Source organism: Bufo bufo, chromosome 8 (genome assembly GCF_905171765.1).
Source record: "Bufo bufo chromosome 8, aBufBuf1.1, whole genome shotgun sequence".
In the NCBI taxonomy this organism is placed as follows: domain Eukaryota; kingdom Metazoa; phylum Chordata; class Amphibia; order Anura; family Bufonidae; genus Bufo; species Bufo bufo.
Window position 1 is genome coordinate 65,467,200 of NC_053396.1, and position 72,089 is coordinate 65,539,288.

Sequence of the window (72,089 nt, forward strand, 5' to 3'; positions counted from 1 at the left end):
CCAGGGGAATTAGTAGATATTTTATGAAGCCATCTAGGAGTCACATACAAAAATTGTGTAATCCTATATAAGGGATTATAAAAATAGTTACAATTTGCCCAAAGTGTATGCCAATACTACTCTGTTATGGGGCCTATATCTTTTTCCCAACTAACCTTAGTACACAATAATTCTCTACTATTTATTTCCCTAAACTTAAAACAGTGTAATAAGCTTTTTTTTTTTACCCTTCCATCCTAAAATATACCTCATGTGAGATTAACATCAAATACTTTCTATTTTTAATTGCCTTAACAATTGAGCTCAGTTGATTATACCTAAAAAAAACATATCACTTACTTGACCTAAATCCCTAAATAACTCAGCCCTAGGTTTTAATTCCCAATCATGCATACATTGTGATACATACCACTTTCCTTTAGCAATTCAATATTTAGCTTCTCCTGTGAATGTTGCTTTCTCCAATACCCCATTAAACCATAACAGGGTGACCCCTATTGCTCCCTCTAGATGCAAATGCTACTTGGTTCTTCTCCACATCCTTGTCAACATATTACCCACCTATTTAATTGATCATGATTGATGGTCTCCAACAAAGCAAACACGTTGGGGACACGACCCATGCTGTCATTTACCAAATACAGTGCAACAGTAGATACTAAAGAATAGATCTTCATGTTAGGGACATCTAGGCCATCAGCTCTCCCCCAGTGCCATCAAACCCCCCCCCCCCATACTATCAGCTACCCTCAGTGCCATTGGCTCCCCCACAGGGCCATCAGCTCCCCCAAGTCGTCAGTCCCCCCAGTGCTATCAGCTCTCCCCAGTGCCATCACTTCCCCCCAGTGGCATCAGCTCCCCCCAGTGCCATCAGCTCCCCCATTCCATCAGTCCCCGTGCCCTCAGCTCCCCCAGTGTCATTAATTACTCCCCCAGTACCATCAGTTACTCCCCCACCTAGCCATTAATTCCCAGTGCCAGTGAAATCAAATACTTAGCTTTCCTGTAGGGGTGCCGCAGACTCACCACCGCTCTTCTGGACTCTTCTTTATGCACTGCACTGTCCCCCTGACATCACACAGCGTCAGGTCCTAGTGCATGCTTACATGCACTACTACATCCTGATGATATGTGTATGTCAATATACAGTGCAGAGTGGTGCCTGCCGGTGGGAGACAACGGAGCTGTGAGTAATAGCAAGCGCTTCACTCACGTTCCGTGTTCACATGGCACAAACGAATCCTCAATGCAAAAAAATTTGCATCAAGAATTTTTTCGTGTCGAGTTCCTCGATTTCATTGAGTAATCGTTTCAGCCCTAGGGTGGGGTCTAAGATCTTTCTCAGATTGTATAACATTGTATATTGGCAAAGACCCTAAAGAGATTTAACATCTTGTCACGAGAATGGGATGGGGGAGGTGCTAACTGACTCCACCTACACCTCTGTCCCTGCCTACTTGCACTTACACGTCCTAGGCAATGGAGCGCAACTGGGCGGCAGTCCCTAACCTGAGTAAGTGCGGAGAGACAAACAAACAGACAAACAAAGAAAGGTCGAACTAGCAAAGTCAAAACCAGGAGGTCAAGGCGGTACCAGGGAACAAGCAGAAGCAGCGTCAATGTACAAATCGAGAGTAAATACCAGGAGAAGCAAGTAGGACACAGGGAGCAGACGAGGACAAGTCTAAGTCAAGCTGAAGTCAAATACCAGGAGAAGCAACAGTACAAAAGGAGCATGCAAGAGACAAGGTGAAATAACAAGCCGAAAAACAAATACATGTGTCAAATGTCAAAGGGAAAATACAGACCTTTCGCTAAAACTACGAGAGTGAAGGACGCCAACCACGCTAAGGAGGCGTGCGCGGCCGGGTCCTCTCTGCCCCCCGTTGCCCTGGAGACGAGGACGCAGCGCACGTCCTTGCTCCGAAGTTATCTCGGGGCGCCGGCGGTACCGAAGGGAAGGAGCGCAAAGCCAGCGCTCTGTGACACATCTATTAGGAATAAATCAATTCTCATCTCTGAGTATTAAGTGACAGATCACATTATTCAATCTCTTTGCAACGATTCTCTCCAAGATCTTACAATTATTATCAATGAAATTGGGCGATATGACCCTGTGTCAGTCCTATCCTTACCTTCCTTGTATATTAACATTATTGTTATCTCTCTCATAGAAGGTGGCAGTTGACCCCCATCTAATGAGTGTTTATAAACCTCCAGAAATCTGTTAGGCCAGATTTCCCTATCTCTTTTAAAAACATCCACGGGTAATCAGTCTGGGCCAGCTGCATTGGCTACAGGGGACTAATCTATAGCCTTTAGTACCTCTTGTAATGATGAATGTTTTTCTAGATCTTCCTTTTGCTGATTCTTGAGTTTTGGGATATTGATCTCTGCTAGCTAGTTATCAAAAAAAATAAAAAAAATAACTGAAAATGGGAGGAAATGCTCAAAAACCCCATACACTGTAGCGTGCTTAAACCTGGGGGAGCAATTCCACCGCATGTGATCCGTTGCTAACGGCAATCTCCATCAGAAATGCATACAATGGAGGATATCGGCAGCGGACCACATACACCAAAATAGCATCCTACACAAGATGAAATAATGTGTGGATGAAAATATAAAAATACATAAATCACTGTGAAAGGTGCACCACAATGATATGCAACTGACAACACTGGCTAATCCCTCAAGCTGATGTTAAAAACTGAGACTTTAGCCAATGTATTCCAGTCAGGAACACATTGGAGCCCTTTTCCACCACCGTCAAGGTAACTCAGTGTGGCATGGGTTCCTACCAAAAGACTACCTATGGTGTGTGAACAAGGTCTAAAAGGTGCTAAGATCCAACTTACAGCCAAACTCCCAGATACCTCCATAGTGAAATCACTCATGTAGTGGGAGAGATTATAAGGCTGCAAGCCTCAAATATAACAGACCATGTGACACAGGCTACCAGATGCAACAAAATGTTACCAGCAGTATGCAATGGCACATTCCAAACATAAATAAAAGTCACTGAAATAAAGTGGCCTAAATGGGAGGAAATGCTCAAAAACCCCAAAACACTGTAGCGTGCTTATAATCGGGGGAGCAATTCCTCCGCATTTGATCCGTTGCTAACGGCAATCCCCAGCAGAAACACATATAATGGAGGATGTTGGCAGCGGACCACATGCATCACAAGAGCATCCTACACAAGATGAAATAATGTGTGGTTGAAAATATAAAAATACATAAATCACTGCGAAAGGTGCACCACAATGATATGCAACTGACAACACTGGCTAATCCCTCAAGCTGATGTTAAAAACTGAGACTAGCCAATGTATTCCAGTCTGGATTATATCGGAGCCCTTTTCCACCACCCTCAAGGTAACTCAGTGTGGCATGGGTTCCTACCAAAAGACTACCTATGGTGTGTGAACAAGGTCTAAAAGGTGCTAAAATCCAACTTACAGCCAAACTCCCAGATACCTCCATAGTGAAATCACTCATATAGTGGGAGAGATTATAAGACTGCAAGCCTCAAATATAACAGACCATGTGACACAGGCTACCAGGTGCAACAAAATGTTACCAGCAGTACTCAATGGCACATTCCAAACATATTTAAAAAAAAATCACTGAAATAAAGTGGCCTAAATGGGAGGAAATGCTTAAGAACCCTATACACTGTAACGTTCTTATAAACGGGTGAGCAATCCCTCCGCATGTGATCCGCTGATAACGGCAATCCCCAGAAGAAATGCATACAATGGAGGATGTTGGCAGCAGACCACATGCACCACAAGAGCATCATACACACGATGAAATAATGTGTGGATGAAAATATAAAAATACATAAATCACTGCGAAAGTTGATTTTTTTGTTGGTGGAGTACTCGAAACAGCGCAACAAGCAACACAGGTCTCGCATTGAGGCCCAGTCATTGGTGGTAAAGTGGTGCTGTTCCGCCGAGCGACTCACCCGTGTGTGCTGCAGGTGATTTTTTTTTACAAACAGATTATTTGTGCTGTTTTTAAAGCTTGGATTTCAATGTCCCAGTGTGCAATTTAATCTAGAAATACAGCCATAATTTTCTGGGTTTTTAAAAACACGCTTTTGCCCAAAAACACTATTTTACAGATCTGCAATTGTTAAATTCAAGTTTAATATATACAGATATCATATTCTGTTACCAAAATAAACACTTTTTTGGCAATATACAACATCTGGATTAGTGAGTGTGCAATTTAAGCTAGAAATACAGCCATAATTTTCTGGGTTTTTAAAAACACTTTTTTGCCAAAATTTACTATTTTTCTGGCCTTGCAGCATCAGCACGTGTGAAATTCAAGGGTTATATACTGCTGTCATATTTAGTTATTAAACAAACACGAGTTTGGGGGAAAAAAAGTTATTTTGCAGCCATTGTTGAATACAGTACAGACCAAAAGTTTGGACACACCTTCTCATTCAATAAGTTTTCTTTATTTTCATGACTATGAAGGCATCAAAACTATGAATTAACACATGTGGAATTATATACATAACAAACAAGTGTGAAACAACTGAAAATATGTCATATTCTAGGTTCTTCAAAGTAGCCACCTTTTGCTTTGATTACTGCTTTGCCCACTCTTGGCATTCTCTTGATGAGCTTCAAGAGGTAGTCCCCTGAAATGGTCTTCCAACAGTCTTGAAGGAGTTCCCAGAGATGCTTAGCACTTGTTGGCCCTTTTGCCTTCTCTCTGCGGTCCAGCTCACCCCAAACCATCTCGATTGGGTTCAGGTCCGGTGACTGTGGAGGCCAGGTCATCTGGCGCAGCACCCCATCACTCTCCTTCATAGTCAAATAGCCCTTACTTTCAAAGTTTTCCCAATTTTTCGGCTGACTGACTGACCTTCATTTCTTAAAGTAATGATGGCCACTCGTTTTTCTTTACTTAGCTGCTTTTTTCTTGCCATAATACAAATTATTCAGTCTATTCAGTAGGACTATCAACTGTGTATCCACCTGACTTCTCCTCAACGCCACTGATGGTCCCAACACCATTTATAAGGCAAGAAATCCCACTTATTAATCTTGACAGGGCATACCTGGGAAGTGAAAACCATTTCAGGGGACTACCTCTTGAAGCTCATCAAGAGAATGCCAAGAGTGTGCAAAGCAGTAATCAAAGCAAAAGGTGGCTACTTTGAAGAACCTAGAATATGACATATTTTTAGTTGTTTCACACTTGTTTGTTATGTATATAATTCCACATGTGTTAATTCATAGTTTTGATGCCTTCATAGTCATGAAAATAAAGAAAACTTATTGAATGAGAAGGTGTGTCCAAACTTTTGGTCTGTATTGTATGTCATTGTGAGATAAAGCCTTTCCATAGTGTGGTTCTATTCACTTATTTGAAATAAAGCCATTTTGGGCACAATTCTTTAATAGCGGCCTAGTGTGGGTCAGGGCATGTGAGATACACCCTTTATATACAGGTTTTCTATTCAGTTATTTGAAATACAGCCATTTTGTGCACAAATCTTTCATTGAGGCCTAGTCTGGTTCAGGTTCAGTATCTATCTTATGGCTCCTTAGCGGACAATTCAGCTTGAGTGATCTATATACGCTGTGACATTTGCACTATGCACTTTATATTGCTTTTTTGTACATTGTATGACATCATTACCCTGTCCTGATAGTTCTGCCTGCTGATTATATGTATCTGACATCCTGTTTGGCTTATATGCATAATATATGCTATTTCTTTGAATTCATTTGCCATAACAGGATGAGCCTTTAGTGGTGCTCCATGTCATCTTGTGTGCTCCCTATTCACCATCATATTGTTTTCTATGTATATTTTATCGCTTTTTGTCTCGTATGGAGACACTAATAAAGTTTATATATAATATTATTGTGTGCTAGCCCTATCTTCCTTTTTTGGTGTATAACTGTACGTGTTGGCTTTGCACGGGTACTCACTACTGTGAGTCATTTACTATTGGTGTTTAATATTAAAAGAAGGCCTAGTCTGGTTCAGGGCGTGTGAGATACACCCTTTAAATACAGGGATTTGATTCTTTTATTAATAAAACACCTTTTTTTGTGCTAAATACACAATTTTTCAGGCCTTGCAGCATCAAGATGTTTGAAATTCCAGGGTTATATACTGCTGTCATATTCAGTTATTAAACAAACACCCGTTTGCGCAAAAAAAATTTAGTTGGCAGCCTTTGCTGCAGATGTCATTGTGAGATACACCCTTTATATATTTGGGTTCTATTAAGAAATTTGAAATACCGCCATTTTGTGCACAAATCTTTAATTACGGCCTAGTGTGGGTCAGGCCGTGTGAGATACACCCTGTATATACAGGGCTTATATTATTCTATTAATAAAACACCCTTTTTGGGGGAAAATACACAATTACATCATCAAGATGTTTGAAATTCCAGTTATATACTGCTGTCATATTCAGTTATTTAACTAACATCCGTTTGGGCAAATGGGCAAAAAATAATTATTTGCTGCAGATGTCATTGTGCAAATGTACAAATCTTTAATTGCGGCCTAGTGTGGGTCAGAGCGTGTGAGATACATCCTTTAAATTCAGGGGTTCTATTCAGGTATTTTAAATACCGCCATTTTGTGCACAAATCTTTGATTGCGGCCTAGTGTGTGTCAGGGCGTGTGAGATACACCCTTTAAATACAGGGCTTCTATTCAGGTATTTGAAATACAGCCATTTTGGCAAACAAATTTAATTGAGACCTAGTCTGCAACCCTGCAAACAGAGGATCTTCCAGCAACACCACCACATGGGTCACCAAGCATCTCCACGGAAGCGTTCAGCTCTCCATCTCCCAAATGCTGGAGAGGAAGAGGAAGTACCCCCCTACCCACCCGCGATCCCTAGCCCTGAATGCCAGCATTTCTAAATTACTGGCCTTTGAAATGCTGTCATTCCGTCCGGTGGAGACGGATAGTTTTAAAGGTCTTATGGCGGTGGTTATCCCACAGTACGCCATGCCCAGCCGCCACTACTTTTCCAGGCGAGCCATCCCTTCCCTGCACAACCAAGTAGGGGACAAAATCAGGTGCACCTCACTACGGATATGTGGACCAGTAAGCATGGTCAGGGACTTTATATCTTCATAACAGCACACTGAGTAAATGCAGTGGCAGCTAGGCCTGAGGCGGATAGCAGTTTGGCGCATGTCCTTCTACCACGGAGGATTGCAGGGCGCTTCAGTTTGCCTCCTGTTGCTTCCTCCTCCTACTCTGCTTCCTCATCCTCTACCAGCTCCTCATCCGGTCAGCGTAACACCTTCACCACCAACTTCAGCACAGCCAGGGGTAAACGACAGCAGGCTGTTTTCAAACTTATCTGTTTGGGGGACAAACCCCACACCACACAGGAGCTGTGGACGGGCCTTGAACAACAGACCGATGAGTGGTTGGTGCCATTGAGCCTCAAGCCAGGCCTGGTGGTGTGCGATAATGCCCGAAATCTCGTAGCAGCTCTGGGACTAGCCGGTTTGACGCACATCCCTTGTCTGGCGCATGTGCTGAATTTGGTGGTGCAGAGGTTCCTTAAAGATTACCCCGATATGTCAGAACTGCTGCTTAAAGTGCAGGCCGTCTGTGCTCGTTTTCTGCGTTCTCACCCTGCTGCTGCTCGCCTGTCAGCGCTGCAGCGTAACTTCGGCCTTCCCGCTCACCGCCTCATATGCAACGTGCCCACCTTGCACATGCTGGCCAGACTGTGCGATCAGCAGCAGGCAATAGTGGAGTTTCAGCTGCAGCACGCACGGGTGAGTCGCTCGGCAGAACAGCACCACTTCACCACCAATGACTGGGCCTCCATGCGAGACCTGTGTTCCTTGTTGCGCTGTTTCGAGTACTCCACCAACATGGCCAGTGCCGATCATGCTGTTCTTAGCGTAATTATCCCATTCTATGCCTCCTTGAAAAATCGCTGCTGGCGATGATGGAAGAGGATGTGGCACAGGAGGAGGAGGAGGAGGAAGAGGGATCATTTCGTAGGGTTTCCGGACAGTCATTCCCAAGTGGCTCCGAGGGTGGGTTCCTGCACCCCCAAACGCCAGGTACACAATTGTCCAGCCAGGGCATAGTTCTGGAGGATGACGAGGTGGAGGATGAGGAGGAGGAGATGGAGGAGGAGGAACTATGTTCACAGCAGGGTGGCACCCAGACCAGCTCATGGCCATCACTGGTTCGTGGCTGGGGGGATACAGAGGACACAGACGATACACCTCCCACAGAGGACAGCTTTTCGTTGCCTCTGGGCAGCCTGGCACACATGAGCGATTACATGCTGCAGTGTCTCCGCAACAACCGCCGAGTTGCCCACATTCTAACTTGTGCTGATTACTGGGTGGCCACGCTACTGGATCCCCGTTACAAGGACAACGTACCTGTAACGGCACCCCGGGCATCAAAGGGGGTAAAAGCTGTTTAAGAGATATTCCCTTTCCAGATGCAAAGGCAGCTACTAAAGACACCAATCTCCCAAACTGGAAACCATATGAATGCTGCATACAGCCGAATAGGAAAAAAACATATGAAAGGTTTACACTCCTAGCAGTCAAACTGGAACAGCATACAATCCCCCCAAGAACGAGACCAAGCTCTGTGTTGAGGGTAAAGCAGTGGACAGCCAGAGCTGTGTGTTTATTGTTCTTATATACACATTCTTACACATTAGTACCACCCACAGGGTTTTGTAAAACAACCAGTAACCCCGTACAATACACTCAGACACTCCCACACAAAATCCTCCCCTCTGCCTGTGATACAATTACCTTACACAATGGGTTAATGTAATTATCACAGGCAGGAGAATACAGTTTTACACAGAGTACACAGTAATCCAATTCATCTCCAAGGGCAGAGGCAAAACTCCATTAGCCACATGGTAGCAAAAGACAATAAAAGACATACAAATATTTAACTGTGCAGCTATTGCATAAAACAGACATTTAACATATCCTCAGATAGCTCAGGTCTGAGTGCATATTATTAGGTAAATGGCACTCAGACTAAATGAATACAGTAGAATCGCCATGGAGCCAAAGTCTTTCACATAGTCTTTGCAGGGGAAAATCAAGCGTTTCAACATGGGGCCATAGTCTAAAGGAAGCAGGCGGGCAACCAGGCTTCTCCAATGCAATGTGGTGATTATTAGTCTCGTCACATCTCTCCCCTTTTCCAAAAAGACTAACAGGGTATCTGACTTCCTGCCAGTCAGTGCCCTTGTTAGTCCAGCAGCCCACCCACAAAACAGAAACAGCAGTACAGCCCACCCACAATAAATGGCTACTACACCTGAGCAAGGGAGAACCTTGTTTATGTCCAGGTGCCTCACCACGGCTGTGTGGGGACTGGTAGACTGCCTTGGTGGGTTGCTGAGTGGGCAGAGACAAGCGGTACTTTTCCCTGGTGCCAGTACTACCACGGAAGAAGCCTGGTTGGAGCCTGATTGTTGGAGGGGGAGACCGACTGTCTCCCTTTGGATACCCAGCTCTGCTGCTGGAGGGGGAGACCGACTGCCTCTTCTTTGGCTAAACAGTCCTGTTGCTGGGGGACAGGACCGACTGTCCCTACCCTTTGTGCTGTAAGTGCAGAGACCACGGTCCCATCTGCACTGTTGTGGGGCTTACTGTCTCCCCCTGGTACATTAAGCTGCCGCTGGGTAGAGGGGGTAACAAGCTCCTCTCCAATACATACTTCCAGCCGCTGGGAAGGGCGACCGACCGTCTCTGCTCCCAATACAGTGTCCTGCTGCTGGGAAAGGAGACTGGGCTCTCTGTTCCCTGCTGGACACTCTGCCGCTGGGGTGGGAGGACCTCTCCCAATAAAACACTCTGCTTCTGGGGGACAGGACCGACTGTCTCTGCCCCCTGTAACTCAGCCTGCCGCTGGGGAATGGAGACTGGGCTCCAAATTCCCAATAAATCACATTGCCGCTGGGGAGAGGGGGTAACAAGCTCCTCTCCCATACATACTTCCAGAATCTGGGGAGGGAGACCGACTGTCTCCGCTCCCAATACAGTGTCCTGTTGCTGGGAAAGGAGATTGGGCTCTCTATTTCCTGTAGGACACTCTGCCGCTGGGGGACAGGACCGACTGTCTCTGCCCCCTGTAACTCAGCCTGCCGCTGGGGAATGGAGACTGGGCTCCAAATTCCCAATAAATCACATTGCCGCTGGGGAGAGGGGGTAACAAGCTCCTCTCCCATACATACTTCCAGAATCTGGGGAGGGAGACCGACTGTCTCCGCTCCCAATACAGTGTCCTGTTGCTGGGGAAAGGAGATTGGGCTCTCTATTTCCTGTAGGACACTCTGCCGCTGGGGGACAGGACCGACTGTCTCTGCCCCCTGTAACTCAGCCTGCCGCTGGGGAATGGAGACTGGGCTCCCAATTCCCTGCAAAACCGGTGGAGAGACCTCAGTCCCATCTCCACCGGCACCCTGGGGTTCTTCCCAGTAAACCTCCACATTATCTTCCCAGCTGAAGGGGTCTGGCTCGGGGTATGTCACTCTGCTCTCCTGCTGAGCCTTCTCACTGGAGTGGAACAGCTGTTGGTAGCCCTGTTCCAGCTCCATCTCCCGGGTCACCAGGTGGACCAGGTCCTACTCAATCTCATGAGTGTCGTCCCAGTCATACCTGCTCTCCCTCCATTCAAAGAGATCACGGAACCGGGCTTGTGTAGGGCTCCCAAACTCCAGCTCTGAAAAAGTCTCCCATAACAAGCCAGGACCAACTCCTCTCCCTCTGGCTTGTCATGCTCAGCTGTCCTGGGTAGGTACTGTGCCCCATACCACCAGAGCACCTGGTAGGCATCTTCCAGCCACAGCTCCTGCCATACTAGGTGTTCCAATTTCCTTACCCATTCCTCCCGGGGCTGCTCTCCCAGGAAGGGCATCAGCAGGGCTATTCGCTTCTGCAACCGCTAGTCTTCCGTGGGGAGCCTCTCGTCCCGCAGATACTCCACAATTCCAAGTGCCTGGTACCAGATGCCTTTGCGGACTGCATCTCGGTCATTCATGACACCCTCATCGTACTCCACTGCTGTTTCCATTCTGTTGCTCTTAGGGTCGCTGTACTGGGACATGCGTTGCCCCCAACTTGTTAATCCACGGAATGGTGTCTCCTGCAGCTGTCCCTCTGGCTGTGGGAACGATCCCGCCGCTTGCCACCAATTGTAATGGCACCCCAGGCATCAAAGGGGGTAAAAGCTGTTTAAGAGATATTCCCTTTCCAGATGCAAAGGCAGCTACTAAAGACACCAATCTCCCGAACTGGAAACCATATGAATGCTGCATACAGCCGAATAGGAAAAAACATATGAAAGGTTTTGTCACGGCTGTATGTGAGCAACAAGAGTATACACAGTAAAAAGAGCTACTGACCGGACCCAAACTAGGGAGGATAAAGGGGGACCCCTGTCAGACCCTCAAAGCTCTCCCTATGCTGCTAAAGCACATGCCCGGATCCAAATGGCGGAACGAGGCATGCCCGCGTACCTAAGACTGGTGACCACTGTAACCCCTACAATAGTGGAAGGGGCACGGCCACCGGTGCCCTGCTCAGTATATGGAGGGAACAGTGGCCACCTCAGATCCAGTCAGAAAATAACCAGGTACACAACAATGTCTGCACACTTAGCTGAAGGAGCTGCAGCCGCAGAGAAGACGGATCCAAGGACAGCTGGCAATATCCGGAGTGCTTGCTGCAGCAGAACACAGGTCCAGTGAACTGATAGCTACAAGTGAAGATACTGAAGCAAGAGCTACAACTGAAATGAGAAATATAATCCACGCCCTACAATAGGAGGAGGGGTGATTTAAAGGCAGGGAAATCAACCGCAGGAGGAACAGCTGGGAGGAAGGAAACAGAAAGTAAAGACTTCATCACAGGGGCGGAGAAACAGAGCAGTGAGAACTCCTCCAAGCTCTAGTAGTGACATCATCACAGGGGTGGAAAAACAGAGCTGTGAGAACGTCTCAAAGCTCTGGTAGTGACAGGTTTACACTCCTAGCAGTCGAACTGGAACAGCATACAATCCCCCCCCCCCCCCCCAAGAACGAGACCAAGCTCTGTGTTAAGGGTAAAGCAGTGGACAGCCAGAGCTGTGTGTTTATTGTTCTTATATACACATTCTTACACATTAGTACCACCCACAGGGTTTTGTAAAACAACCAGTAACCCCGTACAATACATTCAGACACTCCCACACAAAATCCTCCCCTCTGCCTGTGATACAATTACCTTACACAATGGGTTAATGTAATTATCACAGTCAGGAGAATACACAGTTTTACACAAAGTCTTCTGTCCTGGAGACAATTGGGAAGTAATCCAATTTATCTCCAAGGGCAGAGGCAAAACTCCATTAGCCACATGGTAGCAAAAGACAATAAAAGACATACAAATATTTAACTGTGCATCTATTGCAAAAAAAAAAGACATTTAACATATCCCCAGATAGCTCAGGTCTGAGCGCATATTATTAGGTGAATGGCACTCAGACTAAACGAATACAGTAGAATCGCCATAGAGCCAAAGTCTTTCACATAGTCTTTGCAGGGGAAAATCAAGCGTTTCAACATGGGGCCATAGTCTAAAGGAAGCAGGCGGGCAATGAGGCTTCTCCAATGCAATGTGGCGAGATTGGTCTTGTCACAACACAGTCCTTAATTCCGTCACTAAAGTGTGATCGTAAGATGTGCGAGTACAAGAGCACGCTGGTAGACGCGCTGCTGGTGGCATTCCACCTGACAGCAGGGGGCACAGTGGAAGCACAAGGCAAAGGCAAAGGACGAGGAAGAGGTCACCAACGCAGCTGGGGCACCGTCAGCACCTCAGAAGGCAAGGTTAGCATGGCCGAAATGAGGAAAAGCTTTGTCAGCACGCCACAACAACCAGCACCACCAGCTGATATGGAACGTCTTAGCAGGAGGCAGCATTGGTGGAGCAGTATGTGTGCACACGCCTACACGTACTGAATGATGGGTCTGCCCCCTTCAACTTCTGGGTCTCCAAATTGGGCACATGGCGTGACCTTGCCCTTTACACCTTGGAGGTGCTGGCCTGCCCTGCAGTCAGTGTATTATCTGAACGTGTGTTTAGCACGGCAGGGGGCGTCATCACAGACAAGCGCATCCGCTTGTCCACAGCCAATGTGGATAAGCTCACGTTCATTAAAATGAACCAGGCATAGATCCCACAGGACTTGTCCGTACCTTGTGCAGAATAGACATGTATACCGGCACTAACCAGCCATTGTTATACCGCAGCGCAATTGCTCATTCTTGTATTTTGGATATTTCACACTCTTTTGGAGTGTACCCTAATTTAAAAAAATAAAATTAAAACCAAAAACCTGTGTTGGCTACCTCGTCCTCCTCCACCACCGCTTCAACCTACACCGCTACGTCCACCGCCTCCTCAAACTCCTACTCCATATGGAACTCCACCTCATAAATCAATTTTTTTTTTGTTTTGTTGTATGTATTTTATTTTATGTCATTTCACTACTTTGTCAGTTACATTTTCAGTTGAAATTCCACATTTTTGGGTGTGATGTATCTATGCCTAGTAGACAGGTTAAAAAAAATTTGTCAATTACATTTTCAGGTGAAATTCCACAATTTTGGGGTGTGATGTACCACTGCTATACCTGGTAGACCTTTAAAAAAAAAAATAATTTGTCAGGTACATTCTCTGGTGAAATTCACAAATTTTTAGGTGTAAAGTACCACTGCTATACCTAGTAGCCCGTTAAAAAAAAAAAAAAAAAAATTACATTTACTGGTGAAATTCACCAATTTTTGGGTGTGATGTACCACTGCTATACCTAGTAGACAGGTTAAAAAAATTGTTAGTTACATTTTCAGTTGAAATTCAAAAATTTTTGGGTGTGATGTACGACTGCTATACCGAGTAGACAGGTAAAAAAAAAAAAAATTGTCTGAAATTTGGGTGAAATTCACAAATTTTTGGTTGTAATATACCCCTCCTCTACCTAGTTGACAGCTTAATAAATTTTAATAATTTTTCTTTAACATTTTTAAGTGACAAACAATTTTTTTCTGTCATAGACCCCTGCTCTACCAAGTAGACAGGTTAATAAATTTCACAAATTTTTCTGTTACATTTTTGGGTTGACATTATACAATTTTAGACATGAATAATCCCCTGCTCTGCATAGGTGACAGGGAATAAAATTTCAGAAATTCTTCTTTAATTGATGCATGCCACCTCCTTTGATTCAATGCTTAAACTTTAACAAGTTGTACCACATTTGCGCTTTACTCTTTTGGCCAACATTTTCGCTTCAATGCTTTGTCCCACATTTCCGCTTTACTCTTTTGGCCCACATTTGGGCTTCTGAAATTTGTACAACATTTGCGCTTTAACAGCTTTTCCCACATTTGCGCTTTACTCTTTTGGCGCACATTTGGGCTTCTGTAATTTGTCCCACATTTGCGCCTCAATAACTTTTCCCATAATTCAGCTTTACTCTTCTGGCCCACATTTGGGCTTCTGTAATTTGTCCCACATTTGCGATTTAACAGCTTTTCCCACATTTCCGCTCGATCCCCAAAAATGATTATGAATTTATCTCCCTTAAACTTGGTCTCTTTTTCTCACGCTCCCTCTCCGGCGTGGAACCATGATTCGCCGATAACCGTTATCAACATGGTAGGCTCAGAAAAGAACATCGAAAGTTGATAGAGAAGATATCCAAATGGATGGTGGATGTCACTGGGGCACCTCTACATAGGTGACAGGAACATAAATTTAAAAGAATCGTCAATTACATTGTCAGGTGACATTTTTCAAATTTTGCCGGATAGAAACCCCTGCTCTGCATAGTTGACGGAATAAAATTTAATAAATTCTTCATTAATTAATGCGCAGCACATCCTTTGATTCAATGCTTAAACTTTAAAAAGTTGTCCCACTTTTACGCTTTAATAATTTGTCCCATAATTCCACTCTATAATTTTAAATTTGAAAGAATTAATCCTCCCTTGGATGTGGTTTCTCTTTCTCATGCTCCCTCTCCGGCGTGGAACCCTGATTCCCCACCACCCGTGATCACCATGGTAGGCGCAGAAAAGAACATCGAAAGTTGATAGAGCAGATATTAAATTGGATCGTGAACATCACAGGGACGTGCAACATGGTTGGGCAATAAATACCCCTTGGAGGTGCTGGCCTCCTCTGCAGCCAGTGTATTGTCTGAACGTGTGTTTAGCATGACTGCAGGGGGTTATCATAGGTTATATTTCCCAATGTTTTGGGGTGTACCCTAATTTAAAAAAATTATAAATAAATTTAAAACCAAAAAGCAGTGTAGGCTACCTCCTTCTCCTCCACCGCTGCTTCCACCTACACCGCCACATCCACCGCCTCCTCAACCTCCTACTCCATATGGACCTCGTCCTCCTAGATCAAGATTATTTTTCTTATTTTTACATATTTTATGTTATTTAAAGTAATTTCCCTACCCACATTTGTTTTCAGAGCGCTTGCCATGCTCTTAACTACATTTTGATGCCATTTGCAGCCCTCTAGCCCTTTCCATGACATTTTTACAGCCATTTTAGTGTTCCAAAGTTCGGGTCCCCATTGACTTCAATGGGGTTCGGGGTCAAGTTCGGGTCCCGAACTCGAACTTTTTTGTGAAGTTCGGCCGAACCCGTCAAACCCGAACATCCAGGTGTCCGCTCAACTCTACTTGAGAAGCAACTGGAACAGGAGAACCACCACACAAGCAGAGCACTCCACAGAAGAGCTGTTAGCCGCAGGGAAACCAGTGAGAGGCGGAACATATAAAGAGCCACCTGACTAATAATGAGCAACACCTGTGAAGGGGTGGAAACCTGTCAGCAACAATGAAAACAATAGAGATCTGTCAGATCGACTCCTGAGTCTTCCGTCTATCTGAACTTGGGCCGGCGGTGACACAAATGCTGTACTACCTAAATGCACTATATAGAAAGTATATTATTGGCATATAACACCCCTGCTTCAATCACTTTTTTTTTTGGGGGGGGGAAACTGGTATATTACACCAGTAGAAATAATTTGTTCCAATAGCGTTTGTCACTCTGTGTAGCTGCGGTAACGCAGCAAAACCGCAAACAAATGCTACACTACCCAAATGCACTATATAGAAAGTACATTATTGGTACATAACACCCCTGCTTCAATCACTTTTTTGGGGGGGGGCAACTGTTATATCACACACCAGTAGAAATTATTTATTCCAATAGCATTTGTCACTCTATGTAGCTGCAGTATCGTAGCAGAACCACACACAACTGCTGCACAATACAAATGCACTATAACATACTTTATATGTTAGAAAGTATATTATAAGTATATTACACCCCTCAGTAAGTCACACCTATCGATAGCACACCTATACCAGTCCTTAAAAGAACTTTTGTGGTCCTATTAGCTAGCATTTGGTGTCCCTAACAGTCTGTCCCTGCTCCACACAGCCACCTCTCCCTACACTGGCAAAAGACTGGATATAAAATGGCGCCCAGATCGGGTTTATTTATAAGGTAGGGGGTATGTCCATGTGCTGAAACATCTCAATTGGCTGTCCTGTCCCACCTGAAGGATGTGTCATGGGTCAAAGTTCTTCACAATGTAAAAGAATATGGCGCCGGTGGACATTGCCATATGAATAACAGTAGAGGGGCACTCTCTGAAGCAATGGGAACAGTGGATATTGGTATATAAGAATTTTATTAGTATCTCCAAAATATGTGGTTCAGCGTTAGTATTCAATTAATTCACAGTGTAAAATGCATATATATATATATAGCAGCATAGATGATAAAATGTGCATGCTAAAACAACATTGTGAATAAATATACGAATAATACGCAAATTGGCATTCAACAGTAAAAAGTGGCTTTCACCAATAAAAAATGGCAATCCAACAATAAAAGTCAACAATAAAATCGATAGAAACTTTGCATCCGAAAATATGAAGAAGTTTCTTTAAAAGCTCTGGATATCCACAGATAATAGTGATACTTCAATCTCGATTATTTAAAACTTCACTCTCAGGTCTCGATTGATAGCACTCCGATATTAAATCTTGATTAGTTAGTAGCTATACACAGAGTGGTGTCCGACCCCTTAGCCTGAAACAGCGGCGTCCCGCTGTAATTTTCAAAAGCGATCGCTTAATTTTCAAAGACAATTCGATCTTACCCGGAGGATTTCGACAAAGATCTCCTACCCTCGTCTCGATGCACCTGTTGAATGTATCGGTGCTACGGTCTTGAGGGCTGTTTGTTTCTCGAAGGAAACCCACGCCACTGCCGGAAGTCCACGTGATCTCGCTGAAGGTAAGCTTCCCTTGTCCAGCAAAGACCTCCTGCAGCAGGCGTTCTCGGGGTCGCTGCAATATTAAAGTGTTCACCTCCAAAATCGATCGAAAGTCTCAATTCCAAGTACGGGGGTCCGTTTACCAAATGCGTTTCGGGGTTAGAGCAGTTGACCCCTTCATCAGTGGCTAGTGTCCCCCTGTTATGGCCGCTCCTTTATAGGGCTACTGATTATTGGGAAAACCTGGTCCTGGATTCTCTGAATTTTAGATCCGAATTTTAAATATTCTGAGACTCTGTGGAAAATCTGGTAGATTGTAAATACTGTAACCCTGTTCTGAGGTCTTCACTGTGCTGTCCTCCTCCTTCTTTAGGTCTTGATTCAGAGGTCCTCTTTAAATATCTGTGATCCAAGGCAATAGCAGAGATGGGCAGGTGCTGGCAGAGAGCTTGTTACACAGGGTAATATCCAGCCAGTGACATTCCAGGAGATGTTGGAGAAGAAGGGACAATCCTAGGAGTAGGAAGCACTATAAAGCCTGGTGCTGATTCTGAAGGAGTCCACCTTTGAAGGAGCTGAGGTGGGTGGGTGGGTGTGAAGGTGACCTGATCCCCTCTCCAGTTACTAGGACAATGATCATGTAATGTGGATGGAGGTGAGGACTGGAGTAGCAGGAGAACCTCTGTGAGGCTCACACAGCACATCTACACACTTACCAACCGTATTATTCGTATATGTATTCACAATGTTGTTTTAGCATGCACATTTTATCATCTATGCTGCTATATATATATGCATTTTACACTGTGAATTAATTGAATACTAACGCTGAACCACATATTTTGGAGATACTAATAAAATTCTTATATACCAATATCCAAGAGTGCCCCTCTACTTTTATTCATATTCAACTCCCCTTTTCAGACTTGGTGATCTGTAAGTGGGTGCACCTCACCTTGTTCCCTGATCACTCTAGTGCGACATAATCCCTTTTATCTAATTTTTGGACATTGCCATATGTTCTCCCATTCGGCGAACCGCAAATGAGCAAAGTTCGTCGCGAAATGACCGCCGGGCGAACCGCAAGGCCATCTCTACTCATGATGCTGCCGCAACCTCCAGACTCTGTCATTGTGCCACTCAGTACCCTTTTCCTGATGCTGCTGCTGCATCTGCCACCTCCAGACTCTGTCATTGTGCCACTCTGTGGCTTTCTCCTGATTCTGCCACCACCAGACTTGGTCATTGTGTTATGGACTATTGATACAAAATGGACACTTGCTTGTTGAGAACTATACTGTAGTTAAAATGGCGGCCAGGTACCCAGCCAATGCCTATAACAAGAATCTTGCTCTTTGCTTTATCATGTGTCACAAGACGGTTTCCGTTCAGCTCAAGCAAGCAGCTTCAAAGAAAGAAGAAGTAACGGTTTCACCCACCAGCAAGGGGGGAGGGGGGTGGACTTCCTCTTGTCATTGATGTGACAGAAAATACTGAGTTTATAGCCAATAGAAAAGATACACGCCACCTTACACCCCCCCACACTCCTTTCCGTCCTATATACTGTCTGCTGTTCCGCAAATAAACCTGAGATCCTGATATAACCCAGCTGTGTGTTGTCTCAGTATTGATCTCTCAGTATACGTATACTTTAACATTAATTAATTTGGAGCAGTACATCAACCGAACTGGCAGCTTGGCCAGAACCAGAACAAATTTGGAGCCCAGCGTGGGGCTCGAGGATTGGACCCTTTGTTCCCGTACCCCCGGAGACTAGACGAGGAGAGGCACACTAACAGACACCGGGATCGCAACCTGTAATACGAGGTAGGAAAATTGAGTCATCTTGCCTATAAAGTGTCCCCTAGTGTAGCCTCTTGGTGTTCGTCTGAGGGAGGGGTGCGGCAGCAGTCTGGGACGTCCTCGAGGGCATGAAAGTAAGAACCCCATTTGTTTTTTAAAGTCTTGATGTACTGTGTTGTGCCTATAAGTTGTGAAGACCCTGTTGACAAGTATCACTGACTGAGACACAGAGTTCTCCTATGTGCCTGTATCGGAGTTCAGCCCAGCGTCTGACTCAAATCTCCATAAAGGGGACGATCACAGAAGGGGGGAGAGCGGTCTGTGGTAGCCCAGAGTGTGCTGACCGGGACTCAAAGGTCTTCACGTCCAGTGATTACTCTATACAGAGGCCTTTAGACGGCTCCAGTAGGTGAGAGAGATGATGGGACAGTACGCAAGGGTTCTTCCTTGATGTATTCTGGTTTATTGTTTTTAATGTGCGACCCTTTGTAACGGAAACACAGACTGATCGAAACCCAAAGGTCTTCTAAAGTGCCTGTGTCAATCAGTCACCCCGGTGTTGTGACCGAGAGACGACAGAAGGGAGGAGACCGGCCAGTGTCTACCCAGAGTGTGTGGGACATTAGGCTCAACGTGTTATATCGGGTTTCTGTGTTGTCCAGAACAAGGTGAAGGATCCAGAAAATGGGAAATGAGGAAAGTGTCCCGAAGGGCTACTATTCACCCGAACAGTACGTGGCGGACCAGAGAAGCAAACACCTTAAATTGCTTTTCAATGGCTTTTGTTTCAAGATAACATGATGATTTAAGAAATTTGAGTTAAGAGTTTGAGTGCTAACCCTGCTACATCTGTATAACATACCAAAAGGTGGCACACTGCCCTGTTATGTGGCAGACGTTGTTGAATGAGAAAAGAGGAAAGTTAGAGGACTGTAGTAAAGAATTTGAACAGACAGGGGGGGGGAGAACAAAATTTTGATGAGAAAAGACAGATATTTCTGTAAACCTGGTGTTGCATTGATACATGACTTGCCACCACCCTATAATGGCGCCAATGCCCATGAACGGACCTTTAATATCATTCGGTCCGGACCCCCCCCTTCCGTCACTCATATGTGTAACAGGGTTCCGAAGGTGCACTCGGTCCCCCATTAGCCACATACCTGCTGCTTAGCTTCGGGAGCGAGGATCTGTGTTTGACCTCATTCCCAGGGCGGCTTTACTAGCTGGGTGGCTCCCTGCTCCTAAGTCTGCCTTGAGCGCCGAGCTGATCACTCGGTGCTCGACTGGTTGGTCTGTCGGTCATGTGACGCTGGCCACGTCACATGACCCTCACTCCCCACTATAAATACAGGCAGCCTGCTGGCCACTGGTTGCCTGTTAATTTAGGTTCCAGCTGTGATTTTGTCTCTCCTGGCGTACTTACCTCCTGCTGAATTCCTGACGATCCTCTGCCTGCTCCTTGTGTACTTTGCTTCTCTCTTGGTATTCTGACCCCAGCCTCCTCCTGACGATCATCTGCTGACTTCACGTCTCTCCTGGTATTTATGACCCCGGCTTCTCCTGACAATTCTCTGCTTGCTCCATTTGTACTTTGTAGCTTTCCTGGTATTGACTCGGTCCGTTCACGTTCTGTTGTTTGTCTGTCTGTCATCCCAGCACTTATTCCAAGCTAGGGATTGCCGTCCAGTTGTCCCCTGTTATTAGGACTTGCGAAGCAAGTAGGCAGGGCCAGGGGTGAGGGTGGAGCGCAGTGGTCACTTCCCTCCCCCCTGTGTGTGTGTGTGTACACGACCGTTACAGATTAACAGGCCCAATAACCACTGTATAATGAATCCTCTGGTGACCCTGACTGACCATGTCTCTAATCTGACGCAGAGGGTGCAGGAGTTAGGGGAAAAACTCAGTTCTTTTGAGTTAGGGCAAGGTTCTTCCACTCCTCAGGCCTCCAGTCCGCATTTTGAGCCCCAGATTAAGCTCCCAGAACCCTTTTCTGGAGACCGGAAGAGGTTTCTCTCTTTTAAGGAGAATTGCAAACTTTACTTCCGTTTGCACCCCGTGTCCTCTGGCCCCGAGAGTCAACGCGTGGGCATTATCATCTCCCGATTACAGGGTGATCCCCAGGACTGGGCGTTCTCTTTACCTGCTGGCGCCAGTTGTTTATCTTCTGTGGAGGGGTTCTTTCAGGCCCTGGGTACCCTCTATGATGAACCAGACAGGGCTCTAGTAGCCGAGACGGCTCTAAAGGCACTGGTTCAGGGCAATCTACCTGCGGAGGATTATTGCACCCAATTCAGAAGGTGGTGTGTCCCCTCAGGATGGAACAAACCAGCCCTGAAGAGTCAGTTCAGGTCAGGTCTGTCTGATAATTTAAAGGATCTTCTGGTCAGTTATCAACTTCCAGAGACCTTAGAGGAGATGATGACCCTTGTTGTCCGACTTGACCGACGGGTTAGAGAGAGATGACAGGAACAACAGTTCTCTTCCCAGATGGTGGTCCAGCCAGAGACAATACTGAGGTCTCCACCGAGAAACCCATGCAGGTTGGCATGACCCGAGGGAATCTTCGCCGCAGACGCGGAGAATGCTCTTACTGTGAAGATCCTGACCATTGGATCAACCAGTGTCCTAAGAAGGTCCTCTCTGTCAAGTTTCCTAAGGCAAGGCAACCTAAAGACCAGGTACACCCTGAATTTTCTAAATGTAAGCTTTTGGTACCCATTACGATTTCTCTGGGAGTAGATAAATGGCCGGGTAAGGCCTTTATTGATTCTGGCTCAGCGGCAAGCTTTATTGACTCTGAGTATGCGGTAAGATTAGGTATTCCTATGTTTGCCTTACCAACTCCTATCCATGTCATGGCTATTGATGCTACTCCTCTTATTGGTGGTACGGTGAGCTCATGTACTTCTGAGATTTCTCTAACCGTGGGTGTGTGCCACTCAGAGAGATGGTACTAGGGTTGCCTTGGCTCCGACTAAATAACCCCACTATAGATTGGTCCAATGGGGAGTTGGTGAGATGGGGGCCTAAGTGTGACTCGTGCTTGTCCGTGGTACAGGCAGGGGTCTCAGTAAAGTCTGATACTTTACCCACTGTTGTTAAAGAATATTCTGATGTATTCTCATCACCAACCCCGGAGGTTCTACCCCCCCATAAACCTTATGATTGTACCATAGTGCTAGTAGAGGGGGGCCAAGTCTCCAAAGGGCGAATTTATAATCTTTCTAAGCCCGAACGCAAGGCCATGGAAGATTATATTAAGGAGAGCCTTGGTAAAGGGCATATTAGACCTTCTGTCTCTCCTATGGGGGCGGGGTTTTTCTTTGTTAAGAAAAAAGATGGTGGTCTTAGGCCATGTATCGATTACCGGAGATTAAATAAAATCACTGTCCAGAATAGATACTCCCTCCCATTGATTCCGGATTTATTTAACCAGGTTCTGGGGGCAACCTGGTTTTCCAAAATTGACCTGAAAGGGGCATACAATCTAATCCGAATCAAGGAGGGAGACGAATGGAAGACGGCGTTCAATACTCCTTTTGGACTCAGCAATGCCCCAGCTGTGTTCCAAAACTTCATGAATGACATTCTTAGGGAGTTCTTAGGTAAATTTGTTATTGTCTATCTTGACGACATTTTGATATTCTCTCCTGACTTCGAATCCCATGTGTCGAATCCCATGTGCCTTTTCCCCCAGCGGCAGTGTGTACCCCAGGGGGCCGAAGGTGTCGTCCTTCTTCCCCAGCGGCAGTGTGTACCCCAGGGAACTGAAGGTGTCGTCCTTCCCCCCCAGCGGCAGTGTGTACCCCAGGGGGCCGAAGGTGTCGTCCTACCCCCCCAGCGGCAGTGTGTACCCCAGGGAGCTGAGTGTGTCGTCCTTCCTCCCCAGCGGCAGCCTGTGTTTCAGGGAGAGGAGCGCAGCACCCTCTCTCCCCAGCGGCAGCTTACCATAACAAGGGGAGACACCAATCGCCCAGACGGCGCAGATGGGACCGTGGTCTCTGCGCCTGACCTACCAGGATGCTGGACAGCCTGTCCAGATCCCCCACTACCCTCACCAGGACAACAGGAGGAGGGGGTAAGTACAAATTCCCCTCCCAAGTTAACTCCTAACGTGGCCTCAGGGTTAACAGAGGCGATGTTAACCCCTGCTGACTCCCATGTTCCTCTGGCTACTGAGCCGGACTATGGTCTCAGCACCCCAGCAGAAGAGCTGGCAGCTGGGCAGAGTGCAGTCGGCCTCTGCCCTCCCTCAAGTCCCCACAGCATGTTGCCCCATCACCACAGCAAAATACCCAGGTGCAGTAACTGTTTCTTGTGGGTGGGTCACCCTTGTACCTGTTTGTTGTGGGTGGGCTACTCGGGCATCTGGTTACTGTGGGTTGGTGGATCGACTAACGGAGGCACTGACCGACAGAAGGTCAGGTGCCTGGTTAGTCTTCCCCCCAAAGGGGAGATGTGTGACAAACTGCCATTTGCCACTGGGCATTGTAGAGGACTTATGGCTAGCCTCCTGCCCTACGACTATGGCCCCGGGACATGTTGCCCTTCAGGAACAGTGTGACAGAACTGTGCCGCATGTCTGGACTGTTGGTGGGACCAAACGCGGTCAGCGGTGTATGCTGGGGATTCTGTGGAGCTGGAATCGGATGCGCAGATACACGAACGCCGCTGACCCTTACCTTCTTCCATACTGAACTTTCAGCTCCAGAGACTAAGTCCCGTTCGAAGATGGGACTTAGTCGTTTTTCTGCATGAAATTGACCGACCGCACAGCCCAAATCTATGGAACTGTTTTGGGCAGGAAATTGTGCTTGCGGTCGGTCATAAAGGACTTCCACTAAACTTTTGATCCGCTGGAGGGATTTGTGTGATTTTTGGAAGTGTTTATGTTTGATGTATGCCGAGTTTAAATATGTAATTTTTACGGAGATGGAATGTATGGTTTTAAAGTTACAGTGTATGTTTAAAAACTGTATTTTTACTGTCTGTGATAGTTATGTTAATCCATAATTATATCCCAGACAGAAGGGAGGATTTTGTGTATTTGGGTGGTAATTCTTGCCCTATTGTTCCCACATGTGTATTGGTGATTTCCCTTTGTCCTGAGAGATAATTGAATTGCTCTTCGGGTGTCTCCAGGGCAGAGAGGAGGAAACCATGATGCATTGTGGGGACCTGCATAAATACGGGCGGGTAGCCCTCAATAAACAGTTCAGTTCAGTTCATGTTTTTCTAACCCTTCAAGACGCAGCCTTGTCTCGTTATTGGAGGGAATTGCTGTATCACGCTGGGGATTGCTATGCTCTGCATATTCCCTGGAGGAGAGATCTTTCCCACACGGTCCTGAATGCTGGAGGTTCATTCAGGGTGGAAGGAAGACGGCGCGGCTCCAGTTAAGCTACGGCGGTTGTGGAGTCTGCGGTGGTTGTGGTGTCCAGTGCGGTGCTTGTGGTCCTCGGCGCAAGCTAGGAAGCGTCCATTAACGGAAGCGGATCCGTTACATTGGTGGCAAGCGGTGGGATGGCTTCCCTAGTGCGAGGAGCAGCATCCTGGGAACACCAAGCAGAGCTGGAATACTGGTATAGTCACGTACGGTTTGACGCAATGCTGAAAAGGCGGTTGGCTATCTACGGGCCCCACCTAACAGAGGAACTTGTACCGGAAGTGAGGAGAGAACTGGCGGAGTATCTGCAGCAGGAAGCAGAATATCGGGCAGAGATAGCGAAGTATTCCGTCCCTGCGCCCCAGCAAAAACGTGAGTTACAGGGGGCCGAAGGTGTCGTCCTTCCCCCCAGCGGCAGTGTGTACCCCAGGGGGCCGAAGGTGTCGTCCTTCCCCCCAGCGGCAGTGTGTACCCCAGGGGGCCGAAGGTGTCGTCCTTTCCCCCCTGCGGCAGTGTGTACCCCAGGGGGCCGAAGGTGTCGTCCTTCCCACCCAGCGGCAGTGTGAACCCCAGGGAGCTGAAGGTGCCCACCTTCCCCCCCAGCGGCAGTGTGTACCCCAGGGGGCCGAAGGTGTCGTCCTTCCCCCCCAGCGGCAGTGTGAACCCCAGGGGGCCGAAGGTGTCGTCCTTCCCCCCCAGCGGCAGTGTGAACCCCAGAGAGCTGAAGGTGTCGTCCTTCCCCCCCAGCGGCAGTGTGTACCCCAGGGGGCCGAAGGTGTCGTCCTTCCCCCCCAGCGGCAGTGTGAACCCCAGGGAGCTGAAGGTGTCGTCCTTTTTCCCCAGCGGCAGTGTGTACCCCAGGGGGCCGAAGGTGTCGTCCTTCTTCTCCAGCGGCAGTGTGAACCCTAGGGAGCTGAAGGTGTCGTCCTTCCCCCCAGCGGCAGTGTGTACCCCAGGGGGCCGAAGGTGTCGTCCTTCCCCCCCAGCGGCAGTGTGGACCCCAGGGAGCTGAAGGTGTCGTCCTTCCCCCCCAGCGGCAGTGTGTGTTACAGGGAGCTGAAGATGCCCTCCTTCCTCCCCAGCGGCAGTGTGTACCCCAGGGGGCCGAAGATGTCGTCCTTCCCCCCCAGCGGCAGTGTGTACCCCAGGGAACTGAAGGTGTCGTCCTTCCTCCCCAGCGGCAGTGTGTACCCCAGGGGGCCGAAGGTGTCGTCCTTCCCCCCCAGCGGCAGTGTGTACCCCAGGGAGCTGAGTGTGTCGTCCTTCCTCCCCAGCGGCAGCCTGTGTTTCAGGGAGAGGAGCGCAGCACCCTCTCTCCCCAGCGGCAGCTTACCATAACAAGGGGAGACACCAATCGCCCAGACGGCGCAGATGGGACCGTGGTCTCTGCGCCTGACCTACCAGGATGCTGGACAGCCTGTCCAGATCCCCCACTACCCTCACCAGGACAACAGGAGGAGGGGGTAAGTACAAATTCCCCTCCCAAGTTAACTCCTAACGTGGCCTCAGGGTTAACAGAGGCGATGTTAACCCCTGCTGACTCCCATGTTCCTCTGGCTACTGAGCCGGACTATGGTCTCAGCACCCCAGCAGAAGAGCTGGCAGCTGGGCAGAGTGCAGTCGGCCTCTGCCCTCCCTCAAGTCCCCACAGCATGTTGCCCCATCACCACAGCAAAATACCCAGGTGCAGTAACTGTTTCTTGTGGGTGGGTCACCCTTGTACCTGTTTGTTGTGGGTGGGCTACTCGGGCATCTGGTTACTGTGGGTTGGTGGATCGACTAACGGAGGCACTGACCGACAGAAGGTCAGGTGCCTGGTTAGTCTTCCCCCCAAAGGGGAGATGTGTGACAAACTGCCATTTGCCACTGGGCATTGTAGAGGACTTATGGCTAGCCTCCTGCCCTACGACTATGGCCCCGGGACATGTTGCCCTTCAGGAACAGTGTGACAGAACTGTGCCGCATGTCTGGACTGTTGGTGGGACCGAACGCGGTCAGCGGTGTATGCTGATGATTCTGTGGAGCTGGAATCGGATGCGCAGATACACGAACACCGCTGACCCTTACCTTCTTCCATACTGAACTTTCAGCTCCAGAGACTAAGTCCCGTTCGAAGATGGGACTTAGTCGTTTTTCTGCATGAAATTGACTTACCGCACAGCCCAAATCTATGGAACTGTTTTGGGCAGGAAATTGTGCTTGCGGTCGGTCATAAAGGACTTCCACTAAACTTTTGATCCGCTGGAGGGATTTGTGTGATTTTTGGAAGTGTTTATGTTTGATGTATGCCGAGTTTAAATATGTAATTTTTATGGAGATGGAATGTATGGTTTTAAAGTTACAGTGTATGTTTAAAAACTGTATTTTTACTGTCTGTGATAGTTATGTTAATCCATAATTATATCCCAGACAGAAGGGAGGATTTTGTGTATTTGGGTGGTAATTCCTGCCCTATTGTTCCACATGTGTATTGGTGATTTCCCTTTGTCCTGAGAGATAATTGAATTGCTCTTCGGGTGTCTCCAGGGCAGAGAGGAGGAAACCATGATGCATTGTGGGGACCTGCATAAATACGGGCGGGTAGCCCTCAATAAACAGTTCAGTTCAGTTCATGTTTTTCTAACCCTTCAAGACGCAGCCTTGTCTCGTTATTGGAGGGAATTGCTGTATCACGCTGGGGATTGCTATGCTCTGCATATTCCCTGGAGGAGAGATCTTTCCCACACGGTCCTGAATGCTGGAGGTTCATTCAGGGTGGAAGGAAGACGGCGCGGCTCCAGTTAAGCTACGGCGGTTGTGGAGTCTGCGGTGGTTGTGGTGTCCAGTGCGGTGCTTGTGGTCCTCGGCGCAAGCTAGGAAGCGTCCACTAATGGAAGGGGATCCGTTACATTGGTGGCAAGCGGTGGGATGGCTTCCCTAGTGCGAGGAGCAGCATCCTGGGAACACCAAGCAGAGCTGGAATACTGGTATAGTCACGTACGGTTTGACGCTATGCTGAAGAGGCGGTTGGCTATCTACGGGCCCCACCTAACAGAGGAACTTGTACTGGAAGTGAGGAGAGAACTGGCGGAGTATCTGCAGCAGGAAGCAGTATATCGGGCAGAGATAGCGAAGTATTCCGTCCCTGCGCCCCAGCAAAAACGTGAGTTACAGGGGGCCGAAGGTGTCGTCCTTCCCCCCCAGCGGCAGTGTGTACCCCAGGGGGCCGAAGGTGTCGTCCTTCCCCCCAGCGGCAGTGTGTACCCCAGGGGGCCGAAGGTGTCGTCCTTCCCCCCCTGCGGCAGTGTGTACCCCAGGGGGCCGAAGGTGTCGTCCTTCCCACCCAGCGGCAGTGTGAACCCCAGGGAGCTGAAGGTGCCCACCTTCCCCCCCAGCGGCAGTGTGTACCCCAGGGGGCCGAAGGTGTCGTCCTTCCCCCCCAGCGGCAGTGTGAACCCCAGGGGGCCGAAGGTGTCGTCCTTCCCCCCCAGCGGCAGTGTGAACCCCAGAGAGCTGAAGGTGTCGTCCTTCCCCCCCAGCGGCAGTGTGTACCCCAGGGGGCCGAAGGTGTCGTCCTTCCCCCCCAGCGGCAGTGTGAACCCCAGGGAGCTGAAGGTGTCGTCCTTTTTCCCCAGCGGCAGTGTGTACCCCAGGGGGCCGAAGGTGTCGTCCTTCTTCTCCAGCGGCAGTGTGAACCCTAGGGAGCTGAAGGTGTCGTCCTTCCCCCCCAGCGGCAGTGTGTACCCCAGGGGGCCGAAGGTGTCGTCCTTCCCCCCCAGCGGCAGTGTGAACCCCAGGGAGCTGAAGGTGTCGTCCTTCCCCCCCAGCGGCAGTGTGTGTTACAGGGAGCTGAAGATGCCCTCCTTCCTCCCCAGCGGCAGTGTGTACCCCAGGGGGCCGAAGATGTCGTCCTTCCCCCCCAGCGGCAGTGTGTACCCCAGGGAACTGAAGGTGTCGTCCTTCCTCCCCAGCGGCAGTGTGTACCCCAGGGGGCCGAAGGTGTCGTCCTTCCCCCCCAGCGGCAGTGTGTACCCCAGGGAGCTGAGTGTGTCGTCCTTCCTCCCCAGCGGCAGCCTGTGTTTCAGGGAGAGGAGCGCAGCACCCTCTCTCCCCAGCGGCAGCTTACCATAACAAGGGGAGACACCAATCGCCCAGACGGCGCAGATGGGACCGTGGTCTCTGCGCCTGACCTACCAGGATGCTGGACAGCCTGTCCAGATCCCCCACTACCCTCACCAGGACAACAGGAGGAGGGGGTAAGTACAAATTCCCCTCCCAAGTTAACTCCTAACGTGGCCTCAGGGTTAACAGAGGCGATGTTAACCCCTGCTGACTCCCATGTTCCTCTGGCTACTGAGCCGGACTATGGTCTCAGCACCCCAGCAGAAGAGCTGGCAGCTGGGCAGAGTGCAGTCGGCCTCTGCCCTCCCTCAAGTCCCCACAGCATGTTGCCCCATCACCACAGCAAAATACCCAGGTGCAGTAACTGTTTCTTGTGGGTGGGTCACCCTTGTACCTGTTTGTTGTGGGTGGGCTACTCGGGCATCTGGTTACTGTGGGTTGGTGGATCGACTAACGGAGGCACTGACCGACAGAAGGTCAGGTGCCTGGTTAGTCTTCCCCCCAAAGGGGAGATGTGTGACAAACTGCCATTTGCCACTGGGCATTGTAGAGGACTTATGGCTAGCCTCCTGCCCTACGACTATGGCCCCGGGACATGTTGCCCTTCAGGAACAGTGTGACAGAACTGTGCCGCATGTCTGGACTGTTGGTGGGACCGAACGCGGTCAGCGGTGTATGCTGATGATTCTGTGGAGCTGGAATCGGATGCGCAGATACACGAACGCCGCTGACCCTTACCTTCTTCCATACTGAACTTTCAGCTCCAGAGACTAAGTCCCGTTCGAAGATGGGACTTAGTCGTTTTTCTGCATGAAATTGACTTACCGCACAGCCCAAATCTATGGAACTGTTTTGGGCAGGAAATTGTGCTTGCGGTCGGTCATAAAGGACTTCCACTAAACTTTTGATCCGCTGGAGGGATTTGTGTGATTTTTGGAAGTGTTTATGTTTGATGTATGCCGAGTTTAAATATGTAATTTTTATGGAGATGGAATGTATGGTTTTAAAGTTACAGTGTATGTTTAAAAACTGTATTTTTACTGTCTGTGATAGTTATGTTAATCCATAATTATATCCCAGACAGAAGGGAGGATTTTGTGTATTTGGGTGGTAATTCCTGCCCTATTGTTCCCACATGTGTATTGGTGATTTCCCTTTGTCCTGAGAGATAATTGAATTGCTCTTCGGGTGTCTCCAGGGCAGAGAGGAGGAAACCATGATGCATTGTGGGGACCTGCATAAATACGGGCGGGTAGCCCTCAATAAACAGTTCAGTTCAGTTTATGTTTTTCTAACCCTTCAAGACGCAGCCTTGTCTCGTTATTGGAGGGAATTGCTGTATCACGCTGGGGATTGCTATGCTCTGCATATTCCCTGGAGGAGAGATCTTTCCCACACGGTCCTGAATGCTGGAGGTTCATTCAGGGTGGAAGGAAGACGGCGCGGCTCCAGTTAAGCTACGGCGGTTGTGGAGTCTGCGGTGGTTGTGGTGTCCAGTGCGGTGCTTGTGGTCCTCAGCGCAAGCTAGGAAGCGTCCACTAACGGAAGGGGATCCGTTACAGTATGGTTGTCCTCCAAGAATCTCTCTTTTAAGGTAGATTCTAAAAAGTTTGCTCCTCATTTTATTGGACCATATAAGATCACGGAGGTGATTAACCCGGTATCATTTAGGTTGGAGCTGCCCGAGTCATTCCACATTCATAAAGTGTTCCATAAATCTCTACTTAAAAAATATTTTGAACCGATAGTACCATCGAAAGCCTCGCCTCCGCCCGTTCTTGTTAATGATGCTGTCGAGTATGTGGTGTCTAAAATAGTGGCTGTCAGGAAGGTGCGTAATTCCTTGCAGTACCTGATTCACTGGAAGGGGTATGGACCTGAAGAGAGATCTTGGGTACCTGCCAGGGAGGTTCATGCTCCTAGATTTGTTAGAAAATTTCATTTAGAACACCCTGAAAGGCCATCGCCTGAAGTCTTGGGTCCGGTGGCCCCTCGTAAAAGGGGGGGGTACTGTAACGGGGTTTCGAAGGTGCACTCGGTCCCCCATTAGCCGCAGACCTGCTGCTTAGCTTCGGGAGCGAGGATCTGTGTTTGACCTCGTTCCCAGGGCGGCTTTACTAGCTGGGTGGCTCCCTGCTCCTAAGTCTGCCTTGAGCGCCGAGCTGATCACTCGGTGCTCGAATGGTTGGTCTGTCGGTCATGTGACGCTGGCCATGTCACATGACCCTCACTCCCCACTATAAATACAGGCAGCCTGCTGGCCACAGATTGCCTGTTAATTTAGGTTCCAGCTGTGATTTTGTCTCTCCTGGCGTACTTACCTCCTGCTGAATTCCTGACGATCCTCTGCCTGCTCCTTGTGTACTTTGCTGCTCTCCTGGTATTCTGACCTCGGCCTCCTCCTGACGATCCTCTGCTGACTCCTTTGGTACTTCACGTCTCTCCTGGTATTTATGACCCCGGCTTCTCCTGACAATTCTCTGCTTGCTCCATTTGTACTTTGTAGCTTTCCTGGTATTGACTCGGTCCGTTCACGTTCTGTTGTTTGTCTGTCTGTCATCCCACCACTTATTCCAAGCTAGGGATTGCCGTCCAGTTGTCCACTGTCACTAGGACTTGCGAGGCAAGTAGGCAGGGCCAGGGGTGAGGGTGGAGCGCAGTGGTCACTTCCCTCCCCCCTGTGTGTGTGTGTACGCGACCGTTACACTATGTCACCCCTAGTGTCCCGGTGATCTCTATGCTGTACCCGATGATAAACCCGGATGGCACTTTTATGACTCCCCGTTAGATCATGACCCCCACACCCATAATGGTCAAACAGAAGAGCCCGATCAAACGCAGTCTGACGAGGCGGTAGAATCTGTGTCGGGCACAAGGACTCCCACACTTCCCCAATTGGCACCATGATGCACAGGACCCACACACCGCCAGTGTCAGATTACTGCATTGCAAAGAAACATGCAAGATCTAAAGAGGGGCAATTACAAAACCCTTTGGGAAGCCCTGGCACTAACACATCCCCACATGTGTCTTTCACTCCACAACAGTTATTCACCATAGTGAATTTACTGCCTGACCCTGAGACCAATGCCATTTTACAGTAAATTGTCTCAAGTGCACCAACCTATGGATGTACATGGTCTGATTTGCAAAGTATAGTGGAGAATAGGACCGATAACTTATTTATTTTATGCACTTATATAGCGCTACTATATTTCGCAGCGCTTTACAGACATTAGCATCCAACTGTCCCCAAAGGGGTTCACAATCTAAGGTCCCTATCAGTATGTCTTTGGAGTGTGGGAGGAAACCGAAGTACCCGGAAGAAACCCACGCAAACACAGGGAGAACATACAAACTCCATGCAGATGTTGCCCTTGGTCGGATTCAAACCTAGGACCACAGCGCTGCAAGGCACCAGTGCTAACCACTGAGCCACCATGTTGCCTACTATAATGGACCACATTCCCATCCCTGAGCTGAGGGGTCAGAACTTTGACCCCTGGGATCATGAGTCTGTGAAATACTTTATAGAGAAATGGGCAAAAGCAAAATTAGCGGATCTTTCCACCACATTGCAGGACAGCTACGGTGGATCAGTTGACCCCCACTTTTTTCTTTTCACAGAAATGTTAGTTTCTGCTGTGTTAGTTTAAGATCCTCTTTCTGATAAGAAACTGTCTTGCTTCTTGGTCTTTGTGGTTTTCGCTCAAATTATGTGACACCCACGGCTGCCGGATGTCTGACAATAAAATTCTGCACTGATTAATATGAGCAAGGGGGTTCGCTGCAAACCATTTTGCACCTCATCCCCGATACTCTCTGGGCCAGAGGACCCCAGGATATCGGATGCCTCAATGTCCCACCAGTCACTATGACCCTGAAGGACCCCAAAGTCCTACCATACAAAGAGACTGGACCCAGTAGCCAGGGCAGCCCCTTCCTGTGTCAGAGCTGTACATGCAGCCAGTGCCCTGCTGGACACCACTTCTGATATGGTACTTGGCCACCCCCTCACTATCCTAGCACCACATGACATTTCTGCCATTCTCCAACAAACACAACCTAGGCATCTGACTAATCAACCTCACCTATGGTTGCAAGGTAGCCTGCTCCTACCTGATAATGTCACTATTCAAAGATGTCACATGCTCAATCCTGCTGCTCTTCTCCCTCTTCCAAGGGGTAGTATACTGGAGAATCTGAAGATTTTATTGATCTACAGGAACACTCGAGCTGACACCTCTGAAGCCAGAGGAAAAGCCCTAGCTGATCAAGCAGCAAAGCAAGTAGCAGTGAAAGAGGAAGAAGAACAGCCCTCACAAGTCTTGATGGCAACAGAGTCCACAACAGACCTAACACAGAAATCAAAAGAGGTCTCCTGGGACCTGCTAGTCCAGTTACAGAAGCGGGCCACGCCACAAGAAAAATTGGATTGGCTAATAGAGTCAGCCCAAGAAGAGAAAGAATCTGGACTGTGGACCCAAGGAAAGAGTGTATGTCTGCCCAAAGCTTTCTATCCTCTGATAGCTTCAATAGCTCATGGGCCCACCCACCAATCTAAGACCATCATGAAAGAACTAATAGACAAAATATGGGTGGCCCCAGGGATAACTCCTGTCCTGGTGAGGCATACTCAGTCTTGCCTCATCTGTGCGCAGTGCAACCCAGGAAGAACTGAGCCTACACCAACTAAATGTCTCCCCAAAGCCCAATACCTGTTCCAACGGATTCAAATTGATCACATCCAGATGCCAATGTGCCAAGGGTTTCAATATGTGCTAGTAGTGGTAGACTTGTTCTCTGGGTGGCCAGAAGCCTACCCCGTCCGAAATCAAACAGCCACAACAACTGCTAAGAATTTAATGCAGGAAACTGTTTGTAGGTTCGGAGTACCTGAGGTCATTGAAAGTGATCAGGGCCCAGCATTCACTGCTAGATTAACCCAAGAAGTCTGGAAGATGGTAGGGTCACACTTATCTTATCACACACCCTACAGCAGCGACAAAGTCAAACAACTGAACGGGGTACTGAAGTCCAAGATGCTGAAAATGACTAGGGAGACAGGGCTCAGTTGGGTACAATGCCTGCCAATAGCACTATTTTCAGTTAGACACACCCCTAGGCCTCCACACAAACTGACTCCATATGAAATTTTGTTTGGGACAGGGCCTAGGATGGGGCAGTACTTCCCACAGCAATTGCAAATGCATTATGAATCTGTTGCAAAATATGTGATTGCCCTGAGTAAACAATTGTCTAACATACGTGCACAAGTTTTCTCTTCCATTCCAGATCTTGACTCTCTAGAGGGAAGCCACACTCTGAAACCTGCAGAGTGGGTGGTGGTCAAGAAACACATCAGAAACACCCTCGAACCACGATATAAGGGGCCTTACCAGGTGTTGCTGACTTCCCCAACCTCTGTGAAACTTGAAGGGAGGCCTACCTTGATCGATGCCTCACATTATAAAAGAGTAAAGGCTGTCCCGACAACCCTGGAACAATAATCCATCAGGGTCCACCTACTTATCATGACTTTGACTGTAGGCATATCAGCAGTGTTCACGCCACTGGGTGATGAATGGGACAATTCACTGACACGTCACCATCAAATTCTAGTCCAGGGGTTGAATGAGACTCTGAGAGATTGTTGGATCTGTACCCACAGTCCCGTGAGTTCAACCAGTATGCCATATTTTGCAATACCCCTGGAACTTTCTGAACTGATTGACCTGTCTAATTCTACCATCTTTCTCACTAGCATACACTAAGTTAAATCCAGTACACACAAGGACAGGGAAGTGGCCTTACTTGTCGCAGGGTGGGCAGATGCCCCATGGCTCATGATGATAAACAGATCAGGACCCTCGGTAGATTATAGCTCAACTCCCTGGCAAGAGGGACACTGGGCTAATGTCACATGTTTTCCTAGCTGGACACACTGTTATTGTCTCCAAGTACAAACCAAAGGTATGACATTTAGTCCACACATACACTCAGGTTGCAATGACTCAAAATCAGACAGCCACGTGCAGTGTATTGGTGTAGATGCTGTGAACGGAAAAGACCTACCCTGTAACAACCATACTGTACAGGACCTTATCACAGGTATATTAGCTAACAACACCGAAGGTCAGTTAAAAGGATATGAGCTGGCGAAAGGGATACAATTAGCCAAATTATTTACCCAATTATTCAATAGCACAGCAGTGGCAGTTTCAGAAGACATATACTTAGTTTGTGGACACAAAGCATACAAATGGTTATCCGAGAATGTCACCGGACTGTGCACCATCGCCAGGCTTACTCCTGCCACCTTTATAGTACCACACTCTGAAATTGACATAAATGCTATTCCTAAACACACCTTGTACCGCAGGGCCAAAGATAACACACCCAGACCAAACGGTAAGCCACATGTTGTAGAAATGAGCATTCCCAATAAAATTCTTAGTATCCTTTTCATACACTCACCTAAAGAATTATTAGGAACACCATACTAATACGGTGATGGACCCCCTTTTGCCTTCAGAACTGCCTTAATTCTATGTGGCATTGATTCAACAAGGTGCTAATAGCATTCTTTAGAAATGTTGGCCCATATTGATAGGATAGCATCTTGCAGTTGATGGAGATTTGAGAGATGCACATCCAGGGCACGAAGCTCCCGTTCCACCACATCCCAAAGATGCTCTATTGGGTTGAGATCTGGTGATTGTGGGGGCCATTTTAGTACAGTGAACTCATTGTCATGTTCAAGAAACCAATTTGAAATGATTCGAGCTTTGTGACATGGTGCATTATCCTGCTGGAAGTAGCCATCAGAGGATGGATACATGTTCTCATTCTGTTTACGCCAAATTCGGACTCTACCATTTGAATGTCTCAACAGAAATCGAGACTCATCAGACCAGGCAACATTTTTCCAGTCTTCAACAGTCCAATTTTGGTGAGCTCGTGCAAATTGTAGCCTCTTTTTCCTATTTGTAGTGGAGATGAGTGGTACCCGGTGGGGTCTTCTGCTGTTGTAGCCCATCCGCCTCAAGGTTGTGAGTGTTGTGGCTTCACAAATGCTTTGCTCAAAATTGCTTAAATCACCTTTCTTTCCTATTCTGACATTCAGTTTGGAGTTCAGGAGATTGTCTTGACCAGGACCACACCCCTAAATGCATTGAAGCAACTGCCATGTGATTGGTTGACTAGATAATTGCATTAATGAGAAATAGAACAGGTGTTCCTAATAATTCTTTAGGTGAGTGTATATCCCATGATAGTGCAGATGTGGGATCATTTGGTGGTGGCAACTGATTATCTAGATGATCAAATATGGGAAGTGATGAGACTTATGAATACCTCGAACATTGTGCAAAACCAGTTAATCATTGCCACCAACCAACACACATTAGTTCTAGACTATGTTACAGCTAAAGATGGAGGTATGTGCCAGGTTGTGGGACCCGCTTGTTGCCATTACATAGACCCACAGGGTAATTTGCAAGTTAAGGTGGGTATAGAGAAAATGGCGGATCTAAGGGACAGATGGCTGGACGCACATAAAGCTGATAAAGATACATGGTGGTCTGATACCTTCTCTTTCATCAACCACGACAACTTGTTTAAAGGTATTGGGGGTTGGCTCATGGGAATTGTCCAAGGAATATTACAGGTAGCCCTAATACTATTGGTGATATATATAGTAATTAAGCTTGTTCTTACTTGTGTGACCCGCCTTTTAAAAAAGAATGAAGAAAACTGATGAACACCCTATCATGCTTCTCTACGATGAGGAAGAACAGAAGGAAACATCGCTCAACACAGCTCCCCCTCCTCACTAAGATGCCTGGCTGAGATAGGGTGAGATGAATCCCAGGGTATTACCACAAGTCCGATTAACCGGGAACTTATCCACTAGGGATAGGTTGTCGCCACTGTGGGTGAAGAGGATACGAATGGTATGCCAGGGGATTCATTAGGTAAGGGAAAGTCTACAATCAAGTTTCCAAGGGGGGACTGTTATGGACTATTGATACAAAATGGACACTTGCTTGTTGAGAACTATACTGTAGTTAAAATGGCGGCCAGGTACCCAGCCAATGCCTATAACAAGAATCTTGCTCTTTGCTTTATCATGTGTCACAAGACGGTTTCCGTTCAGCTCAAGCAAGCAGCTTCAAAGAAAGAAGAAGTAACGGTTTCACCCACCAGCAAGGGGGGAGGGGGGGACTTCCTCTTGTCATTGATGTGACAGAAAATACTGAGTTTATAGCCAATAGAAAAGATACACGCCACCTTACACCCCCCACTCCTTTCCGTCGTATATACTGTCTGCTGTTCCGCAAATAAACCAGAGATCCTGTTATAACCCAGCTGTGTGTTGTCTCAGTATTGATCTCTCAGTATACGTATACTTTAACATTAATTAATTTGGAGCAGTACATCAACCGAACTGGCAGCTAGGCCAGAACCAGAACAATTGTGCCACTCGGTGGCCTCCTCATACTGCCGCCACCTCCAGACTCTGTCATTGTGCCACTCGGTGGCCTCCTCTTACTGCTGCCAACTCCAGACTCTGTCATTGTGCCACTCGGTGGCCTCCTCATACTGCTGCCAACTCCAGACTCTGTCATTGTGCCACTAGGTGGTGTAATGGTCACGTACACACACACACAGGGGGGAGGATAGTGACCACTGCGCTCCACCCTCACCCCTGGCCCTGCCTACTTGCCTCACGAGTCCTGATGACAGGGGACAACTGGACGGCAGTCCCTATCTTAGGATACGTGCGGGAAGGACAGACAAGACAAATAACGGATAGTGAACGGACCGGGTCAAAACCAAGACGACAACGCAGTACAGAGGGATAAGCAAAGAATGGTCAGGAGAAGCCGGGGTAATAAATACCAGGAGAGTCGAGAAGTACCAAAGGAGTCCGCAAAGAATAGTCAGGTGAAGGCGAGGTCAAAATACTACGAGGGATGCGCAGTACAGGAGGAGCAGGCAAAGTATCGTCAGGGAGCAGGATCAGGTAAGTATACAGGTATCCAACAAATGCCAGGAACCTAAATTAACAGGCAACCTGTGGCCAGCAGGCTGCCTGTATTTATAGTGGGGAGTGAGGGTCATGTGACGTGGCCAGCGTCACATGACCGACAGACCGACCAGTCGAGCACCGAGTGATCAGCTCTGCGCTCAAGGCAGACCTAGGAGCAGGGAGCCTCCCAGCTAGCAAAGCCGCCGTGGGAACGAGGTCAAACACAGATCCCCCTCAGAGCTGGAATCGTACAGACCGATTTCACTGCTTAATGCAGATGTAAAGCTCCCCACAAGGATTTTGGCCACAAGACTCTCTAGGGTTATTTCCTCCATTGTCCACCCAGATCAGAATGGCTTTATTCAAAATAAGGGCACGCACCATAATCTGCATCGGCTTTTTGCCAATATACAAGCCCCCGGGGGGACTACCCGCTCCATCCTGTCACTGAATGGCTCTAAGGCCTTTGACAGGGTGGAGTGGTGCTTCCTCTGGAGGGTTCTGACAAGTATGGGCTTTGGGGAAAGATTTCTAAACATCCTTAAATTACTGTATAGATCTCCCACGGCGAAACGGAGTCTTAATAGGATCTTGACCACTAGCTTTGATTTAAATAGAGGTACGCGGCAGGGTTGCCCACTATCCCCATTGCTATTTGATATTTACATTGAGCCCCTAGCTCTGGCCATTAGACAGGATGATCAGGTTAAAGGATTTGGAACATTAGGAGCGCAAGACCGTATCTCCTTATATGCGGGTGATGTTCTTTTTTTTTATAGACCATACAACTCTCCCCAGAATTATTCAAATGGTTAAATTATTTGGTGAGGTGTCCGGTCTTCTTATAAACTGGTCCAAGACCAGTTTGATGTTAATAGACCCGTTACCTCAGAAGGAGGCTCTTGTGACTCAGTTGGACATCGTTGACACCTTTCAATACCTGGGCTTCATTATATCGCCCAGGGTTGAAAATTTTGCCCAACTTAATCTGATCCCCCTAATAACAAAAACTAGAGCAAAAATAGGGATATGGATATCCCCTATCCAGAGCAGACCGAGTTTCATTGGTTAAAATGGTGATACTACCACAATTTCTGTATGTGCTTAGGAATATACCTACCTGGATAGAAGATAAATATTTTAAACTCATGGAAAGAATAATTAATTATTTAGTGTGGGGAAGAAAACGAGTTCGGTTAAAACTGGAACATTTATATAAACCACTGGAACATGGGGGTCTCTCCTATCTCAAAGGGTATTTTATTGCTGCCCAGCTACTGATGTGTGATGAATCAAAAAATAGTGCACTTCTAGGGAGCTTAGCAGGGAGTTATGCCCATAATAATATATTTACCCTTTTGGAATCTGGGCTACTGAGTAGCCAAGAGCGGGGTTATAGAGAGACTAAAAAACTACTTTTAAAAGTGTGGGCCACTACTAGAACATGGTTGAAGATAAAGGGTTCACTTACATTCATGCCTCTTTGGCATAATGTACACTTGCAGATGTTAGATGGTATTGCAGTGGACACATTTTGGCAAAAGAATAGGATTTTTTTATATTTCACAAGTAGTTAAGGATAAAGAGATTAAGTCATTCACAGAGTTATCACATAATGTAGAAACCTCTCATGGTTTAGGTACTTTCAGCTGCATTCAGCATTATTTAGTCTGGACGATAAATCAGTGCTGGATATAGATAGTTCATCTTTTTTAAATGATTGGATAGGGAGGACACCTTTAAGAATGAAGATTTCAAATATATATAAACTATTACTTAAGGCACGGTTTTGTGATACACAGTCACCAGGACAAAGAGCCTGGGAGTTGGATTGTCCGAATATACAGTGGGATGAGAAAGTTTGGGCAACCTTGTTAATCGTCATGATTTTCCTGTATAAATCGTTGGTTGTTACGATAAAAAATGTCAGTTAAATATATCATAATGGAGACACACACAGTGATATTTGAGCAGTGAAATGAAGTTTATTGGATTTACTGAAAGTGTGCTATAATTGTTTAAACAAAATTAGGCAGGTGCATAAATTTGGGCACCACAAAAAAGAAATGAAATCAATATTTAGTAGATCCTCCTTTTGCAGAGATTACAGCCTCTAAACACTTCCTGTAGGTTCCAATGAGAGTCTGGATTCTGGTTGAAGGTATTTTGGACCATTCCTCTTTGCAAAACATCTTTAGTTCATTCAGGTTTGATGGCTTCCGAGCATGGACAGCTCTCTTTAAGTCACACCACAGATTTTCAATTATATTCAGGTCTGGGGACTGAGATGGCCATTCCAGAACGTTGTACTTGTTCCTCTGCATAAATGCCTTAGTGGATTTTGAGCAGTGTTTAGGGTCGTTGTCTTATTGAAAGATCCAGCCCGGCGCAGCTTCAGCTTTGTCACTGATTCCTGGACATTGGTCTCCAGTACGGCATACATATTAAGACATCGTCAGACATCATCCACAACTCCATCCTCCGTCAGGCAAAACTCCCTCCTACTTCAGACTTTAGACAAAACTCCGTCCTCCCTCATCCAAAACTCCATCAGACCTCAGACAAAACTCCGTCCTCCCTCATCCAAAACTCCGTCCTCCCTCAGACATCAGCCAAAATTCCATCAGGCCTCAGACATCAGCCAAAACTCCGTTGTCCCTCATCCAAAACTCCATCCAAAACTTTGTCGTCCCTCATCCAAAACTCTGTCGTCCCTCATCCAAAACTCCGTCGTCCCTCAGCCAAAACTCTGTCGTCCCTCAGCCAAAACTCCGTCAGACATCAGCCAAAACTCCGTCAGACATCAGCCAAAACTCCGTCAGACATCAGCCAAAACTCTGTCAGACATCAACCAAAACTCCGTCAGACATCAGCCAAAACTCCGTCAGACATCAGCCAAAACTCCGTCAGACATCAGCCAAAACTCCGTCCTCCCTCAGACATCAGCCAAAACTCTGTCCTCCCTAACTCAAAATATGCCCTACTACACACACTCTTCACCTGACAGAGCTACTAGCTGCTGGAGAGGCAAAGGACCTATGATGATGTCATGACAATGTTACGAGTCACGTGTGTGGGAGAGGTCAGATGTGCACAGCAGCTGGTAGAGTGTACAGAACTTTAGCCATCAAATAGAGCTCTGTAATAGAGATGTGTGTGTAACCTGTATGTAGCAGTGTTGTGTACTGTGTAGCAGAGCTGTATGTGTAGCCTGCATGTAGCAGAGCAGAGTACTGTGTAGCAGAGCTGTATGTGTAACCTGCATGTAGCAGAGCTGTGTACTATGCAGCAGAGCTGTATGTGTAACCTGCATGTAGCAGAGCTGTATGTGTACCCTGCATGTAGCAGAGCTGTGTACTGTGTAGCAGATCTGTATGTGTAACTTGCATGTAGCAGAGCTGTGTACTGTGTAGCAGAGCTGTATGTGTAACCTGCATGTAGCAGAGCTGTGTACTGTGTAGCAGAGCTGTATGTGTAACCTGCATGTAGCAGAGCTGTATGTGTACCCTGCATGTAGCAGGCTGTATGTGTAACCTGCATGTAGCAGAGCTGTATGTGTAACCTGCATGTAGCAGGGCTGTGTACTGTGTAGCAGAGCTGTATGTGTAACCTGCATGTAGCAGAGCTGTATGTGTAACCTGCATGTAGCAGAGCTGTGTACTGTGTAGCAGAGCTGTATGTGTAACCTGCATATTGCAGTGTGTGTACTGTGTAGCAGATCTGTATGTGTACCCTGAATGTAGCAGAGCTGTGTACTGTGTAGTAGAGCTGTATGTGTAACCTGCATGTAGCAGAGCTGTATGTGTAACCTGCATATAGCAGTGCTGTAGGTGTAACCTGCATGCAGCAGAGGTGTATGTGTAACCTGCATGTAGCAGAGGTGTATGTGTAACCTGCATGTAGCAGAGCTGTTTACTGTGTAGCAGGGCTGTATGTGTAACCTGGATGTAGCAGTGCTGTGTACCGTGTAGCAGATCTGTATGTGTACCCTGCATGTAGCAGAGCTGTGTACAGTGTAGCAGAGCTGTATGTGTAACCTGCATGTAGCAGAGCTGTGTACTGTGTAGCAGAGCTGTATGTGTAACCTGCATGTAGCAGAGCTATGTGATCACAAGTGTTAGGCCTCTTGCACATAAACGTTGTTGGTCCATTCCGTGCATTGGGGACAGCAATTTGCAGTCCCCAATGCACGGGCAACGTGCGTGCAGCGGCCAGAACAGATTCAGACCTATTCAACTTGAATGGGTCCGTGAGCATGCTCTACTTTTTTGCTGTGCGGAGGCACGGCCAGAAACACCACAGAAGCACTCTGTAGTGCTTCTATGGGGATCCGATCCATGTTTCCGTTCCGTTCAAGTGAATGGGTCGACATCATGGATGCGGGATGCACACGGCTGGTGCCCTGTGTATTCCGGAACTGCCGTATGTGGTCCACAATACAACCACAGGCACACAGCGGCCATGTGCAAGAGGCCTTACAAAGATGGGATTTATGGTGCACATCCTCTTATGCTTCCCATATTCCACAGATTTATATCACACAGCTACTTACAGTTGTGCTGATAAGTTTACATACCCTTGCAGAATTTATGATTTCTTAAAGGGGTTGTCACGGATGGTGTACAGGAAACAAGACAATACAATATAAACAATGACTCACTGGATCCACAACTAAGGAACAAAAGGGAGACCCCTGCATGAGACCTGCCGCTCTCCCTTATTGCTCAGCCTATGCGACCACCCCAAAGGTGGATGGGCGCATATCCACGTACCTCGACTATCTTACACCTGAAGACCCTACAATAGTGAGGGGATACGACCACCGGCTCCCTACACAGACACGGAGGGAGTCAGGGTCACCTGGATCCAGAAAACAGAAAATCATAAATACATAAACAGCACTTATCTTGCAGACGACTGGGGACTGGGGACTGAGAACTAGGAACAGCATGCACACACACTCCAGGAAGTTGTATAAGCCGCACACTACTGCATTCTGGGGAGGAACTTAAAGGGCAGCAATCAGTCCTACTGCATGACAGCTGAGATAGACTAACGAGATGAGGAACTCAACCAAAACAAAGAAATTCAAGGAGGAGGATCTGAAAGGCTCCTGTCAGAGCTTCTCAACTGTCTGGTTGTGACAGTTCCCCTCCCTCTACGAGTGGACTCCGGACACTCAGGGCCCACCTTCTCAGGATGGGACCTATGGAAAGCCCTGATGAGACGAGTGGCCTTAATGTCCGTCACTGAGACCCACATCCTCTCCTCAGGACCATAACCCTCCCAATGAACGAGGTACTGGAGGGAACCGCGGACAAGACGAGAATCCACAATCCTAGAGACCTGAAATTCAAGATTTCCATCAACCATAATCGGAGGAGGAGGCAAAGGCGAGGGTACAATAGGTTGAACATAAGGTTTCAATAAGGACTTATGAAAAACATTATGGATCTTCCAAGTCTGAGGAAGATCAAGACGGTAGGCAACAGGATTGATGACAGACAGGATCTTGTAAGGCCCAATAAACCTAGGACCCAACTTCCAGGAGGGAACCTTCAATTTGATATTCTTGGTAGACAACCACACCAGATCACCAACATTCAGGTCCGGACCAGGCACACGTCTCTTATCTGCCACACGCTTATATCTCTCACTCATGCTCATTAGATTATCCTGAATCTTTTGCCAAATAGATGACAAAGACGAGGAGAATCTGTCCTCATCAGGTAAACCAGAAGACCCCTCTCCCGAGAAAGTCCCAAACTGCGGATGAAACCCATATGCACCAAAAAATGGTGACTTATCAGAGGACTCCTGACGACGGTTATTTAAAGCAAACTCAGCAAGGGACAAAAAAGAACACCAATCCTCCTGATTCTCCGCCACAAAACAGCGCAGATATGTCTCCAGATTCTGATTGACGCGCTCTGTCTGGCCATTCGACTGCATTCGAAAGCAGAAGAGAATAACAACCGAACCCCCAAGCGAGAACAGAAAGCCTTCCAGAATCTGGAAACAAACTGCGTGCCCCTATCAGAGACTATGTCTGAAGGAATACCATGCAATTTGACAATGTGGTCAATAAATGCCTGCGCCAGCGTCTTAGCATTGGGCAAACCAGGAAAAGGGATGAAATGCACCATTTTGCTAAAACAGTCCACCACCACCAGAATCACAGTCTTCCCCGAGGAACGAGGCAAGTCCGTTATGAAGTCCATGGACAAATGTGTCCAAGGACGGGAAGGAATGGGTAAGGGAAGGAGAGGACCTGATGGCCGTGAATGAGGGACTTTGGCACGAGCGCAAGTCTCGCAAGCTGCCACAAAACCCTCAACCGACTTACGAAGCGCAGGCCACCAGAATCTCCGAGCGATGAGATTCAGTGTGGCTCTTGCCCCCGGGTGCCCAGCAAGGACCGTATCGTGGTGTTCCTTAAAAATCTTGTGTCTCAAAGCGAGAGGCACAAACAACCTCCCAGGAGGACAAAGATCAGGAGCCTCCGACTGGGCTGCCTGCACCTCTGCCTCCAATTCAGGAAAAAGAGCAGAGACCACCACACCTTCAGCCAAAATGGGACCCGGGTCTTCAAAATTCCCACCTCCCGGAAAACAACGTGACAGGGCATCTGCCTTCACATTCTTAACCCCAGGGCGGAATGTGACAACAAAATTAAACCTTGAAAAGAACAAAGACCATCTGGCCTGTCTCGGGTTCAGACGCTTGGCTGACTCCAAGTAGGCCAGATTTTTATGGTCAGTAAACACGGTAATAGGGTGTCTGGCTCCCTCTAGCCAATGGCGCCATTCCTCAAAAGCCAACTTGATGGCCAACAATTCCCTATCTCCCACATCATAATTTCTCTCTGCGGAGGAGAGTTTCTTCGAGAAAAAGGCACATGGTTGCCATTTGGCAGGAGAGGAACCCTGAGACAAGACCGCACCCACCCCTACTTCAGAAGCATCAACCTCAACTATGAAAGGTAATGAAATATCAGGTTGTACCAGGATGGGAGTGGGAGCAAAACTCTCCTTGATATTAGAAAAGGCCTTACGCGCCTCTACCGACCAGGAAGAAAAATCTACCCCCTTTCTGGTCATATCAGTGAGTGGTTTAACAATAGAGGAATAATTCAAAATAAATTTCCTGTAATAATTGGCAAAGCCCAAAAAACGCATCAGCGCCTTCTGATTCTCAGGAAGCTCCCACTCAAGCACAGCGCGGACCTTCTTGGGGTCCATGCGAAAACCAGAAGCGGAGAGAAGAAACCCCAGAAATTGAATTTCTGGAACCGCAAGCACACATTTTTCCAGTTTCGCATATAATTTATTCTCCCGCAGGATGAGCAAGACCTGACGTAAGTGTTCCTTATGAGTCTTGAAATCAGGAGAAAAAATCAAAATGTCATCCAAATACACTAATACAAATTTTCCCATTAAATGATAAAAAATGCTGTTCACGAAATGCTGAAAAACGGCTGGGGCATTCATCAAACCAAAAGGCATAACCAAATTCTCAAAATGGCCCTCAGGGGTATTGAAAGCCGTCTTCCATTCGTCTCCTTCTCTGACCCTGACCAGGTTGTATGCCCCTCTTAGGTCTAATTTGGAAAAGATTTTAGCCCCAACAACCTGGTTAAACAGGTCCGGGATCAGAGGAAGCGGCTTATAGTGTCACGGATGGTGTACAGGAAACAAGACAATACAATATAAACAATGACTCACTGGATCCACGACTAAGGAACAAAAGGGAGACCCCTGCATGAGACCTGCCGCTCTCCCTTATTGCTCAGCCTATGCGACCACCCCAAAGGTGGATGGGCGCATATCCACGTACCTCGACTATCTTACACCTGAAGACCCTACAATAGTGAGGGGATACGACCACCAGCTCCCTACACAGACACGGAGGGAGTCAGGGTCACCTGGATCCAGAAAACAGAAAATCATAAATACATAAACAGCACTTATCTTGCAGACGACTGGGGACTGGGGACTGAGAACTAGGAACAGCATGCACACACACTCCAGGAAGTTGTATAAGCCGCACACTACTGCATTCTGGGGAGGAACTTAAAGGGCAGCAATCAGTCCTACTGCATGACAGCTGAGATAGACTAACGAGATGAGGAACTCAACCAAAACAAAGAAATTCAAGGAGGAGGATCTGAAAGGCTCCTGTCAGAGCTTCTCAACTGTCTGGTTGTGACAGGGGTATTCTCATCTTCCCTTTTCATACTTACCTTCCTTGAGCGCGACGTTCACGTCCTGGATTCTTGTCCCGGCCGGGCCGCTCAATGTCCTGAACGCGCACGCCGCCGCGCATGTGCCATGGTGACTTATTTCTGGCCTGTATAGTACAGAGTCGGCGTGCGTGTTCGCAGCTCTGTACTATACTGGCCAGGAAGAAGTCATCATGGCGCATGCGCGGCGGCCTGCGCGTTCAGGACATTGCGCGGCCCGGCCGGGAGAGAATCTTCAGTCTTCTGCGCAAGCGCGGCCCGGCGGGATTCGACAGGAGAGGTGGCCGTAACCAGGGGAGACCAAAGACAACATCAGGTAAGAGGTGACTTATTTTCTAAAAAAGGGTGGGAATTGGGTAATAAAATGTATTTAGAAAAATGATCACTGTCAAATCATTAACAGATTTAACAGTGATCATTAAGATGAGAATACCCCTTTAACCATTGTTCAGAGAATATGAATGATAACACGGACACTTTTCTCTCGCTCATGGTTAGTGGTCGGCTGAAGCCATTTATGTCAAACAACTGTGTTTACTCTTTATAAATCATAATCACAACACAAACTCCCCAAATGACCCTGATCAGAAGTTTACACACCCCAGTTCTTAATACCATGTATTGCCCCCTTTAACATCAATGACAGCTTGAAGTCTTTTGTGGTAGTTGTGGATGAGGCTTTTTATTTTCTCAGATGGTAAAACTGCCCATTCTTCTTGTTGAAAAAAAAAGAAGCAATTCCACCACAGTTTTACGGGATTTTGATTTACGACATTCGATGTGCGATAAAACTGACTGGTTACTTTTATTCTACAGGTCAGATCGAATCCGGCGATACCTTATATGTATAGTTTTTCCTGCGTTTTAATAGTGATAAAAAAATAAACAAAATCTGATTTTTTTTTTTTGTTGCCATATTTTGAGCCCTATAACTTTTTGGTAATTATGTGTACGGAGCTGGGTGGGGGCTCATTTTTTGCGGGGCAATCTGAACTTTTCACTGATACCATTCTGGGGTGTTTAAGACTTTTTGATCACTTTTTATTAAAATTTTTGTAGCAAATGAATCGACCAAAAACGGCGAATCGGACATTTGGACTCTTTTTTTTTCTGTTTTGCTGTTTGCCTTATGGGGAATATATTTTTATACAATGGGTGTTTTTACACATTGCGAAACCCATGATGTGTATTTTTTTATTTCTTTTATTTTCATTTTGGGAAAAGGGGGGTGATCTGAATTTTTATTTATTTTTTACACTTTTTTATAGTTCCCAGGTTACACACACATCTCTGTAACACAGTACACAGCCCTGCTACATGCAGGTTAGACACACTGCTCTATATACACAGTACACAGCTCTGCTACATGCAGGTTACACATACAGCTCTGCTACACAGTACACAACTCTGCTACATGCAGGTTACACATACAGCTCTGCTACACAGTACACAGCACTGCTACATGCAGTTTACACATACAGCTCTGCTACACAGTACACAGCTCTGCTACATGCAGGTTACACATACAGCTCTGCTACATGCAGGTTACACATACAGCCTGCTACACAGTACACAGCTCTGCTACATGCAGGTTACATAGAAACATAGAATGTGTCGGCAGATAAGAACCATTTGGCCCATCTAGTCTGCCCAATATACTAAATACTATGAATAGCCCCTGGTCCTATCTTATATGAAGGATGGCCTTATGGCTATCCCATGCATGCTTAAACTCCTCCACTGTATTTGCAGCTACCACTTCTGCAGGAAGGCTATTCCATGCATCCACTACTCTCTCAATAAAGTAATACTTCCTGATATTACTTCTAAACCTTTGCCCCTCTAATTTAAAACTATGTCCTCTTGTAGCAGTTTTTCTTCTTTTAAATGTTCTCTCCTGTTTTACCTTGTTGATTCCCTTTATGTATTTAAATGTTTCTATCATATCCCCTCTGTCTCGTCTTTCTTCCAAGCTATACATGTTAAGGTCCTTTAATCTTTCCTGGTAAGTTTTATCCTGCAATCCATGTACTAGTGTAGTAGCTCTTCTCTGAACTCTCTCCAAAGTATCAATATCCTTCTGGAGATATGGTCTCCAGTACTGAGCACAATACTCCAAATGAGGTCTCACTAGTGCTCTGTAGAGCGGCATGAGCACCTCTCTCTTTCTACTGGTAATTCCTCTCCCTATACACCTAAGCATTCTGCTAGCATTTCCTGCTGCTCTATGACATTGTCTGCCTACCTTTAAGTCTTCTGAAATAATGATCCCTAAATTCCTTTCCTCAGATACTGAGGTTAGGACTGTATCACTGATTTTATATTCTGCTCTTGGGTTTTTACGCCCCAGGTGCATTATCTTGCACTTATCAACATTAAATTTTAGTTGCCAGATTTTTGACCATTCCTCTAGTTTTCCTAAATCCTTTTCCATTTGGTGTATCCCTCCAGGAACATCAACCCTGTTACAAATCTTTGTGTCATCAGCAAAAAGACACACCTTACCATCGAGGCCTTCTGCAATTTCGCTGATAAAGATATTAAACAATATGGGTCCCAGAACAGATCCCTGAGGTACCCCACTGGTAACAAGACCTTGGTCCAGGGGCGTAGCTAAAGGCTCATGGGCCCTGGTGCAAGAGTTAGGCTTGGGCCCCCCTTCCCTCAGTGCTTTGTGTGTCTTCTTATGCAGCACAAGGGTCCTTGGGCCCCCTCAGGCTCCTGGGCCCAGTAGCAACTGCTACCTCTGCACCCCCTATAGCTACGCCCCTGCCTTGGTCTGAATATACTCCATTGACTACAACCCTCTGTTGCCTGTCCCTCAGCCACTGCCTAATCCATTCAACAATATGGGAGTCCAAGCCCAAAGACTGCACTTTATTGAAAAGCCTTCTATGTGGGACAGTATCAAAAGCCTTACTAAAGTCTAGATAAGCGATGTCTACTGCACCTCCTCCATCTATTATTTTAGTCACCTAATCAAAAAAATCAATAGGATTAGTTTGACATGATCTCCCTGAAGTAAACCCATGCTGTTTTTCATCTTTCAATCCATGGGATTTTAGATGTTCCACAATCCTCTCCTTAAGTATGGTTTCCATTAATTTCCCCACTATTGATATCAGGCTTACTGGCCTATAGTTGCCCGATTCCTCCCTACTACCTTTCTTGTGAATAGGCACAACATTTGCTAATTTCCAATCTTCTGGGATGACTCCTGTTGCCAGTGATTGGTTAAATAAATCTGTTAATGGTTTTGCTAGTTCACCACTCAGCTCTTTTAATAGCTTTGGGTGTATCCCATCAGGCCCCTGTGACTTATTTGTATTAATTTTAGACAGCTGACTTAGAACCTCTTCCTCTGTAAATACACATGCATCAAAAGATTCATTAGTCTTCATTCATAACTGAGGTCCTTCTCCTTCATTTTCCTTTGTAAAAACTGAACAGAAGTATTCATTGAGGCAGTCAGCTAGTTCTTTATCTTCTTCCATATACCTTCCTTCTTTTGTTTTTAATTTGGTAATTCCTTTTTTTAGTTTCCTTTTTTCATTTATGTATCTGAAGAATGTCTTATCACCTTTTTTCCCTGACTGAGCTAATTTCTCTTCTGCCTGTGCTTTAGAAGCTCTTATAACTTGTTTGGCCTCTCTCTGCCTAATCTTATAAATTTGTCTGTCATCCTCGTTTAGTTTTTTTTATAATTCCTAAATGCTATTGTCATGGTTTGACTCTCTCTGTGACAATGGCCACACCCATCTGCCTCCCAGCCAAGCTCTTAAACTAATCTCTGCTTACCTCATTTGCATAGCCAATCAGAGGGGGTTTTACAATTTACCAATTGAAAGAGGTGTTCCAACTGTCATTATAAATATATGTGATGCATTCAATAAAGAATTTGTCAGTTTGAACTCACATACAGCCTGACTGGTGTTAGTTCTGTGAGAATTAAAACGACACGAGCGGTCGTTTGAGGCCGGATCATCAACGGCGGAGCCAGCAGATATTGTGGTCACATCAGGGAGTGCCGTGAGAGCAGAATAGAGCGAGGAGGGGCTCGTTACATTGGTGGCAGCGGTGGGATTGGCTCTCCAGTTACTGGGACACTCCAAATCACAACTAGGAATGACCAGCTATGCAGCCTGCAGGAGAGACACGCTGAAAGATTTACTTGAGAGCCAGTGAGTTAGCTGAGATGGGTCAGAGGGATGGTGATGCTGGACCTCGGTCCGTGGAAGCCTTGTTTCAGCAACAAGTTAGAGAACGGTTGGCATTATATGGTGCCAACCCATCCGAGACCGCCATACAGAATGCCATCAGAGACATCCAGCTGCAGGATGAGCGGAAAGAGAAAGAACTAGAGCGACAAGAGAGAGAATTGGAGCGACAACATGAGTGGAGAATGGCGGAAATACGGCGATTAGAGACAGCACCTAGAGATACAGCACCTGTCCGTAAGTTGCCCTTTCGCGCATTCAAATTATTTAAGGAAGGAGAGGAGGAAATAGAAGAGTTCCTCCAGGACTTTGAGATACTGTGCCAGATACATAAAGTGCCGTCCCAAGATCGGGTCGCCTTACTGGCGAGTAACCTAACTGGCAAAGCTGCGGATGCGTATCGGGCCATGGAGGATAAGGACGCCATGGATTATGACCGGGTAAAAGAAGCCCTGCTAGCCCGATTTGCCATTACCCCTGAAGCCAGCCGGATTAAGTTTCGAGAATCCCGGAAACATGGCAACCTAACCTACGTGGAGTGGGCACATCGTCTTCAGCGGAACCTTAAGGGCTGGTTCCAGGGAAGCCATGCTCATACCATAGAGGACATCACCCAGCTAGTTCTCTTAGAGCAGTTCTTTGACCACACCCCTCCGATAGTACGGGATTGGGTGCGAGATAAGCGGCCACAGACGGTACAGCAAGCAGCTACTTTGGCCGATGAATATCTGGACTCTCGGAGATCCATTGGAGGCCAGCGCTATCCACTACCGCGGCCCAGTGTACCGACCTCGAGCCCAACTCCAGTATCTCAGTGGACTGCCTCTAGACCCTTAGCCCAATCAAAATCTTCTACCGGGCCTAAGTGCTATACATGTAATCAAACGGGTCATCTGCAGCGTTATTGCCCTAACCGATCCCCGAAGTACAAAGAGACTGCCCAGTTATCCAGGTCGGCGAATTATTGCCTCCAGAACGAGGCCAACCCGCTAGATGTTCAGGAAGAGTTTGGTGAGCTGTTCGAGGCGGATCCCGTCCAGGCCGCAGCACCATCGTCAGCCGGCCCAGGGACTTCGTGATTCCGTGGCTACGATTACCCTTATTCAGCCTCACATGGTTCCTCAGTCGGCCCGAACCGGCCAGACTGTGGCAGTCAGGGTAGCAGGGGGCAAGGTGCTGCGTTTATCCACCACCAGAGTTCACCTGGATTGGGGCTCAGGGAAGCGACAAGTGAGAGTAGGGATACTCCGTGAGTTACCCGCAGAAGTACTTTTGGGGAACGACTTGGGGCATTTGACTTCTTCATTTGCACCAGAGACCGCCATGGCCGTGACCACCCGACAACAAAGCCACCTACAAGGCAACTCCACTCCTATGGGGACCCAGGTAAGACCAAATCCTCCCACGTTACCCCGACTTGACAACCCCATGTCCTGGGATTCTCCTTCCTACGTTAGGCAAGAAACCCGGAAAGACCCTACTTTAGCGTGCTATCGGGACAGGGCGGGCAAGGATCCAGGGGGGTTAGGGGAAGACAGAATAGAGTGGGAGGGAGGGCTTCTTTATCATTACACTGAAGGGGTGGGCAACGGGAAAAGCGAGGGCCCCCACAAACAGCTAGTCGTACCCCAGAAGTACAGACAGGAGCTATTGAGGCTGGCTCACGACATCCCCTTGGCCGGACATTTAGGGATAGCTAAGACCCGGAGTCGGTTGTCTCGTGCTTTCTTCTGGCCTAGGTTACATGCAGAGGTACGAGAATACTGCCGGACCTGTGAGACTTGCCAGAGAGTAGGAAAGGCGGGGGATCATCCAAAAGCCTCTCTGCACCCCATGCCGATAATTAGGGAACCCTTTAGCCGGATAGCAGTAGACATTATTGGCCCACTGGCCCTCCCCAGTGCTACTGGGAAGAAGTATATTCTTACAGTGGTGGATTACGCCCCCCGCTACCCGGAAGCTATTCCCCTATCCAATATCCAGGCTGACACGGTAGCTGATGCCTTACTGCGGGTGTTTACTAGGGTAGGATTTCCCCAGGAGATATTGTCTGATCAAGGAAATCAGTTCACCGCTGAGCTGACCCAACAGCTCTGGCGCCTCTGTGGTATTAAAACCCTCCAGAGTGCACCCTACCACCCCCAAACGAACGGGCTGTGCGAGAGATTTAACGGGACCCTAAAACAGCTACTTCGGGCCTTCGTGGAGAGTAGGAAGGATTGGGAAAAATATCTTCCCCACCTACTGTTCGCATACAGGGAGGTACCTCAAGAGTCCACAGGGTATTCACCATTTGAGCTGTTGTATGGGCGAAGGGGTAGGGGACCCTTAGACTTAGTGAGGGCCCAATGGGAAGGGGGAGAGGATCCTGAAGGCCTCCCCATCCTTAGTTACGTCTTGGAACTCAGGGATCGACTGCGGGAACTTACCGAGCTAGTCCATGAGAATATGCAATCAGCCCAGAGTCAGCAGAAGGTTTGGTATGATCGATCTGCTCGGAATCGCACTTTTTGTGTCGGACAGAAGGTCCTAGTACTAAAACCCTTGAAGCAAAATAAATTACAGGCCTCCTGGCAGGGCCCCTATCAGGTGGTAAAACAGCTGTGCGACACCACCTACGCGGTCGTCAGCTGTGCAGACACAAGAATTAAGAGGACATTCCACATCAATATGATAAAGGCCTATCACGAGAGGGCTGAGGCAGTAGCCGCCATATGCGCTCCTGCCACTGGGGACTCTGAATACCTGCCGATGCTGGAGCTTCCTGCAATCAGTAATCATTCTGGGGGGGTGGAAGATGTTCAGTTAGGAGATGGGTTAGGACCCCAGGAACAAGAACAGGTCAGGGAATTACTCCAGGACCGGAAAGAGATGTTCTCAACACTCCCTGGATACACTCACTTGGCAGTACACAAGGTGGAGACCCTCGGGCAGAAGCCCCTGAGACAATCAGCCTATAGGATTCCTGGAGCTGTGCAAGAAGGGATGAGAGCAGAGATTAGGGAGATGCTTAAGTTAGGGGTGATCGAACCATCAGCAAGCCCCTGGGCTTCCCTTGTAGTATTAGTCCCAAAACGGGATGGCACGACCCGATTTTGTGTGGACTATAGGCGACTGTACTGTGACAGATGCCTACCCCATGCCCCGAGTGGGCGAATTGTTGGACAAAATACCTCAGGGACATTATCTGACGACTATTGACCTGTGTAAGGGTTACTGGCAGATTCCCCTGGAGGCGGCCACCATTCCAAAGTCGGCCTTCATCACCCCGTTTGGCCTTTACCAGTTCCGGGTAATGCCATTCGGGATGAAAAATGCTCCGGCTACCTTCCAACAAATGATAGATCAACTCCTCGGTGGTCTGCAGGATTTTGCATGCGCATATCTTGATGACATCGCAATCTATAGCCAGACATGGGAGGAGCATCTCAGACACCTGGGCATAGTGCTAGACAGAATCAGAGTTGCGGGCCTGACCCTAAAGCCAGACAAGTGTAATATCGGGATGTCTGAGGTACAATATTTGGGACATAGAGTGGGATGTGGGAAGCAGAGGCCGGAGCCTGCAAAAATCGAGGCCATCCTAAACTGGCCGGTTCCCAGAACCAAGGCCCAGGTACTTGCATTTTTAGGGACAGCCGGGTACTACAGAAAGTTTGTACCTCACTATAGTGACATAGCCAAACCACTGACGGACCTGACCAAAAAGAATCTCCCTAGACAGGTCCTGTGGTCCCCGGAGTGCGAAACAGCATTTCAACAGTTGAAAACCACCCTAACACAAGCTCCCATACTGACGGCACCCGATCCTAACAAACGCTTTGTCGTACATACAGACGCCTCCATGTTCGGACTGGGAGCCGTACTAAGTCAAGTTGGCGACGATGGGAAGGAGCACCCGGTGGCGTATCTCAGCCGCAAGTTGTTACCCCGTGAAGTTGGATATGCTGCCGTGGAAAAAGAATGTTTGGCTTTAGTCTGGGTTTTAAAGAAATTGCAGCCCTACGTCTATGGACGCTCTTTTACTGTCATGACGGACCATAATCCATTGATATGGCTAAATTGGGTGGCGGGAGAGAATGTCCGATTACTAAGGTGGAGCCTGGCTTTGCAACCCTACAATTTCACCATACAATATCGGCCAGGGCCTCAAAACGGGAATGCGGATGGATTGTCACGGCAAACGGACCTGGAATCTTAAGACTACTTTTCCAACATCCTCGAGTTGACCCGTGAGGGTCCCACTGTGGCTGTTGGACTGTTTCCCGGGAGGGGGGTAATGTCATGGTTTGACTCTCTCTGTGACAATGGCCACACCCATCTGCCTCCCAGCCAAGCTCTTGAACTAATCTCTGCTTACCTCATTTGCATAGCCAATCAGAGGGGGTTTTACAATTTACCAATTGAAAGAGGTGTTCCAACTGTCATTATAAATATATGTGATGCATTCAATAAAGAATTTGTCAGTTTGAACTCACATACAGCCTGACTGGTGTTAGTTCTGTGAGAATTAAAACGACACGAGCGGTCGTTTGAGGCCGGATCATCAACGCCGGAGCCAGCAGATATTGTGGTCACATCAGGGAGTGCCGTGAGAGCAGAATAGAGCGAGGAGGGGTTCGTTACAAATACATTGGAGAAAAAAATATTTAATAGCTTTGCTTTCTCCTCGTCGCTCTCTGCGACTCCCCCCTCATTACTCTTTAAAGGGCTGACACCTTCCGATTTATACTTTTTAACATTTATATAATTGAAGAACATTTTATGGTTAGTTTTACTCCCTTTGGCAATTAATCTCTCGGTGTCTAGTTTGTTTTTTACATGTTCTATTTTTTTCCGTATAGTTTTTCAGTGCTTCCGTGTTACCCTCCTGTTTTAGTGTTTTATATGCTTTCTTTTTGTAATTTATTGCTTTCTTTACAGTTCTGTTTATCCACATTGGTTTCTTTTTGTTCCTTATCCTTTTATTCCCATACGGTATGTACCTCTCACAATGAATGTACCTCTCACAATAAATTGGAAAAAGTTAGTCCGAAGCTATAATTGTAACTAACTTAATCTGTCAACTGTATACAATGTCTGAAAGATCATGTTTTTTTTTCTTGTTTATATATTGAATAAAAAAAATAAAAAAAATATGGATCGGGCTCATTTGCACCTTAAGGACCAGGCCATTTTTTGCAAATCTGACCAGTGTCACTTTATGTGTGAATAACTTTAAAACGCTTTGACTTATCCAGGCCATTCTGAGATTGTTTTTTCGTCACATATTGTACTTCATGACACTAGTAAAATGAAGTCAAAATAATTCATTTTTATTTATAATAAAAAACCAAATTTACCAAAAATTTTCAATTTCTCTACTTGTATAATACATAGTAATACCTCCAAAAATAGTTAGTAGTTTAGATTCCCCATATGTCTACTTTATGTTTGGATCATTTTGGGAATGCCATTTTATTTTTTGGGGACGTTACAAAGCTTAGAAGTTTAGAAGCAAATCTTGAAATTTTTCAGACAATTTCTAAAACCCACTTTTTTAGGACCAGTTCAGGTCTGAAGTCACTTTGTGAGGCTTACATAATATAAATCACCCAAAAACCCCTCAAGGTGTTCAAAACTGATTTTAGAAACTTTAGGTGATCCACAAGAATTAATGGAAAATACACTGCTCAAAAAAATAAAGGGAACACAAAAATAACACATCCTAGATCTGAATTAATTAAATATTCTTCTGAAATACTTTGTTCTTTACATAGTTGAATGTGCTGACAACAAAATCACACAAAAATAAAAAAATGGAAATCAAATTTTTCAACCCATGGAGGTCTAGATTTGGAGTCACCCTCAAAATTAAAGTGGAAAAACACACTACAGGCTGATCCAACTTTGATGTAATGTCCTTAAAACAAGTCAAAATGAGGCTCAGTAGTGTGTGTGGCCTCCACGTGCCTGTATGACCTCCCTACAACGCCCGTGCATGCTCCTGATGAGGTGGCGGACGGTCTCCTGAGGGATCTCTTCCCAGACCTGGACTAAAGCATCTGCCAACTCCTGGACAGTCTGTGGTGCAACGTGACGTTGGTGGATAGAGCGAGACATGATGTCCCAGATGTGCTCAATTGGATTCAGGTCTGGGGAACGGGCGGGCCAGTCCATAGCATCAATGCCTTCGTCTTGCAGGAACTGCTGACACACTCCAGCCACATGAGGTCTAGCATTGTCTTGCATTAGGAGGAACCCAGGGCCAACCACACCAGCATATGGTCTCACAAGGGGTCTGATGATCTCATCTCGGTACCTAATGGCAGTCAGGCTACCTCTGGCGAGTACATGGAGGGCTGTGCGGCTCTACAAAGAAATGCCACCCCACACCATTACTGACCCAATGCCAAACCGGTCATGCTGGAGGATGTTGCAGGCAGCAGAACGTTCTCCACGGCGTCTCAAGACTCTGTCACGTCTGTCACATGTGCTCAGTGTGAACCTGCTTTCATCTGTGAAGAGCACAGGGCGCCAGTGGCGAATTTGCCAATATTGGTGTTCTCTGGAAAATGCCAAACGTCCTGCACGGTGTTGGGCTGTAAGCACAACCCCCACCTGTGGACGTCGGGCCCTCATATCACCCTCATGGAGTCTGTTTCTGACCGTTTAAGCAGACACATGCACATTTGTGGCCTGCTGGAGGTCATTTTGCAGGGCTCTGGCAGTGCTCCTCCTGTTCCTCCTTGCACAAAGGCGGAGGTAGCGGTCCTGCTGCTGGGTTGTTGCCCTCCTACGGCCTCCTCCACGTCTCCTGATGTACTGGCCTGTCTCCTGGTAGCGCCTCCATGCTCTGGACACTACGCTGACAGACATAGCAAACCTTCTTGCCACAGCTCGCATTGATGTGCCATCCTGGATAAGTTGCACTACCTGAGCTACTTGTGTGGGTTGTAAACTCCGTCTCATGCTACCACTAGAGTGAAAGCACCGCCAGCATTCAAAAGTGACCAAAACATCAGCCAGGAAGCATAGGAACTGAGACGTGATCTGTGGTCACCACCTGCAGAACCACTCCTTTATTGGGGGTGTCTTGCTAATTGCCTATAATTTCCACCTGTTGTCTATCCCATTTGCACAACAGCATGTGAAATTGATTGTCACTCAGTGTTGCTTCCTAAGTGGACAGTTTGATTTCACGGAAGTGTGATTGACTTGGAGTTACATTGTGTTACATTTTTTTGAGCAGTGTAGATACTGTATAAAATTTCAAAATTGCACTTTTTGGGCAGATTTTCCATTTGAATCAATTTTTTCCAGTTACAAAGCAAGGGTTAACAGCCAAACAAAACTCTATATTTATGGCCCTGATTCTGTAGTTTACAGAAACACCCCATATATGGTCGTAAACTGCTGTACGGGCACATAGCAGGGCGCAAAAGGAAAGGAATGCCATATGGTTTTTGGAAGGCAGATTTTGCTGGACAGTTTTTTTGACACCATGTCCCATTTGAAGCCCCCTGATGCACCCCTAAGTAGAAATTCCAAAAAAGTGACCCTATTTTGGAAACTACGGGATAGGGTGGCAGTTTTGTTGGTACTATTTTAGGGTACATATGATTTTTGGTTGCTCTATATTAAACTTTTTGTGAGGCACCGTTTAAATTTTTTGTTACTTACAACATTCATCTGACAGGTTAGATCATGAGGTATTTTTATAGAGCAGGTTATTACGGACGCGACGATACCTAATATGTCAACTTTTCTTTTTATGTAAGTTTTACACAATTATTTCATTTTTGAAACAAAAGAAAATCATGTTTTAGTGTCTCCATAATCCGAGAGCCATAGTTTTTTCAGTTTTTGGGCGATTGTCTTAGGTAGGGTATCATTTTTGTTGGATGAGATGACAGTTAGATTGGCACTATTTTGGGGAGCATACGACTTTTTGATTGCTTGCTATTACACTTTTTGTGATTAAGGTGACAAAAAATGGCTTTTTTGACACCGTTTTCTATTTTTTTTTACGGTGTTCACCTCAGGGTTTAGGTCATGTGGTATTTTTATAGAGCAGGTTCTTATGGACACGGCGATACCCAATATGTCTACTTTTTTTATTTATTTTTACGTTTAACATAAAAAAGCATTTTTGAAAAAAATAAATCATGTTTTAGTCTGAGAGCCATAGTGTTTTTATTTTTTGGGCCATTGTCTTATGTAGGGGCTAATTTTTTGCAGGATGAGGTGACGGTTTGATTGGTACTATTTTGGCATACATATGACTTTTTTCTTCACTTTTATTACCTTTTTTGGGAAGTAAGGTGGGCAAAATTTCAATTTCATCATAGTTTTTTTTTTTTTTTATGGACGCGGTAATATCAAACATGTGTAGGGAATTTTATTTTTTTCATTTTTAATCAGTGATAGATGTTTTTTTTTATTTTCAAATTTTTATTTTTATTTTTCTTGAAGATCCAGTGGGTCTGATGTCTGTATAATACAATACAGTACACTATATAGTGTACTGTACTGTATTTTCACTTTACTTAGTCTGATCAGACTTCTGCCTTTAGCAGAAGTCTGATCAGCACCATGGACAGCCGGAAGCCTGTGAAGGCGTCCGGTTGCCATGGTAACCATCACTAGCTGCCACAGCAGAGCAGCGGGTGATGGGGAGGGAGGGGGACCCTCTCCCTCTGTTATCCCATCAAGAATCGGGGGCTGAAAAGGCACAGCAGCTCCCGATGGGAGAGGGAGGGAGCTCCCTCCCTGTTAACTCCTTCCATACAGTGGACCGCAGCATGGAAGTGGTTAAACGGCTGACATCACAGCACAGATGTCAGCCGTTTGAAGCAGAGAGTCAGCAATGTGCTGACACTCTGCTTGCTAACCGCTCGGCCATCCTGGAAATGAGAGGGGGCGGGCGGGATGATTTTTTTAAAATAGAGGGCAGTCAGGCCATCCGGGCCAGGGACCTTTCCAAGTTTCAGGCAATTGAGGGTAATTTCAAATTCAGTTACAGATATCTCCCAATTGAGCTGAAGGTCCCCTGGGGTAAGTTTGGCCAGGTTTGCTTTAGAAAGAAAAGCATCAGTGAGTGTGGGGGATTGAGGATGGCGGTGCTTGAAGAGAGCTTGGTAGAAGTTAGTGAAGGTATCTTATATACGGTTGGGGTTACTTGTGGGCTGACCTTCTTGAGTTTGAATACTAAGGACTTGATTAATCTGTTGTTGAGTTTTGAGCCTTCTAGCCAGAAGCTTGTCAGGTTTGTTGGCCAACTTATAGTATTTCGCTTTGGTGCAGCGTAGGGCTTTCTCGGTCCTATGAGAAAGGACAGTGTCTAACTGTAATTTTGTGGCTTTAATGGCCTGATGCAGGTATAAGGATGGGTGTTATTGGTGAGCATGGACTAGCCTGGATCATTTAGATTCCAGGGAGGTCTGTGCCTAGTACCTGTCTCTCTTCTTCTTTGATGCAATTGCTATTAGTTTGCCTCTGATGAAAGCTTTATGGGAGAGCCAGACCCAATGAGGGGTGGGGTCTGTGGTGGCATTTTCACTGAAAAAGTGAATCAGGCCAGTGGCAATCTGGGCCTGGACGATAGGATCAGTAATTAAGGCCTCATTTAGGCACCAGGAGAAAGGAACCGACCCTCTGGGCATAAAATCAATAACAGAAAAAAACAATATAACGGTCAGACCATGCTGAGACAATATGTCTACTATAAAAAAGAAGTGGGAGAGCATTAGCTGAGGATAGAATCATATCAATATGGCTGTGAGAGTGGTGGCAGAGAAGTAGAATGTATAACCCTGGCTGGTCCATTATGCTCTCTCCAGGTATCTGCTAAGGAGAGTTGAACCATAGTGTCATTAATGGTCTGTTTTTGCTCACGTGGGTGCTGTGAATCTGATGTGTGGGACCTGTCAAGGGTGGTGTTTAGTTGGTGTTAAGGGATCAATTACTTCAGCTAAGGTTTTGGAAAAGTGAATGGGATGTTCATTAGGGGCATAAGAGTTTACAATGATGATAGATGCATCCTGAAGGATGCCTACTAGAATTAAATACCAGCCCTCTGGGTCAGTGATAGTCTGCTGTACCTGAAAAGGGAAGTTATTCTCGAAGAGAGTAACCACTCCCCTTGTCTTGGAGGTATGAGAGGCAGAATAAAAAGTAGAGTATCAAGGGTGGATGTAGGTGGGGGGTGACTGTATTTTTATTATTGAGGACTTAAGGCAATTAGTTAGGCCAATGGCCTCTCTTAGTTGGCTAAATTTAGCTTTTTTGAAGTTTGGTATTTTTGTGCCTCCCTGAAAGCAACAAACACTCTTTTGAAGTAAAATTGGAAGGCTATTATTTTGTGGTCACTATTTCCCAGGTATGGTCACTCACTAATGTCCCCCAAGCTGCACATCTGCTGTTCTGTCAGGTTTATTGGTTAGTACTAAATTCAGCATGGCCATTCCTCTAGACATGTCCTGAACCAGTTGGGAAAGGTAATTGTCTTTGGTTATTGCCAAGAACCTGTTTACTTTATGAAATCTACAGGTTTCAGTTTCAAAGTCTATTTCTGGGTAGTTGAAGTCCCCCATAATAACGTTCTCATGATTTGCTGCCTCATCCGTCTCAACTCTTTAGTCAGACTGGTGTGCCGATAGGGAACGCAGTAAAAAAAAAAAACATAATACTGTCAGAATAGTGTTTTTTTTAGATTCTACCACATTTGGAATTTTTCAGCTCCCCAACATATGCAATTTTTAATAGTGCCTATAGCAAGAAAAAATTGTCTCACAAAAACGAAACCCTCATAAGGTCCTTCTGAAAAGTCAGAAAAATATTGGTGGCTCACCAAGCTATTCCAATGAAGATAGGTTCACCTGATTCACCCTATCAGAAATTAATTGTTACAAAATAAAATGTTGTGAGCCGACACTCTACAACCAGTTCCAAGCAGAGAGCAGTATCAGTGTAAATATAAAAACAATAAATTTATTTCATAAAAATATACACACAGTGTCACTATTATAATACTATTAAGAAATGAATGATGGCCACTTCCTATGTCTGGCCTCCTGGTAGATGTAACAACAGGCCAGTTATGGGGTGCCTCATCAATAATGTATCTATCAAAATGGGTAATTTGTATCCAGTTTGAGACAGTACAAGGAGAGGGATCAGGCAATAGAGATCAATAGCTCCTCTATCCAATCCTTTAGGCTCCATTCACACGTCCGCAACGTGTTTTGCGGATCCATGGACCGCACAGCGTGGACCGCACATTGCCGGCACTAAAAGAATATGCCTATTGTTGTCCGCAATTGCGGACAAGAATAGGACATGTTCTATTTTTTTCAGGAACAGAAATGCGGACATCGTGCGGCCCCTTAGAAATGAATGGGTCCGCAATTCCGTTCCACAAATTGGAATGAAATTGCGGACATGTGAATGGGGCCTTAGTAGTCGTGGTGTCGGATTAGGATGCTTTATCCATAGCGTATACTATTTTGAGATGTCTATAAATGTCCCCCAAAAAATGCTTGATTATTGTCCAATAGTGGAGCCCTATTACAATTAGTCAATGCTCTTTGAGGACTTTTATAGTAATTATTTTTATCAATACTCCAATTATATGTATGTATCACAATATGTTGGTAATGATTAATTCCCAGTATACATATACTTAAATTTGCTTAAAATGTCTCAGTAGTTTATATTGCAATAATTAGTCGGCATACATATGATACAGAAGATAGTTACGGCAGTAGGGTACCGTGTCAGCCGTGGCGTCCCACGTGGCTATGCTGACAAGGTCTCAAACCGCCATTACCTGCAGCTGGAAGTTCGCAGTACAGCGGAGTTTCTTCCTTCCTGCAGGATCCTTCCAGTGATGGTATCACGTGACTGACGGATTCTCACGTGACTGTGATGTAGTTGTTTCCTCGACTCACATGGGTCAGTGATGTAGTTCTTTTGGCGCCCCACATGACTAGGACTAGCGTCCACGTGTTCTATGCCGATCTGGTTAGTTCACAGTGCGGCAGAGTAAATTTTGTGATTGGAAGCGCTTCCAAAAAGTAATGAAGATATAGGGATTTCAGTCCATACATGGACTAGGCGGGTTTAAACACTTTTCCCAGACAAGTTTCGGAGTCTGTCTGCCTCATTCATCAGTGGTCACCCGCAATTTACCCATCAGGCACTTTTTATACCCCAAAGAGCCTACAACCAGTGACCCTGCTGCCTCCATACCGCCATGACCAACTTCACGCACACCTACTGTGTCCTTCTCCCATACCATGTAGATTGTAAGCCCTCTCTCCTTCTGTACCAGTTTGTAACTCGTCTTGTTTATGATTAGTGCAATTGTCTGTATTATGTATGTATACCTCTTCTCATATGTACAGCGCTATGGAATGAATGGCGCTTTAATAATAAATAATAATAATAACTGGACCGGATCTCAGTGTTCTAATAAACTTGGCAATTGATGTTTCTTTAATCTTTCCTTTAGTGTTACATAATTGTTTCTTATTCAAATGCTTTCTACAGAAGTCCTTGTGGCCAAAGAAATAGTGATATGGTTCTTAAACACAAACTCATGGTTGCGTTTCTGTTGCGGTAACGCTGTGTTTTTTCTCCCACTAGTGTGATTTTTACATATGAGTTCCATGAAGAAATATATTTTAGAAGACACTCTTTGAGGTTGTAACATTGACCTCTATCCTAAAAAAGTCTTATAAAAGACATTTGTATGTATATACAGTACAGACCAAAAGTTTGGACACACCTTCTCATTCAAAGAGTTTTCTTTATTTTCATGACTATAAAAATTGTAGATTCACACTGAAGGCATCAAAACTATGAATTAACACATGTGGAATTATATACATAACAAAGAAGTGTGAAACAACTGAAAATATGTCATATTCTAGGTTCTTCAAAGTAGCCACCTTTTGCTTTGATTACTGCTTTGCACACTCTTGGCATTCTCTTGATGAGCTTCAAGAGGTAGTCCCCTGAAATGGTTTTCACTTCACAGGTGTGCCCTGTCAGGTTTAATAAGTTGGATTTCTTGCCTTATAAATGGGGTTGGGACCATCAGTGGCGTTGAGGAGAAGTCAGGTGGATACACAGCTGATAGTCCTACTGAATAGACTGTTAGAATTTATATTATGGCAAGAAAAAAGCAGCTAAGTAAAGAAAAACGAGTGGCCATCATTACTTTAAGAAATGAAGGTCAGTCAGTCAGCCGAAAAATTGGGAAAACTTTGAAAGTAAGGGCTATTTGACCATGAAGGAGAGTGATGGGGTGCTGCGCCAAATGACCTGGCTTCCACAGTCACCATACCTGAACCCAATCGAGATGGTTTGGGGTGAGCTGCACCGCAGAGTGAAGGCAAAAGGGCCAACAAGTGCTAAGCATCTCTGGGAACTCCTTCAAGACTGTTGGAAGACCATTTCAGGGGACTACCTCTTGAAGCTCATCAAGAGAATGCCAAGAGTGTGCAAAGCAGTAATCAAAGCAAAAGGTGGCTACTTTGAAGAACCTAGAATATGACATATTTTCAGTTGTTTCACACTTGTTTGTTATGCATATAATTCCACATGTGTTAATTCATAGTTTTGATGCCTTCATAGTCATGAAAATAAAGAAAACTCTTTGAATGAGAAGGTGTGTCCAAACTTTTGGTCTGTACTGTATATCTATTAAAAACAATATAGAAAACATGATTTATGCATTTATGCACCATATATATTATAGAATATACCTTATAAAAAATATACCTAATGAAGAATATGTATACCTCGTCCAACAATATACCCTATGGAACATATATGTAAGAATGACTTGATCTTCAATAGTATGGCATATAAGTAAGCTGGACCTTCTGTAACGGTCGCGTACACACACACACAGGGGGGAGGGAAGTGACCACTGCGCTTCACCCTTACCCCTGGCCCAGCCTACTTGCCTCGCGAGTCCTAATGACAGGGGACAACTGGACGGCAATCCCTAACTTGGAATAAGTGCAGGGATGACAGACAGACAAACAACAGGACGTGAACGGACCGAGTCAATACCAGGAAAGCTACAAAGTACAAATGGAATAAAGCACCAAAAAACAACTGTATCATAAATATTTTGCATGGAGTTATTCGTATTATCACCTATACAGCTCAAAGAGCAACCACACAGAGAGTAATTCTAATAAATTATTCTTTATTGGATATCCAAAACATTAGATGGTATATCAGTTAAAACATATACAAAAACAGCACATACTGGGAACACAACGGTGTTACAATAAATGTATAAAAACAGAGTAAGCTCCAAACCAATAAGGGACTAGTATCCCCCCATACACAATAAAGCAGTATCAACTTGGTGGGGCGCATATAGCGATAATAGCATCCAGAGCATACATACACAAACACTCCAAACATATAAGGGAGTGTAAGCCTGGGTGCCGCCCACACCAAGCAGAGACTGCAGGGGAAGAGGGGGGGAGAAAAACACAGTAAAGTGCAAGTGCAATGAATACCTACTGACCCTGGTCTGAAACAGCCGCCCGACGATCGTTTCGCAAAATGCTTCCTCTTGGGGCACTTGCACTTTACTGTGTTTTTCTCCCCCCCTCTTCCCTTGCAGTCTCTGCTTGGTGTGGGCGGCACCCAGGCTTACACTCCCTTATATGTTTGAAGTGTTTGTGTATGTATGCTCTGGATGCTATTATCGCTATATGCGCCCCACCAAGTTGATACTGCTTTATTGTGTATGGGGGGATACTAGTCCCTTATTGGTTTGGAGCTTACTCTGTTTTTATACATTTATTGTAACACCGTTGTGTTCCCAGTATGTGCTGTTTTTGTATATGTTTTAACTGATATACCATCTAATGTTTTGGATATCCAATAAAGAATAATTTATTAGAATTACTCTCTGTGTGGTTGCTCTTTGAGCTGTATAGGTGATAAAGTACAAATGGAGCAAGCAGAGAATTGTCAGGAGAAGCCGTGGTCATAAATACCAGGAGAGATGTGAAGTACCAAAGGAGTCAGCAGAGGATCGTCAGGAGAAAGCCGGGGTCAAATACCAGGAGAGCAGCAAAGTACACAAGAAGCAGGCAGAGGATCGTCAGGAATTCAGCAGGAGGTAAGTACGCCAGGAAAGACCAAATCACAGGTGGAACCTAAATTAACAGGCAACCTGTGGCCAGCAGGCTGCCTGTATTTATAGTGAGGAGTGAGGGTCATGTGACGTGGCCAGCGTCACATGACCGACAGACCAACCAGTCGAGCACCGAGTGATCAGCTCGGCGCTCAAGGCAGACTAGGAGCAGGGAGCCACCCAGCTAGTAAAGCTGCCCTGGGAATGAGGTCAAACACAGATCCTCACTCCCAAAGCTAAGCAACAGTTCTGCGGGCAATGGGGGACCGAGTGCACCTTCGGAACCCCGTTACAGTACCCCCCCCCTTTTACGAGGGGCCACCGGACCCAAGACTTCAGGCGATGGCTTTTCAGGGTGTTCTAAATGAAATTTTCGAACAAGTCTAGGAGCATGAACCTCCCTGGCAGGTACCCAAGATCTCTCTTCAGGTCCATACCCCTTCCAGTGAATCAGGTACTGCAAGGAATTACGCACCTTCCTGACATCCACTATTTTAGACACCACATACTCGACAGCATCATTAACAAGAACCGGCGGAGGCGAGGCTTTTGATGGTACTACCGGTTCAAAATATTTTTTAAGTAGAGACTTATGGAACACATTATGAATGTGGAATGACTCGGGCAGCTCCAACCTAAAAGATACCGGGTTAATTACCTCCGTGATCTTATGTGGTCCAATAAAACGAGGAGCAAACTTTTTAGAATCTACCTTAAGAGAGAGATTCTTGGAGGACAACCATACCTTATCCGCAACCTGAAAATTCACCCCCCTTGAACGTCTCCTATCGGCCTTGAGTTTCTGAGAACTTTGAGCCTTTTCTAAGTTCGATTGAACCCGGGCCCAAACTGTGCACAGTTCAGAGGAGAGCCTATCCACCTCAGGGTTAGAGGAGGAGACGGATGACCCAGAATGAAAACGGGGATGGAAACCATGGTTACAAAAGAAAGGTGAAACCCCAGCAGAAGAATTGACATGGTTATTCAAAGCAAATTCAGCCAATGGAAGAAATTTCACCCATAATTGCTGGTCATCAGCAACATACAACCTCAAGAATTGTTTGACAGACTGATTAAGGCGTTCAGTCTGCCCATTAGTCTCAGTGTGGTAGGCAGAGGAAAAAGACAATGAAATTTTACATTTTTGACAGAAGGCCCTCCAGAATTTGGACACAAACTGCACACCCCTGTCAGAAACAATATTTTCCGGGATACCATGCAATCGAACAATTTATTTCACAAAAATAGACGCCGGGGTTTTGGCATTCGGGAGTTTAGACAGGGGAATGAAATGGACCATCTTGCTAAACCTATCGACCACTACCCAAACTACAGTCTTACCCTCCGCCGGCGGTAGGTCAGTTATAAAGTCCATCGAGATATGGGACCAGGGTCTACTGGGAATGGGTAGGGGTCGTAGGTTACCAGCAGGGCGAGTCCTAGGTGTCTTGGACCTGGCACAAACCTCACAGGCTGACACGTAGGACTTGACATCCCTAGTTAGAGTGGGCCACCAATAAGATCTAGAAACCAGATCCTTAGTGCCCTCAACACCCGGATGTCCACAAAAGGCAGAATCGTGACACTCACCCAACAGCTGGAGACGAAATTGTACAGGAACAAACAACTTATCTGTTGGGGTGGATACCGGTGCCAGATGTTGTTCAGACCTAATGCGAGCCGAGATATCCTGGGTAAGAGCTGCTAAGAAGATTTTTGCTGGTAGGATTGATTCAGGTGGTACCTCAGTAGGTTGAAAAGCCTGGAAGCTCTGAGATAATGCGTCCGCCTTCACATTTTTACTTCCCGGCCTGAACGTGATAGAAAAATCAAAACGAGTAAAAAACAGAGCCCATCTGGCTTGACGGGGATTCAACCTCTTAGCAGACTCGAGAAACATAAGGTTTTTATGGTCAGTGACAACAGTTACACAATGCCTTGCCCCCTCCAGAAAATGCCTCCACTCCTCAAATGCCCATTTAATGGCCAGCAGCTCCCTATTCCCTATGTCGTAGTTTCTCTTTGTGGGAGAGAATTTCCTGGAGAAGAAGGCACATGGTCTCAGATTAGTGAGGCTAGCAGGACCTTGTGAAAGGACTGCTCCTGCGCCGTCCTCGGACGCATCCACCTCCACAATAAAAGGTTTCTCCTGATCAGGTTGGATCAGAATGGGAGCGCTACTGAATGCCTTTTTTAATTTTTCAAATGAAGTAATGGCCTCAGTAGACCAATTCTCCAAATCCGCCCCTTTCTTGGTAAGGTCGGTCAACGGTTTAGCAATTATGGAAAAATTCATAATAAATTTACGATAGTAATTGGCGAAACCTAAGAACCGTTGTAAGGCCTTTAAGGATGAAGGTCTTACCCATTCCTTAATTGCTAGTACCTTACCAGGATCCATCTTGAAGGCGTGAGGAGTCAGAACATGCCCTAGAAACAGAATCTCCTGTACACCAAAGACACATTTCTCTTGTTTAGCGGATAGCTGATTCTCCCTCAACACCTCTAATACTTGTTTAACATGAGACACATGGGATTCGAAGTCAGGAGAGAATATCAAAATGTCGTCAAGATAGACAATAACAAATTTACCTAAGAACTCCCTAAGAATGTCATTCATGAAGTTTTGGAACACAGCTGGGGCATTGCTGAGTCCAAAAGGCATCACCTGATATTCAAAGTGTCCTATCGGAGTATTGAATGCCGTCTTCCATTCGTCTCCCTCCTTCAATCGGATTAGATTGTATGCCCCTTTCAGGTCAATTTTGGAAAACCAGGTTACCCCCAGAACCTGGTTAAATAAATCCGGAATCAATGGGAGGGAGTATCTATTCTGGACAGTGATTTTATTTAATCTCCGGTAATCAATACATGGCCTAAGACCACCATCTTTTTTCTTAACGAAGAAAAACCCCGCCCCCATAGGAGAGACAGAAGGTCTAATATGCCCTTTACCAAGGCTCTCCTTAATATAATCTTCCATGGCCTTGCGTTCGGGCATAGAAAGATTATAAATTTGTCCTTTAGGAAACTTGGCCCCCTCTACTAGCTCTATGGTACAATCATAAGGTCTATGGGGGGGTAGAACCTCCGGGGTTGGTGATGAGAATACATCAGAATATTCTCTAACAACAGAGGGTAAAGTATCAGACTTTACTGAGACCCCAGCCTGTACCACGGACAAGCACGAGTCACACTTAGGCCCCCATCTCACCAACTCCCCATTGGACCAATCTATAGTGGGGTTATGTAGTCGGAGCCAAGGCAACCCTAGTACCACCTCAGCAGGTAGGTTCTCCAGGACTAGAAGCGAACATCTCTCTGAGTGGCACACACCCACGGTTAGAGAAATTTTCGAGGTACATAAGCTCACCGTACCACCAATAGGAGGAGTGGCATCAATAGCCATGACATGGATAGGAGTTGGTAAGGCAAACATAGGAATACCCAATCTTACAGCATACTCAGAGTCAATAAAGCTAGCCGCTGAGCCAGAATCAATAAAGGCCTTACCCGGCCATTTATCTACTCCCAGAGAAATCGTAATGGGTACCGAAAGCTTACATTTAGAAAATTCAGGGTGTACCTGGTCTTTAGGTTGCCTTGCCTTAGGAGACTTGACAGAGAGGACCTTCTTAGGACACTGGTTGATCCAATGGTCAGGATCTCCACAGTAAAAGCATTCTCCACGTCTGCGGCGAAGATTACCTCGGGTCATGCCAACCTGCATGGGTTCCTCAGTGGAGACCTCAGCATTGTCTCTGGGATAGGCCTCTGGCTGGACCACCATCTGGGAAGAGAACTGTTGTTCCTGTCGTCTCTCTCTAACCCGTCGGTCAAGTCGGACAACAAGAGTCATCATCTCCTCTAAGGTCTCTGGAAGTTGATAACTGACCAGAAGATCCTTTAATTTATCAGACAGACCTGACCTGAACTGACTCTTCAGGGCTGGTTCGTTCCATCCTGAAAGGACACACCACCTTCTGAATTGGGTGCAATAATCCTCCGCTGGTAAATTGCCCTGAACCAGTGCCTTTAGAGCCGTCTCGGCTACTAGAGCCCTGTCTGGTTCATCATAGTGGGTACCCAGGGCCTGAAAGAACCCCTCCACAGAATATAAACAACTGGCGCCAGCAGGTAAAGAGAACGCCCAGTCCTGGGGATCACCCTGTAATCGGGAAATGATAATGCCCACGCGTTGACTCTCGGGGCCTTGCAAACGGAAGTAAAGTTTGCAACTCTTCTTAAAAGAGAGAAACTTCTTCCGGTCTCCAGAAAAGGGTTCTGGGAGCTTAATCTGGGGCTCAAAATGCGGACTGGAGGCCTGAGGAGTGGAAGAACCTTGCCCTAACTCAAAAGAACTAAGTTTTTCCCCTAACTCCTGCTCCCTCTGCATCAGATTAGAGACATGGTCAGTCAGGGTCACCAGAGGATTCATAATACAGTGGTTATTGGGCCTGTTAATCTGTAACGGTCGCGTACACACACACAGGGGGGAGGGAAGTGACCACTGCGCTCCACCCTTACCCCTGCCTACTTGCCTCGCGAGTCCTAATGACAGGGGACAACTGGACGGCAATCCCTAACTTGGAATAAGTGCAGGGATGACAGACAGACAAACAACAGGACGTGAACGGACCGAGTCAATACCAGGAAAGCTACAAAGTACAAATGGAGCAAGCAGAGAATTGTCAGGAGAAGTCGGGGTCATAAATACCAGGAGAGACGTGAAGTACCAAAGGAGTCAGCAGAGGATCGTCAGGAGGAGGCCGGGGTCAAATACCAGGAGAGCAGCAAAGTACACAAGGAGCAGGCAGAGGATCGTCAGGAATTCAGCAGGAGGTAAGTACGCCAGGAAAGACCAAATCACAGGTGGAACCTAAATTAACAGGCAACCTGTGGCCAGCAGGCTGCCTGTATTTATAGTGGGGAGTGAGGGTCATGTGACGTGGCCAGCGTCACATGACCGACAGACCAACCAGTCGAGCACCGAGTGATCAGCTCGGCGCTCAAGGCAGACTAGGAGCAGGGAGCCACCCTGCTAGTAAAGCCACCCTGGGAATGAGGTCAAACACAGATCCTCACTCCCAAAGCTAAGCAACAGTTCTGCGGGCAATGGGGGACCGAGTGCACCTTCGGAACCCAGTTACACCTTCATGTAGTTGTGGGTTGGAGGCCTCCTACCGAGTGGGGGTAGGGGTGCTGGTAAACATCCGGACGCTTATCCCCAGTCGGCCAGACGCGACCACTCCTGGTGAATCGATAAAAAACAAACAAAAAAAAATAAAAATGTTCAAAGTCTGCATCCAGTCCTTTTGGTATAAGTGTATTAAACTCAAATATGAATTTTGACTTTGTACGTGACATCTTTGTGATATGGTTTCCTCCCCTTCAATCTATTTTTACTCTTTCTATGGCCAAAAAAGATAAACCTGAGGGATCTTGGTTGTGGTGTAACTTGAAATGCTTGGAAAGGGAGTGTTTTTCATAGCCCTTCTTTATATTGTTTATATGTTCTGATATGTGGTTTTTTTCAATGACCTTTTCATTTTACCAATGTACTGTTTTTTGCAGGGGCAAAATGTTCTTTGTTGATCCGTTCAATTTTTTTATATTGTGCATTGAATGGTAAAAACAATATATGGAGTATCATCTTTTTGTGGTGTATTCCTACTTTCGATATTTTCATTAAAGAAGGAATTTCTGTCTAGCTCCCTTACTTTAGCCAAAGATATCTCAATTTTAATCAAAGATTATTCTTTTACAATAAATTGCTCTTTCAATGCTGCTGCTTTAATTTCAAATCTATCCTCATTCGTACAGTTATGTTTCAAGCGCCTAAATTGGCTTTATGGAATGTTTTCCAGCCATCTGGGTAAATGACAGCTGGAATAGAGAATGAAACTGTTTCTTGCTGATGGTTTTTGAAAAGTACAACACGTCAATATGTTGTCTTCTACTTTGATGTGTAGGTCTAAAAATTCTACCTGGGATTTGTTTATATTGGCAGAGAAGTGTAGATTGATCTGATTATTTATTTCTTCAAGAAATGTTTGGAGTTCGGACTCTAGTTTTTGCCAGATGAGGATGACATTGTCGATGTAACGCTTCTATAGCACCAGGTCGTCCCCAGTCGGCCCTGTATATGCAAATCCTCCCACTGTGACATGAAAAGATTAGCATAACTGGGGGCGAATCTGGTGCCCATGGCTGTAACTCTGGTCTGGAGGAAATATTCAGATCCAAAACAGGAGTTGTGTCTCAAGATGAATCCCACACCCTCAGCCAGATATTCTATTTGCTGCTTGGAATTCGTTGCTTTTTTCCAATTGTTTAGTCATTGCTTCTATACCCTATTTATGATCTATGATTGTATAGAGGGATTGTACGTCCAGGGTGCCCAAGATCCAATTGGGATTGTATTCTAAATTTTCAATCATTTTTATCACTTGTGTACTGTCTTTTATGTATGTTTTGATATTCTTAACAACAGGTTGGAGTAGTCTGTCGATATGTTGTGATAAATTGGATGTTAGAGACCCAATTCCTGAGCTAATTGGGCGACCTGTTATTTTTTTTCAAAACTCTTATGTACCTTGGGTAAGCAATAAAACATGGGTAGACTTTGTTCTGTATTTAAGATGAATTGAGCTTCTTGTTCTATTAGGATCTTATTTTCCACACCCTTTTGAAAATAACCTTCCAGTATTTGATTGTAATACCTAGTGGGGTCTTTGCTTAATTTTGCTCATACTTGTCCTTATCTAGAATTACAATGGCA

At 46.3% G+C, this 72,089-nt stretch overlaps 1 long non-coding RNA gene across 1 annotated transcript; it reads left to right on the plus strand.

Moving 5' to 3' along the window:
* Positions 1-32,263: 32,263 nt before the first annotated feature.
* LOC121009540 lies at positions 32,264-47,336 on the plus strand. Its single transcript, XR_005780773.1, has 3 exons — positions 32,264-32,633; positions 34,148-34,150; positions 47,326-47,336. It is a non-coding gene; the product is annotated as an uncharacterized LOC121009540 (long non-coding RNA).
* Positions 47,337-72,089: the final 24,753 nt, after the last annotated feature.